The 72,089-nt window shown below is 40.9% G+C and overlaps 1 protein-coding gene and 2 non-coding genes across 3 annotated transcripts; 1 reads left to right on the top strand and 2 right to left on the bottom strand.

Moving 5' to 3' along the window:
* Window positions 1-38,210: 38,210 nt before the first annotated feature.
* LOC112742718 (uncharacterized) lies at window positions 38,211-41,754 on the bottom strand. Its single transcript, XM_025791951.1, has 3 exons — window positions 41,096-41,754; window positions 40,173-40,894; window positions 38,211-38,326 (listed from the first exon to the last, which is right to left on the bottom strand). The coding sequence occupies exons 1-3, from the start codon at window positions 41,752-41,754 to the stop codon at window positions 38,211-38,213; spliced, it is 1,497 nt and encodes a 498-aa protein (XP_025647736.1).
* LOC112746619 (small nucleolar RNA R71) lies at window positions 41,477-41,580 on the top strand. The gene has a single exon (XR_003174491.1). It is a non-coding gene; the product is annotated as a small nucleolar RNA R71 (small nucleolar RNA).
* Window positions 41,755-52,279: 10,525 nt separating the features above from the next.
* Window positions 52,280-52,387, bottom strand: LOC112746657 (small nucleolar RNA R71). Its single transcript, XR_003174528.1, has one exon. It is a non-coding gene; the product is annotated as a small nucleolar RNA R71 (small nucleolar RNA).
* Between the last annotated feature and the right edge of the window lie 19,702 nt (window positions 52,388-72,089).

The following is a 72,089-nucleotide window of genomic DNA, read 5'->3' as shown; positions in this document are numbered from 1 at the left end:
AAGCCACTTTGGTTTATTTTTGCTTGTTTTTGGTCCTTAAAGATGCCTTTCACTTGTGCCTTAATTTCATGCCAAATATGGACTATTATACATCGTTGGAAAGCTCTGAATGTCATCTTTCTAACGCAACTGGAAGCACATCAATTGGATATCTGTAGCTCAAGTTATTGCCCTTTGAATGAGGCATGGTCATGCTGTAAACGCCCAGATTTTAACTTAGCGAAATTTCTTGCCTCCAAGCACATTTTTCTTGTACGGCAACCCTAAGTTCACTTAGTGAACTGAGCTTTGTGTGCTGATTGTTCATGCTTCCTTGATTTGGTCATGGGCCACGCTTTTAAAAGCGTGGCCTAAGGCTCTAAAGTGTGCTCCAACTTCAAAGTGTGCCCCAAAGCTCTTTTTTTCTCCTTTTTAGCTTATTTTGTGCTTCTTTGCTTCTTTTTCTTCTTATTTCCTACCAAATTTATAAAATTAAAAGATCAAGGAAATATACCATTTAAGCATAAAAGAATGCAATATTTAAGCACTAATCATCAATTTCTTGTATGAAAAAGCATAGAAAAACATGACATGTTGACATGTCATCAGTCATCTCTCGGGAAAATGATCCAATGCCCTGTCATGGCACGGCTAATCGTCTGGAGGCATCACCCTTGTCAATGGCTTCATCTTATCCTCTCAGTGAAAATGGTCAACGCACCCTGTCACGGTACGACTATTCATCTGTCGGTTCTCGATCATGCTGGAATAGGATTTACTATCCTTTTGCGTCTGTCACTAACGCCCTGCAATCGCGAGTTTGGAGCTCGTCACAGTCATTCATTCATTGAATCCTACTCGGAATACCACAGACAAGGTTTAGACCTTCCGGATTCTCTTGAATGCCGCCATCATTCTAGCTTACGCCACGAAGATTCTGGTTAGGAGATCTAAGAGATACTCATTCAGTCTAAGGTAGAACGGAAGTGGTTGTCATGCACGCGTTCATAGGGAATGATGATGATTGTCACGTTCATCACATTCAGATTGAAGTACGAATGAATATCTTAGAAGCGAAACAAGATGAATTGAATAAAAAACAGTAGTACTTTGCATTAATCTTTGAGGAACAGCAGAGCTCCACACCTTAATCTATGGAGTGTAGAAACTCTACCGTTGAAAATACATAAGTGAAAGGTTCAGGCATGGCCGAATGGCCAGCCCCCAAAACGTGATCACAGGATCAATAATACAATCCAGGATCCAAGATCTCAAATACAATAGTGAAATGTCCTATTTATAATAAACTAGCTACTAGGGTTTACAGAAGTAAGTAATTGATGCATAAATCTACTTCCGGGTCCCACTTGATGTGTGCTTGGGCTGAGCTTAAGTGTTGCACGTGTAGAGGTCCTTTCTGGAGTTGAACGCCAGTTTTTGTGCCAGTTTGGGCGTTCAACTCTGGTTTTGGATCCTTTTCTGGCGCTGGACGCCAGATTTGGGCAGAGAACCGGCGTTGAACGCCAGTTTTCATCGTCTAAACTTGGCCAAAGTATGGACTATTATACATTGCTGGAAAGCCCTGGATGTCTAATTTCCAACGCAATTGAAATCGCGCCATTTTGATTTCTGTAGCTCCAGAAAATCCATTTTGAGTTCAGGGAGGTCAGAATCCAACAGCATCAGCAGTCCTTCTTCAACCTCTGAATCTGATTTCTGCTCAAGTCCCTCAATTTCAGCCAGAAAATACCTGAAATCACAGAAAAATAGACAAACTCATAGTAAAGTCCAGAAATGTGAATTTAACATAAAAACTAATGAAAACATCCCTAAAAGTAACTAGATCCTACTAAAAACATACTAAAAACAATGTCAAAAAGCGTATAAATTATCCGCTCATCGGCCAACTAATCCTACAATAAGAAAAAAAGATTGGATTACTAAAAAACATCTCAGACGAGGGGCAAAAAAACTCGACTAATATGATACAGAAGAGCAAACAGAAAAGGAAAACCCCAAGACTCAAAGCAAAGTCCTGGGCATCCTTCGGAGGCAGTAACAAAGCAAGGTTTCGGGAAAAATCTACAGCTTATGTCCCGGCATCTCTCAAACAAGAGAAGAAGATTTCAGAAAATGAACATTTTCATAGGAGAAAGACAAAACACAAAAAGTCATCAAAGCCACTATCTTTTTATAGTCTATCAGCAAAAAGCACCGCCAACATCAAACACGTCAAGCGAACATCGTCAAAGGCACAACCTTCTTTCAAAATCAAACAAAACCATCATCAAAAGCACAAACAGAAATGGTGTTAACATGCAAAAGCCCTAAAAGCATCAAGCAACAGGAAAGGCGAAAAGGCTCATACAAAAAGGTGAAGAAACTCCCAGAACACACATTACAACAGCAATCAGGCACAGTAAAAGCAGAAAGATCCAAACTTTCTCCAAACAAAATCAAAACTTTCTCAAAATCAGACATGAAAAAGTGACACGGAAAAGAGAAAGGAAGAAAAACCAACCTGAGCGAAGAAGCCTCGAAGGAGATTGAAGACGGAGAGACGGAATCAGCCAGAAAAACTGCCAAATGATGCCGCAACTCAAGAAATACAAAAGGCAAAAACAGAAAAGTAAGAGAGTAAAAGAGAAGTTACAAAGAGAAATGAAGAAGAGAAACCGTTTTCTGTGAGCAAATTTCAACATAAAATCCAAGGGAACGGGGTAATTAAAACCAATTAATGAAGGTATTAAACCCTCGCACGTTCTCAAGAACAGAACGCTACTATAAAAGCGCTCGCTTTCAGAGGAAAACGTTCCACATTCAAAAATTCTACAAAAAGAAAGAAGTCGACAAATGCTCGAGTTCGGCTTCACCAGAAAAGGATCGAAGTCTAAGACTCGACCTCAAAAAGAAAGACCGAGCTCGAGCAGGGGCACTGTTCACACCTTGGGTCGAGCTATCTAACCCGAGATGTTCAGTGACAAAGCAACCGACCTCTTCAGGTCAGGCTATCTGACCTCTTCTCAAAGAGGTCGGCCAAATCGACAGGAAAGCCCAATAAAGGGCCCAAATAGAGGAACACGACCCACATCCAAAGGCAATCCAAGCCTATAGAGATAAAGGCGGTTCCCTTGAAGATAAGTGGTGCACGAATTGTGAATCACACTTTTCACAACTCGTACCACTGATCAGCAAGTGCACTGGGTCGTCCAAGTAATACCTCACGTGAGTAAGGGTCGAATCCCACGGAGATTGTTGGTTTGAAGCAATCTATGGTTATCTTGTAAATCTTAGTCAGGAAGTCAATTATGTTTATCAGTTAAATTGCAAATAAACAAGAGAGCATGGATTAAAGGTTACTTGTTATGCAGTAATGGAGAATATGTTGGAGTTTTGGAGATGCTTTGTCTTCTGAATCTCTGCTTTCCTCTGTCTTCTTGTTCACGCACGCACGTCCTCCTATGGCAAGCTGTGTGTTGGTGGATCACCGTTGTCAATGGCTACCTTCCATCGTTCCAGTGAAAACTACGCTCACGCGCTCTGTCACAGCACGGCTAATCACCGGTTGGTTCTCGATCTGGTTGGAATAGAATCCCTTGATTCCTTTGCGTTTGTCACTAACGCCCAGCCTTCAGGAGTTTGAAGCTCGTCACAGTCATTCAATCCTTGAATCCTACTCGGAATACCACAAACAAGGTTTAGACTTTCCGGATTCTCATGAATGCCGCCATCAATTCTAGCTTATACCACGAAGATTCTGATTAAGAGATCTAAGAGATACTCATTCAATCTGATATAGAACGGAGGTGGTTGTCAGGCACACGTTCATGGGTTGAGAATGGTGATGAGTGTCACGGATCATCACCTTCATCACAGTTAAGCGCGAATGAACATCTTAGATAGGAACAAGCGTGTTTGAATAGAAAACAGAAATACTTGCATTAATTCATGGAGACACAGCAGAGCTCCTCACCCCCAACAATGGAGTTTAGAGACTCATGCCGTCAAAGGGTACAAAGTTGTTTAAATACTAAACTAGTAGCCTATGTTTACAAAAAAAATGAGTAAACTATGATGGATGATGCAGAGATCCACTTCTCGGGCCCATTTGGTGTGTGCTGGGGCTGAGATTTAAGCAATTCACGTGCAGAGGCCATTTGTGGAGTTGAACGCCAGTTTTTGTGCTAGTTTGGGCGTTCAACTCCAGCTTTTGATCCTTTTCTGGCGCTGGACGCCAGAATTGGGCAGAGAACTGGCGTTGAACGCCAGTTTACGTCATCTATCCTTGTGCAAAGTATGGACTATTATATATTGCTGGAAAGCCCTGGATGCCTACTTTCCAACGCAATTGAAAGCATGCCATTTCGAGTTCTGTAGGTCCAAAAAATTCACTTTGAGTGCAGGGAGGTCAGAATCCAACAGCATCAGTAGTCCTTTTTCAGCCTGAATCAGATTTTTGCTCAGCTCCTTCAATTTTAGCCAGAAAAATACCTGAAATTACAGAAAAATACACAACTCATAGTAAAGTCCAGAAATATGAATTTTTTCCTAAAAACTAATGGAAATAAACTAAAAACTAACTAAAACATACTAAAAACTATATGAAATTAACCCCAAAAAGCGTATAAAATATCCGCTCATCACAACACCAAACTTAAACTGTTGCTTGTCCTCAAGCAACTAGACAAATAAAATAGAAGACTAATAAGTTGAGAAGCAATAATATTTCAGAGTTTTTGAGTGAAGCTCAGATTCTAATTAGATGAGCGGGACTAGTAGCTTTTTGCTTCCGAACAGTTTTGGCATCTCACTTTATCCATTGAAGCTCAGAGTGATTGGCATCTATAGGAACTTAGAATTCAGATAGTGTTATTGATTCTCCTATTTTAGTGTGATGATTCTTGAACACAGCTATTTTATGAGTCTTGGCCGTGGCCCTAAGCACTTTGTTTTCCAGTATTACCACCGGATACATAAATGCCACAGACACATAATTGGGTGAACCTTTTCAGATTGTGGCTCAGCTTTGCTAAAGCCCCCAATTAGATGTGTCCAGGGTTCTTAAGCACACTCTTCTTTTTGCTTTGGACCTTGACTTTAACCGCTCAATCTCAAGTTCTCACTTGACACCTACACGCCACAAGCACATGGTTAGGGATAGCTTGGTTTAGCCGCTTAGGCCAGGATTCTATTCCCTTAGGCCCTCCTATCCACTGATGCTCAAAGCCTTGAGATCCTTTTTATTACCCTTGCCTTTTGGTTTTAAGGGTTATTGGCTTTTTGCTCTTGCCTCTTGGTTTTAAGAGCTTTTGGCTTTTTCTGCTTGCTTTTTCTTTTTCTTTCTATTTTTTTTTGCAAGCTTTGTTCTTTGCTGCTTTTTCTTGCTTCAAGAATCATTTTTATGATTTTTTAGATTATCAATAACATGTCTCATGTTCATCATTCTTTCAAGAGCCAACATATTTAACAGTCTTAAGCAACAAATTCAAAAGACATATGCACTGTTCAAGCATTCATTCAGAAGACAGAAAGTATTGCCACCACATGTAACTAATTAGAATTTCTCTTATTAAAACTCGAAATTTTATTGCCTCTTATTCAAAAGATCTACTATTTTATTCATGTTTGCTGATGATGAGAAAAATAAACTATAGCTTAATTGGAGATAAGATCAAAATAGATACTAATTACTAATAAATGACTCCTAAGGTGAACTTTTCTAATGACACTATCACAGATTTAAAGCAGAAATTGGAATTTAACAACCTTTATTCTGGGGGAACAGGGGTTCCTCTGATCCTTGGGTTGCTTGGTCCTGCAAGAGAAGACTTTTGGCACTTCAATTCCCTTAAGTCACGCCCTTGCTCCTCTTGTTCTTTAAACATATAGGTCAGCATTTGACTGTGTTCCTTTTGTTCTTTTATTATTTGCTCCATAGCTTCCCGTATCTTGGTAACAGACGTCTCAAGATACTCCCAGTATTCAGATTGAGGGATCTCTGGGAGGAATTCATGTGCTCTCTTCTTGATGGGATCATCCTGTGCTTGTTGTTTTTCCATTGATGCTTTGGTGATTGGCTTCTCAACTGAGATATACTCAGTTATTTCGATCCTTACTCCAGCGTCCTTGCAGAGCAGAGAAATCACGCTTCGATAAGCCAACCTGGCCTCTTTAGAATTTTTGTTAGCAATTTTGTAGAGTTCAGCTGAAATCAGCTGATGAACCTGCACTTCCTTTCCCATCATGATGCAATGGATCATCACTGCTCTTTTAACTGTGACTTCAGAACGGTTGCTAGTAGGTAATAGAGAATGCCCAATGAAATCTAGCCATCCTCTGGCGACTGGTTTGAGATCCTCTCTCCTGAGTTGATTTGGGACACCCTTTGTGTTGGTGGTCCACCTGGCTCCAGGGGTACATATGTCCTCTACAATCTTATCCAGGCCCTTGTCTGCTCTCACCATCCTCCTGTTGAAGGAGTCTGGATCATCCTTTAGCTAAGGCAGCTTTAAGATTTCCCTGATCCTGTCAGGGTGGGTATGAACAATCTTTCCTCTGACCACAGTTCGATAGTCATAGAGAGCAGTCCCAGATAGTTTCTGCTTGTCAGTTTGCCACATATTAGCATAGAACTCCTGGACCATGTTCTTTCCCACTTTCGTTTCAGGATTAGCTAGGACTTCCCAGCTCCTGATTCGAATTTGCTCCTGGATCTCCGGGTATTCATCTTCTTTCAGATCGAATCTAACTTTCGGGATCACTGATCTCAGACCCATTATTTTGTTATAATGGTCCGAATGTTCTTTAGATAAGAACTTCCCTTGATTCCAAAGTGGTTTTGGAACGCTCTCTTTCTTGCCTCTTGGAGTGGGTTGTTTTCCTTTGGGGGCCATGATCTTAGTGATCGTGGATAAACACACCAAACTTAGAGGATTTCTTGTCCTCAAGCAAAAGAAAAGAAAGGAGAGGGATAGAAGGAGAGCTAGGTGCAATTGTTGATGGGAGAGGAGGGTTTTCGAAAAAAAGATAAAGATATGATAAAAAGATTTATTTGGAAAAGATAAGATAGAAGATATGATAAGAGAATATATAGTTTAAAATTGAGAGGATATGAAAGATTTTTGAGAAAGATAGATTTAATTTTTGAAAAAGATAAAGTGGAGGTTTTGAAAAAGATATTGATGAGTTGAAAAAGATAGATTTGTAAAAAAAATTTTTTGAAAAGAGTTGGATTGAATTTGCAAAGATGCCTGGTGCTTATGGATTAAAATACATTTGATATTTTTAGTGGTAGGGTTTTAAGAAATTATGAAATTTAGAAATCAAGGTTCTTAACATGTTTATGTAAGAAATCATGAATTGAAGTAGGAACATCAAGGTTAGGATGAAAAATTTTGAATAAAAATGAGTTTTGTCTCCTCCCTGCCATCCTGGCGTTTGAACGCCCAAACACTGCCTGTTTTGGGCGTTCAGCGCCCAATTGCTGCTCTCCTGGGCGTTCAACGCCCAGCTGCTGCCATTACTGGCGTTCAACGCCCAGTGGGTGCCCATTTCTGGCATTGAATGCCCAGATTGTTGCCATTACTGGCGTTCAACGCCCAGTGGATGCCCATTTTGGGCGTTGAACGCCCAAAATACACTTTTACTGGCATTTTCTTACCAGTGAGCTCCTTTTTCTCTGTTTTGTGTGCCGAGGTCTTCTGTAAATGATTCCTCACCTTAGTGTCAGTGAACTTTATATAAACAAATAAAAATAAAAATAAAAATAGGGCAAAACACTTAGAGGATTGTTGCCCCATGGCTGGGTTGCCTCCCAGCAAGCGCTTCTTTATTGTCTTTAGCTGGACCTTGCTGAGCTTTTAATCTAGCTTCAGCCTTGAGCATTCTTGCTCAATGTTGCCTTTAAGATAGTGTTTGATTCTCTGTCCATTGATAATGAACTTCTTATCAGAATCAATATCTTGAAGCTCCACATAACCATATGGTGATACACTTGTAATCACGTATGGTCCCCTCCACCGGGATTTCAGTTTCCCGGGGAATAGCCTGAGTCTAGAGTTAAACAACAGAACCTTCTATCCTGGTTCAAAGATTCTAGATGACAGCTTTCTGTCATGCCACTTTTTTTATTTCTCCTTATAAAGCTTGGCATTTTCGAAAGCTGTGAATCTGAATTTCTCTAGCTCATTTAGCTGGAGCAATCGTTTTTCTCCTGCTAATTTGGCATCAAAGTTTAGGAATCTGGTTGCCCAGTAGGCCTTATGTTCCAGTTCCACGGGCAGGTGACATGCCTTACCATACACGAGTTGGTATGGAGAGGTCCCTATAGGGGTCTTGAATGCTGTCCTGTAAGCCCACAGAGCATCATCCAAGCTCCGTGCCCAATCCTTTCTACGGGTATTTATTGTCCGTTCCAGGATTCTCTTTAATTCTCTGTTAGAGACTTCAGCTTGCCCATTGGTTTGTGGATGATATGGAGTAGCCACCTTGTGGCGAATCCCATACCGAACCATGGCAGAGTAAAGCTGTTTATTGCAGAAGTGAGTGCCCCCATCACTGATGAGTACTCTAGGGACACCAAACCTGCTAAAGATATGTTTCTGGAGGAACTTCAACACTGTTTTAGTATCATTGGTGGGTGTGGCAATGGCCTCAACCCATTTTGATACATAGTCAACTGCTACCAGAATATAAGTGTTTGAGTATGATGGTGGGAAAGGTCCCATGAAGTCAATTCCCCATACGTCAAACAACTCAATTTCCAAGATTCCTTGTTGAGGCATGGCGTAACCATGAGGCAGATTACCAGCTCTTTGGCAACTGTCACAGTTACGTACAAACTCTCGGGAATCTTTATAGAGTGTGGGCCAATAGAAGCCACATTGGAGGACCTTGGTGGCTGTTCGCTCACCTCCAAAATGGCCTCCATATTGAGATCCGTGGCAATGCCACAGGATCCTCTGTGCTTCTTCTCTAGGCACACACCTACGGATAATTCTGTCTGCACATCTCTTAAAGAGTAAGGTTCATCCCACAAGTAGTACTTTGCATCAGTAATTAATTTTTTCTTTTGTACCCTGTTGTACTCCTTGGGTATGAACCTTGCAGCTTTATAGTTTGCAATATCGGCAAACCATGGTGTTTCCTGAATGGCAAAGAAATGCTCATCTGGAAACATCTCAGAGATCTCAAGAAAGGGGAGGGACGTCCCTTCCACTGGCTCTATCCGGGACAGATGATCAGCCACTTGGTTCTCTGTCCCTTTTCTGTCTCTTATTTCTATATCAAACTCTTGCAGAAGCAATACCCATCTGATGAGCCTGGGTTTTGAATCCTGTTTTGTGAGTAGATATTTAAGAGCAGCATGGTCAGTATACACAATCACTTTTGATCCTACTAAGTATGATCTGAACTTGTCAATGGCGTAAACCACTGCAAGTAATTCTTTTTCTGTGGTTGTGTAATTTTTCTGGGCATCATTTAGAACGCGACTGGCATAATAAATGACATGCAAAAGCTTGTCATGCCTCTGTCCCAATACTGCACCAATGGCATGATCACTGGCATCACACATTAGCTCAAATGGTTACGTCCAGTCTGGTGCAGAAATGACTGGTGCTGTGACCATCTTAGCTTTCAGTGTTTCAAACGCCTGCAGGCACTCTGTGTCAAACACAAATGGTGTGTCAGTAGCTAGCAGATTGCTCAGAGGTTTTGCGATTTTTGAAAAATCCTTTATAAACCTCCTATAGAATCCTGCATGCCCCAGAAAGCTTCTGATTGCCTTAACATTGGCAGATGGTGGTAATTTTTCAATTACCTCTATTTTTGCTTGATCCACCTCTATTCCCTTGTTTGAGATTTTATGCCCAAGAACAATTCCTTCAGTCACCATGAAGTGACACTTTTCCCAGTTTAAAACTAGGTTGGTCTCTTGGCATCTTTTCAGAACAAGTTTCAGGTGATCAAGACAGGAGCTGAATGAGTCTCCATATACTGAGAAGTCATCCATGAAGACTTCCAGAAATTTTTCCACCATATCAGAGAAAATAGAGAGCATGCATCTCTGGAAGGTTGCAGGCACATTACATAGCCCAAATGGCATCCTTCTATAAGCAAACACTCCGGATGGACATGTGAATGCTGTTTTCTCTTGATCCTGGGGATCTACTGCAATCTGGTTATAGCCTGAGTAGCCATCTAAAAAGCAGTAATAATCATGACCTGCTAGTCTTTCTAGCATCTGGTCTATGAATGGTAAAGGAAAATGATCCTTTCTGGTGGCTGTATTGAGCCTTCTATAGTCAATACACATGCGCCACCCTGTAACTGTTCTTGTAGGAACCAGTTCATTTTTTTCATTATGAATCACTGTCATGCCTCCCTTTTTTGGGACGACTTGGACAGGGCTCACCCAGGGGCTATCAGAAATAGGATAAATAATCCCAGCCTCTAGTAGTTTGGTGACCTCTTTCTGCACTACTTCTTTCATGGCTGGATTTAGCCGCCTCTGTGGTTGAACCACTGGTTTGGCATTATCCTCCAATAAGATTTTGTGCATGCATCTAGCTGGGCTTATGCCCTTAAGGTCACCTTTGGACCACCCAAGAGCTGTCTTGTGTGTCCTTAGCACTTGAATAAGTGCCTCCTCTTCCTGTGAATTTAAAGCAGAGCTTATGATCACTGGAAAAGTGTCACCTTCTCCCAGAAACGCATATTTCAAGGATGGTGGTAATGGCTTGAGCTCGGGTTTAGGAGGTTTCTCCTCTTCCAGAAGAAATTTCAGAGGCTCTTTCATGTCCTCTGAATCCTCTAAATCAGGCTGAACATCTTTAAAGATGTTTTCCAACTCTGATTCAAGACTCTCAGCCATGTTGATCTCTTCTACCAAAGAGTCAATAAGATCAACTTTCATGCAGTCTTTTGATGTGTCTGGATGCTACATGGCTTTGACAGCGTTCAGCTTGAACTCATCATCATTGACTCTCAGGGTTATTTCCCCCTGTTGGACGTCAATGAGGGATCGTCCAGTTGCTAGGAAGGGTCTTCCTAGAATGAGAGTAGCACTCTTGTGCTCCTCCATTTCCAGCACAACAAAGTCAGTGGGAAAGGCGAATGGCCCAACTCTGACAATCATGTCTTCAATCACGCCTGATGGGTATTTAGTATAACCATCAGCCAGTTGGAGACATATCCGGGTTGGTTTAACTTCTTCAGTTAAGCCAAGCTTTCTGATAGTGGATGCAGGTATTAGGTTGATGCTTGCCCCAAGATCGCATAAAGTTGTCTTGGTGCAATTACCTTCTAATATGCATGGTATCAGAAAACTCCCAGGGTCTTTAAGCTTTTCAGGAAAGCTTTTCAGAATGACTGCACTGCATTCTTCAGTGAGGAGAACTCTTTCTGTTTCTCTCCAATCCTTCTTATGACTCAAGATCTCTTTCATGAACTTGGCATAAGAAGGTATTTTCTCAAGTGCTTCTGCAAATGGAATCTTTATTTCAAGAGTCCTGAGATAATCTGCAAAGCGAGCAAATTGCTTATCCTGCTCCTCTTTCCGGAGTTTTTGAGGATAAGGTATCTTGGCTTTATATTCTTCAACCTTAGTTGCTGCAGGTTTATTGCCTACAGAAGTGGTTGAAGAAGCCTTTTTAGAGGGGTTGTTATCAGCATTTGTGTGTGTCTGATCCCTCACTGGCGATTGAGTGCCAGAGTTAGAAGCTGGAGTGAAACTGGACGCCAGCTCCTTGTCTGCTCCTGGCGTCTGAACGCCAGAACTGTGCCCATTTTGGGCGTTCAGCGCCAGATCTTGCCCATTTTGGGCGTTCAACACCAGATCTTTTGCCCATTTCTGGCGTTGAACACCAGTCCTGCCTTGTTTCTGGCGTTGAACGCCAGTCCTGAGCATGGTCTGGGCGTTCAGCGCCAGCCTTCCACCAATTTTCTGGCGTTTTAGTTCCAGAATTACTTTTCCCTGGGCTCTTACTGTCCTCAGGTGAATTTTGGGTGGTTTGCTCATTTCTTAGCTTTTTGCTGCCTTGAGGTGGGGTATTTAATGTTTTCCCACTTCTTAGTTGAACTGCTTGGCATTCTTCTGCTATTTGCCTTGACAGCTGCTGCTTTGTTTGCTTAAACTGTTCGTCCATATGTATATTAGCCATCCTTGTCTCTTGTAACCTTTCTTTGAATTCGGCTAACTGCTTTGTTAGAAAGTCCAATTGCTGATTGAATTCAGCAGCTTGTTTTACAGGACTGAGTTCAGCAGTTGCTGTCTTAACCTCTTCTTTCATGGAAGAGTCATTGCTTAGGTACAGATGCTGATTCCTGGCAACTGTATCAATGAGCTCTTGAGCTTCTTCAATTGTCTTTCTCATGTGGATAGATCCACCAGCTGAGTAATCAAGAGACATCTGAGCTCCTTCTGCAAGCCCATAATAGAAGATGTCTAACTGAACCCACTCTGAAAACATTTCAGAGGGCATTTTCGTAGCATCTCTCTGTATCTTTCCCAGGCATCATAAAGAGATTCATTATCTCCTTGTTTAAAGCCTTGGATGTCCAGCCTTAGCTGTGTCATCCTTTTTGGAGGGAAATATTGATTCAGAAATTTTTCTGTTAGCTGTTTCCATGTCCTTATGCTGGCCTTAGGTTGGTTATTCAACCACCTCTTAGCTTGATCTTTTACAGCAAATGGAAACAGTAATAGTCTGTAGACATCCTGATCTATTTCTTTATCATGTACTGTGTCAGCAATTTGTAAAAACTGTGCCAGAAACTCTGTAGGTTCTTCCTATGGAAGACCGGAATACTGGCAACTTTGCAGCACCATGATAATGAGCTGAGGATTCAACTCAAAGCAACTGACTCCAATGGAGGGTATGCAGATGCTACTCCCATATGAAGCAGTAGAGGGGTTAGAATATGACCCCAGAGTCCTCTTGGACTGTTCATTTCCGCTTAGGTCCATGATGGAGAAAGGGAGATGATGTAAAATAGAAAAAATATTTTTATTTATTTATTTATTTATTTATTTCGAAAACAAAATAAATCAAAACAAAATAAATAAAAATGAGTGAAAGATTTTCGAAAAAAATTGAGGAGAGAGAAAGTGGTTAGAAGATTTTGAAAAGGATATGATGATTTTTGAAAAAGGTTTTAAATTTTGAAATAAAAATCTGAATTTTAGAAATAGATTTCGAAAATTTGCTTTTAAAATAGAGAGAGAAGATATTTTTGATTTTTAAGAGGAAAGAGAAAAACAATAAGATAGCACAAGATTTAAAATTTTTTTGATCTAATGCTCCTTATTTTCGAAAATTTTGGAGGGAAAAAACCAAGGAACACCAAACTAAAAAATTTTAAGATCAAGACACAAGGAAAACTCAAGAACACTTTGAAGACTCACAAGAACACAAGAACATGAAGGAAGAACACCAAACTTAAAATTTTTAGAAAACCAAAATAAATTTTCGAAAATTTTAAGAAAAATCAACAAGAAAACACCAAACTTAAAGTTTGGCACAGGATTTAATAGAAAAATTATTTTTGAAAAAGGTTTTAATAAGAAAATAAGGATTCTAAAATTTTAACACGACAATAATACGAGACTCTAAACAAAAAGAGAAATTTTTCCTAATCTAAGCAACAAAATAAACCGTTAGTTGTCCAAACACGAACAATCCCCGGCAACGGCGCCAAAAACTTGGAGCACGAATTGTGAATCACACTTTTCACAACTCGTACCACTGACCAGCAAGTGCACTGGGTCGTCCAAGTAATACCTCACGTGAGTAAGGGTCGAATCCCACGGAGATTGTTGGTTTGAAGCAATCTATGGTTATCTTGTAAATCTTAGTCAGGAAGTCAATTATGTTTATCAGTTGAATTGCAAATAAACAAGAGAGCATGGATTAAAGGTTACTTGTTATGCAGTAATGGAGAATATGTTGGAGTTTTGGAGATGCTTTGTCTTCTGAATCTCTGCTTTCCTCTGTCTTCTTGTTCACGCACGCACGTTCTCCTATGGCAAGCTGTGTGTTGGTGGATCACCGTTGTCAATGGCTACCTTCCATCCTTCCAGTGAAAACTACGATCACGCGCTCTGTCACAGCACGGCTAATCACCGGTTGGTTCTCGATCTGGTTGGAATAGAATCCCTTGATTCCTTTGCGTTTGTCACTAACGCCCAGCCTTCAGGAGTTTGAAGCTCGTCACAGTCATTCAATCCTTGAATCCTACTCGGAATACCACAGACAAGGTTTAGACTTTCCGGATTCTCATGAATGCCGCCATCAATTCTAGCTTATACCACGAAGATTCTGATTAAGAGATCTAAGAGATACTCATTCAATCTGATATAGAACGGAGGTGGTTGTCAGGCACACGTTCATGGGTTGAGAATGGTGATGAGTGTCATGGATCATCACCTTCATCACAGTTAAGCGCGAATGAACATCTTAGATAGGAACAAGTGTGTTTGAATAGAAAACAGAAATACTTGCATTAATTCATCGAGACACAGCAGAGCTCCTCACCCCCAACAATGGAGTTTAGAGACTCATGCCGTCAAAGGGTACAAAGTTCAGATCTAAAATGTCATGAGATGCAAAATAAGTCTCTAAAAGTTGTTTAAATACTAAACTAGTAGCCTAGGTTTACAAAAAAAATGAGTAAACTATGATGGATGATGCAGAGATCCACTTCTGGGGCCCATTTGGTGTGTGCTAGGGCTGAGATTTAAGCAATTCACGTGCAGAGGCCATTTGTGGAGTTGAACGCCAGTTTTTGTGCCAGTTTGGGCGTTCAACTCCAGCTTTTGATCCTTTTCTGGCGCTGGACGCCAGAATTGGGCAGAGAACTGGCATTGAACGCCAGTTTACGTCGTCTATCCTTGTGCAAAGTATGGACTATTATATATTGCTGGAAAGCCCTGGATGCCTACTTTCCAACGCAATTAGAAGCATGCCATTTCGAGTTCTGTAGCTCCAGAAAATTCACTTTGAGTGCAGGGAGGTCAGAATCCAACAGCATCAGCAGTCCTTTTTCAGCCTGAATCAGATTTTTGCTCAGCTCCTTCAATTTCATCCAGAAAAATACCTGAAATTACAGAAAAGTACACAACTCATAGTAAAGTCCAGAAATATGAATTTTTCCTAAAAACTAATGGAAATAAACTAAAAACTAACTAAAACATACTAAAAACTATATGAAATTAACCCCAAAAAGTGTATAAAATATCCGCTCATCAATAAGCTGACCTCACCCAAAATAAGATAAGATAACTAACTTATCTTATCAGAAAGGTCAGCCCATACTACTATAAATACACTGGAGCACCCAGGTATAACTCATACTCCGATTCTACTAAAAACCTGTTTAATACCCATGCGAACTTAAGCATCAGAGTCTCTTGCAGGTACCCCCCACCCTCCGGTGACCAATGATCAGTAGTACAGCCAGTCCAACAAGTCAGACACGACAGCTCCGGCTGCCACCCACCAGCCGGACACGTCATCTCCGACCAGTACAGAAGATCTCGTCCGAGATCGACCTACAGTTTCAGGTAACCCTCGGAACACTTTCTATTCATACCCTGGGTCGAGTTATCCGACCTGGGATGATGGGTGACAAAACGACCGACCTCTTCAGGTTAGACTATCCGACCTCTTCCTAAAAGAGGTCGGCCTAATCGACGGGAAAGCCCAAGAAAGGGCCCAACCTAAGGAGTACGACCCAAATCTACAAGCTGTCCAAGCCTATAGAGATAAGGGCGGTTTCTTTGAAGATAAGCTGGCCTCAACTCAAAGATAAAGATAAGATAAGATAGCTAACTTATCTTATCTAGAAAGTCACTCTAGAACCACTATAAATACACTGGAGCACCCAAGTATAACTCATACTCTGATTCTACAATAAACCTACTTAATACCCGTGCTAACTTAAGCATCGGAGTCTCTTGCAGGTACCCCCTACCCTCCGGTGACCAAGGATCAGAAGCGAAGCCAGTCCAACAAGTCAGACACAATAGCTCCGTCCACCACCAGCCAGCCGGACACGTCATCTCTGACCAGTACAGAAGATCTCATCCGAGATCGGCTTACAGTTTCAGGTAACCCTCAGAACATTGGCGCCATTGCCAGGGAACCTGGAAGTCATCCCATCATTATGGCGGACGACCATGACAACGACCATGATTCAGATCTAGAGGACAGAACGCCGCATAAAAACGCGGACGCTACACCAAAAGATACTCCGGAATCTAACGGAGACAAAAACTCATCACATCCGGGAGTAATAGAAGCGCTTCAAAATCGTCTAAAGAAACTTGAAAAAGAAAGCCAGTATCAACGAGAAGTTGGTAAGGATCTACAAAGAGAGGTAAAGAGACGTCGAGAGCTAGAAGATAAAATCCTACAACGCGAAGCCGATCTCAAAGCAAAGGCTACCCGGACCACCCCTGAGGACAATTTACGCAAAGATCAAGATCCATTCACTACTGTTATCATGAAAACCAAAATTCCTAAGGACTTCAAACTCCTGGATATGACTCTGTATGATGGCACTACAGATTCCAACCATCACCTTAGCAACTTTAGAAGCAGAAGGTACCTCACCGACGCCTCGAACGTTGTTCGCTGCAAAGCTTTTCCAACGACCCTCACGAAGACAGCAATTAGATGGTTCGACAACTTACCTCCTAAGTCCATCTCAAGCTTTGATGATCTAGCCAAAAAATTCCTAGCCAGATTCTCTATCCAAAAAGACAAGGCCAAGCACGCCCCCAGTCTACTAGGAATCAGGCAAGGAGATCGGAAAAGTCTTCGCAACTACATGGAGAGATTCAACAAAACATGCCTAGACATACAAAGCTTGCCAACAGAGGCCGCCATCATGGGCCTCATCAATGGCCTACGAGAGGGACCTTTCAGCCAATCTATATCGAAGAAATATCCCACATCTCTAGATGAGGTACAAGAGCGAGCGAAAAAATATATCAACATGGAAGAAAACTCTCGGTTGGGAGAAACCTCAAAATTCGGATTCTCCTATCGAGACAAAGATAAAGAATCCAAAAAGAAGGACGATCGACAATGGGAGAAAATTAAAAAATATCATAATTACACCCCTCTTAGGGTATCCCTGGTAGATGTCTACAAAGAAGTCTGCCATACGGAAAAGATACCCCCAGCTCGACCACTCAAAGGTAAAAGAGGAGGAGGAAATCGGAACGAATATTGTGAATATCACTGAGTCCGAGGGCATTCCACCAACGAATGCTTCGACTTAAAAAACATCATAGAAAAGTTAATAAGAGAAGGAAAACTAGATCGGTTTCTGGCCACCCGAGATGATGATCAAAGAAAGAGAAAAAGGGATGAAGATGTCGGACGAATCGAACGATCACCTCGTACGCCAGAAAGACATGTCCATATGATACACGGAGGATTTACAGGAGGAGGAATCTCCAAATCATCCCGCAAAAGATATCTCAAAGAAGTATATCATGTTGAAGGAAAGAAGGAAGCTCCCGACATCCCTGCAATCACATTCACCAAAGAAGATGCATCCGGTAACATCTCAGGACACGACGATCCCATGGTCATCACCATCATACTGGATAACGCCAATCTCCACCGTACATTAATAGACCAAGGGAGCTCTGCCGACATCTTATTCAAAACTGCCTTCGACAAGCTCGGCTTAGAAGAAAAGGAGCTTAGAGCATACCCTAACAGCCTGTTCAGACTGGGAGATACCCCAGTACAACCGCTGGGATATGTGTCACTACATACAACCTTCGGAAAAGGAAACCAATCAAGAACACTCAAGATAGACTACATCATGGTCGACGTAAGTTCAGCCTACAATGCCCTAATAGGTCGGACAACACTAAATCAACTCGGCGCAATAGTCTCAACTCCACATCTATGCATGAAATTCCCAACTACAGAAGGGATAGCTACAATAAAAGCAGATCAAAAGATGGCACGCCGCTATTATAACGAAAGTCTAAACCTCAGAGTCAGAGGAGAAGAGTTCCATACAATTGAGCTCGGTGGAGTTCAGAGACATGAAGAACTCCGTCCAATACCCGAAGGAGAAATAGAGAAAGTTAAGATCGGGGATACCTCGGACAAAACAACTAATATTGGCACGATCCTGAAGGGAGACGCAAAAGAATTACTAGTATAGTGCTTACGAGATAATGTCGATCTCTTCGCATGGAAAATTGCAGACATGCCAGGCATAGACCCCAAGCTAATGAGTCACAAGTTGGCGGTCTATCCAGGATCTCGGCCGGTACAGCAGAGACAAAGAAAACTTGGGCCAGAACGATCCCAAGCTGTGGAAGAATAGGTACAAGCACTACTAGAGGCAGGATTCATAAGAGAAGTCAAGTACCCACTATGGCTAGCTAACGTCGTCTTGGTGAAAAATTAAATGGGAAATGGCGAATGTGCACTGACTACACCGACCTCAACAAAGCCTGCCCAAAAGATCCTTACCCACTCCCAAGTATCGACGCTCTGGTAGATGCTTCATCCAGATATAGATACCTCTCGTTTATGGATGCATATTTCGGATACAACCAAATCCCCATGTATCCACCAGATCAAGAAAAGACCTCGTTTTTGACGCCAAAATCAAATTACTGCTACATTGTAATGCCTTTCGGTCTCAAGAATGCGGGAGCTACGTATCAAAGGCTAATGAATAAAGTCTTTTCAGATCATATCGGAAAAATCATGGAAGTCTACGTGGATGACATGTTAATAAAGACACAAAGTGAAGAGACATTATTGTCCGACCTGGCCCAAGTGTTCGACACTATAAGGAAGCATGACATGCGCCTCAATCCCGCAAAATGCACTTTTACAGTAGAAGCAGGCAAGTTCTTGGGTTTTATGCTCACAGAAAGAGAAATTGAGGCAAATCCGGATAAATGCCAGGCCATACTCAACATGAAGAGCCCAACTTGTGTCAAAGAAGTACAACAACTCAACGGGAGGTTGGCAGCCCTGTCCAGGTTCCTAGCGGGATCAGCGATAAGATCCCTTCCTTTCTATGCCACTCTAAGGAATGGAAAGAACTTCGAATGGACAATGGAATGCGAGCAAGCCTTCCAGGATTTCAAAAGTTTCTTGGGACGACCACCTATCCTAACTCGACCACAGAAGGAAGAACCACTCGTATTGTACCTTGCGGTAGAAAGTCGGGCAGTAGCCTCAGCACTAGTTCGAGAGGACGACAAAGGGCAACAACCTGTATACTTCATTAGTAAAGCGCTGCAGGGATCCGAGCTAAACTACCAAAAAATAGAAAAGTTTTCCTATGCTCTCATACTGACATCTCGACGACTATGCCCGTACTTCCAGGCTCACACCATTAAGGTCCGGACCGACAGCCCATAAAAGGGATACTGCAGAAGACAGATCTAGCAGGCAGAATTTTACAATGGGCAGTCGAGTTATCCGAGTTCGACCTCCAATATGAAGCTCGGACAGCCATCAAATCACAATACTTGGCCAACTTCATTGCAGAATTCACAGATACCTTGGAAACCCCCACATAATGGAATCTCTACGTGGACGGGTCTTCAAATAAGACTGGAAGCGGCGCAAGTGTGATAATAGAAAGCAACCAAAGAACCCAAGTTGAGCTTTCCCTCAAATTTGGGTTCCCGGCCTCAAACAACCAGGCAGAATATGAAGCGTTACTAGCTGGTTTGAAGCTTGCCAAGGAGGTTGGAGCTCAAAAACTCAACATCTTCAGCGACTCACAAATAGTCACCTCACAGATAACAGGGAGCTACCAAGCCAAAGATCCCACCATGAAAAATTATTTGGATAAAACTAAGGAACAGCTCGGACAACTCGGGGAATATAAGATCTGCCACATACCCCGCGAATAAAATGCCTGAGCTGATGCACTCTCAAAGCTAGCCAGCACCAAACCAGGGGATGACAATAGAAGCCTCATCCAGGAAATGCTACAGAACCCATCAATCTCGGAAGCGGAAAAAGTCCTAGCTATAACAAGTCAGGATCAAGGATGGATGACCCCCATAATTAATTACTTCAAAAAAGAAACACTCCCCACAAATGAGAAGGAAGCAAAGAGGTTAAAACGGGAGGCTCAGTACTACACTATTATAAACAACACCCTATACAAAAGAGAGATTTCAATATCATTGTTAAAATATGTGCCGACCTCTAACACAAGGGAAGTTTTAGAGGAAGTACACAACGGCATTTGTGGCAATCATCTTGGGGCACAAGCTCTCACCAAAAAGGTACTTCAGGCGGGATTTTACTGGCCAACTCTACAAAAAGAAGCTACAGAATTTGTAAAGACATGTCCCCCATGCCAGAAACATGCCAACTTTCACATCGCCCCGCTAGAAGAGCTCATCAGCGTAAATTCGCCTTGGCCATTTGCAAAATGGGGACTCGATCTTCTCGGACCCTTTTCCCAGGGATCAGGACAAGTCAAATTCCTCATAGTCGGAGTAGACTATTTCACAAAGTGGATTGAGGCAGAGCCCCTAGCCAATGCCATTACTCAAAGAAGTCGGAAATTCCTATATAGGAATATTATCACGAGGTTAGGGGTTCCATACTCCATCACCACAGACAATGGCACTCAATTTACAGATGCAGGCTTCAGGAAATTAGTAGCCGACTTGATCATAAAGCACCAGTTCACCTCCGTCGAACATCCTCAAGCCAATGGGCAAGCTGAAGCTGCCAACAAAGTCATATTGGCTGGGTTGAAACGGAGACTGCAAGATAGGAAGGGAGCTTGGGCTGAAGAACTATGACAGGTCCTATGAGCATATCGAACTACGCCACATTCCACCACAAACGAATCACTGTTTCGATTAGCGTACGGAGTGGAGGCAATAATCCCAGTAGAGGTCGAGGAAGGGTCGCCTAGAGTAGTCCACTACAATGAAGAAGCCAACTCTTAACTTCAAAGAGAAGAACTCGACCTACTTCCGAAAATCCAAGAAAGGGCTCGGATCAGGGAAGAAGCCCTAAAGCGCCGAATGGCTTCAAGATATAATCAAAAGGTAGTGCCAAAAGGTTTTGCGGAAGGACTACTACAGACTGTTCGAACTCGATGGACGAGAGCTTCCCAGATCGTGGCATGCCTGCAACCTAAGAAGGTACTATAGCTAGAGAAGGTAAAAGATCTCATCATAGGATGCACTTTTTTTCCTGAAAAGCTTTTTTAATGAGGCACCAAGTTGAGATCCAGATATTATCCGACTTAAAAGGATGAAAAACTCAAACATGTATATATTTGCACTTTCTTTTGAATAAAATATATTTTAGATATTCTACAAATTCTCAAGAGGCATTAATCTGAAGCATTCATCGTCCGATTATAAAGCAACAGATCGGCAGAAAGTGAAAAACAGAATCACTGCACGATCACGATAAAAGACCAATAAAGTTGAAAACGCGATTCATCTAAAGGTCGACCAAAGAAAGATAGAAACCACCTTCTACAAATCGTCAAAGATGAACACAGAATAATGCAAGAAGTTATCGAAAGTGATCCGAAAAAAGAACCTGAAGAGGTCTTATGGATTGCTAAATAATAACTTAAAGACTGGCTGACGTTGAGAAGTTGGACCAAGTCAACCCAAGTTATCAGTAAAACCCTGGAAAGAGGTCTGGCCAACCCTATAAAAGAGGAATTGCTATAACTTAAAAGAGATCGACGTGACGAAGTCGGTCTCCTACAAAAAGCAAGTTATTAAAGTAATCCTTGAAAGAGACCTGACAAAGGTCCAAGAAAGAAGATTACAAAAAATAACTTAGAAGAGGACGACGTAAAGAAGTCGACCTCCTACAAAAAGCAAGTTATAAAAGTAATCCCTGAAAGAGACCTAACAAAGGTCCAAGAAAGAGGATTACAAAAAATAACTTAGAAGAGGACGACGTAAAGAAGTCGACCTCCTACAAACAACAATTTATAAAAGTAATCCCTGAAAGAGACCTGACAAAGGTCCAAGAAAGAAGATTACAAAAAATAACTTAGAAGAGGACGACGTAAAGAAGTCGACCTCCTACAAACAACAAGTTATAAAAGTAATCCCTAAAAGAGACCTGACAAAGGTCCAAGAAAGAGGATTACAAAATAACTCGGAAAAGAACGACGTAAAGAAGTCAACCTCCTACAAACAACAAGTTATAAAAGTAATCCCTGAAAGAGACCTGACAAAGGTCCAAGAAAGAGGATTACAAAATAACTCGGAAAAGAACGACGCAAAGAAGTCGGTGTCCCATAAATAAGTTATAAAAGTAGTCCCTGAAAGAGACCTGACAAGGATCCAAGAAAGAGGATTACAAAAATAACTAGAAAGCGGACCAACGTGAAGAAATCGGTTACGGAGTGCTAGAAATAAATACAAGTAAAAGTGAGAAAATCGAAATACAAGTTGGACCCACATATCCACAACCTTAAAGGATTCAAGCTACAAGCAAATAAGTACAAGGCAATCCAAAGAGGCCGAGCAGCAAGGCTCTAACACTCTCAAAACCCAAAAAGGTGTCAAGACAAGTGCAAACAAGCATAATATAAAATAACAAGCTTCAGGGTCAGGCCCAAAAAGCTTGAAAGCTACTTGTTGTTTTTTCAAAATTAAAAGTTGCTAAACAAGCAACCAAAAGGAGTATCAACAGTCAGCATAATATTCAAGACTACAAAATAAAGAGTTTAAAAGCCCACAAGTCGGGCTATCCACACAAATATCCAAGAAAATTCAGCTAAGACTAGAAGACTTCTCGGCAGCATCAGTCTGAGGTGAAGGAGGGCGAGCCTGAAGAGGCACTGCATCCACCGTACCATCGTCCCTATTCAGAATTTGACAATCGCGATCTAACTCCGGACGAACGATCCCAGCGGGAGGAGCTATAGAAGTCAACACTTTAGCACCAGGCACAGGGGGAGACCCGACGTCATCATCATCCTGGTCGTCCGGGACAATCTTACCATCCCTTACAACGTTGTCCAAGATGAAGAGAGTAAGGTCAACCTCAGGAGCAAGAACTTGAACCTGCTCCTTTAAATTATCATAAGCAGCATTTACGCTTCCGACAAGATGACCTTCGAGCTCGGAGTAGTCAACTCGGGCAGACTCCAACTCCTCCCTCAGATGTATTACTTCCCGATAAGATGTGACGTAACTGTCCTTATGCCTCAAAGTAGTGTCCTCGGCCAACCTCACAGAGGCCGCCAGGGCAAGAGAGCTAGCCTTCTCGTTCTCCAGATCCTTCTCCAGTTTGGCTACTTTCACCTCAAGCTCCTCCTTCAAGCCCTTCATCTTATCAAACTCTTGTTTGGCCTCCTCCATGAAGGCTTTGGTGGCATGAAGAGGAAGATTTTGAGCAGTCCGATACAGGGCAGCCCCCATATAGGCCATCTTGATGCTACTCCGAGTTATGAAGTCCAAATGGTGAAGGAGAGAGGCATCATCAGTAGGGACGACACCATAAGGACCGATCTGCTGGTCAACAAACTCCACCGCATCAAAGTCAGGAGCGTCAAGGTTAAAAGGCTCAATTGTTTTTTATTTTTTGTTGGGAGGAGCACCAGAAGTAGCAACAGAAGCCTGTGGAGGGTCAGCCAGATGAACTCGAGGAGTGGAGATCACCTTCTTCGGCCCAGGAGAACTCGGCACGGGCGGCTTCATTGGAACTTGAGAAGATCCCTCTCCTGCCACCTTGGCCGAGATATTTTGAGCAGCAGCAGCCTTCTTTGCCTTTTTGTAGGCCTTCATAGAATCATTGTTTTTTGACATCTCTGAAAATACAGAATCAACCATAGTGATGAGTTACAATCCAGAAGAAGCAAAACTAAGAAACAAGGGACGCTCCCCCTCGACCGAAGTAGGAAAACAAACCCTCTCATCAGAGTCAGGCACTACAAGCTCATAATCCCTCTTCCGGGCGCTGCTACCACAAATCCTATGACGTTTCCTCAGCTCTACACAAAAATCAGTGTCCACCACAGAGACACACATCAAGACAAGGGAGTCCAACCAATCAGACATCCCCTTGGAAACTTTAGAAGACATCTCTACAATGTTATTGCGAGAAGACATGAGGCCAACTAATCCTACAATAAGAAAAGAAGATGGGATTACTAAAAAACATCTCGGACGAGGGGTAAAATAACTCGACTAATATACAGAAGAACAAACAGATAAGAAAAACCCCAAGACTCAAACCAAAGTTCTGGGGCATCCTTTGGAGGCAGTAACAAAGCAAGGTTTCAGGAAAAATCCACAGTTTACGTCCCGGCATCTCTCAAATAAGAAAAGACTCCAAATAACGGACATTTCGGAAAAGAAAGTCAGAACACAAAAAGTCACTATCTTTTTACAGTCTATCAGCAAAAAGCATCACCAAACATCAAAAAATGCCAAGCGAAAATCGTCAAAGGCGCAACCTTTTCTCAAAATCAAACAAAAACTAAAACAAATATCGCAGCATACAGGGAAAGCTATCAACAGGGCAAAAAATCAAGGAGCAATCTTCGATTAAGTGAGTAAAGATACAGTTTTTCTGGGTATCAGACAGAAGCGACAGTAGAACATGCAAAGCCCTATAAGCATCAAACAACAGGAAAGGCGAAAAGGTTCATGCAAAGGACGAAGAAACTCTCAGAACACACATTACAACAGCAAGCAGGTGCGACAAAAAAAGAAGGATCCAAACTTTCTCTAAGCAAAATCAAAACTTCACCACAAAACTAAAGACAAAGCAACAAAGACGAGAAGAAATTACAAATGGAACCAACATGGAAAAAAGTAGAGCCTCAGAAGGGTTGCAAATGGAAAGACGGAATTGCCGGATCACTAAATGACGCCACAAAGGCAAAATGTAGGCGAAAAGCAGAAGGTGAGAGAACGAAGGGAGAAGTTACAAAGAAAGATGAAGGAGAGAAACCGTTTTCTGAGTGCAGAAATTCAAAATAAAGCCAAAGGAAACGGGGCAATTAATACCAATTAATGAAGGTATTAAACCCTCGCACGTTCCCAAGAACAAAGCGCTAATATAAAAGCGCGAGCTTCAGAAGAAAAACGTTCCACATTCAAAAAGGTTCTACAAAGGAAGGAATCGACTAAATGCTTGAGTTCGGCTTTACTAGAGAGAAAGGACCGAAGTCAAGGACTCGACCTCAAAAAAGAAGACCGAGCTCAAGCAGGGGCACTGTTCATACCTTGGGTCGAGTTATCCAACCTGGGATGATGGGCGACAAAACGACCGACCTCTTCAGGTCAGACTATCCGACCTCTTCCTAAAAGAGGTCGGCCAAATCGACGGAAAAGCCCAAGAAAGGGCCCAACCCAAGGAATACGACCCAAATCCACAGGCCATCCAAGCCTATAGAGATAAGGGCGGTTCCCTTGTAGATAAGCTGACCTCAACTCAAAGATAAAGATAAGATAAGATAACTAACTTATCTTATCTAGAAAGGTCACTCTACAACCACTATAAATACACTGGAGCACCCAGGTATAACTCATACTCTGATTCTACAATAAACCTGCTTAATACCCGTGCTAACTTAAGCATCGGAGTCTTTTGCAGGTACCCCCCACCCTCTGGTGACCAAGGATCAGAAGCGAAGCCAGTCCAACAAGTCGGACACAATAGCTCCGGCCGCCACAGACAGCCGGACACGTTATTTCCGACCAGTACAGAAGATCTCATCCGAGATCGGCCTACAGTTTCAGGTAACCCTCGGAACACTTTCCCATCATGATCTTTGGTCTTTTTATTTTAAGCATGAGGACATGCTTGGTTTAAGTGTGGGGAGATTTGATAAACCCCAATTTTGTGGTTTATCTTGTGCTTATTTTGGGGGATTTTATCAATATTTCTCACACTTATTCGCAAGAAGTGCATGGTTTTGTGTTCACTTCCCACTTATCTTGTGCCATATTTTAATCCTCTTCTATTGCCATTCGATGCCGTGATGTATTTGTTGAGTAATTTCAGGAATTATAGGGTAGGAATGACTTAGAAGAGAGGGAAAAAGCATGTACAAAGAGGGAGGAACATGAAGAATTGAAATCTTGGGAAAAGTAGCATCGGCGCTCCCGCGCACTCCACGCGGACGCGTGGATGGGATTGGCTGGAAGCGGCGCGCAAGGATGGACGCATCCGCGCAGATCAGAAGATTCCTATCGACGCGCACGTGCACTTGGCACGCACGCGTGGGAAGCTGCACGTGACCTCATTAAAGGAAATCGTGCCTGGCGATTTTCGAGGCTCATCAGGCCCAATTTCAAGGAGTTTCTGCATGGAAAAGACCCAAGGATGCTAGGGGGAAAGTGGGGATCAATCATTTTTACACTAAAACATAATTTTAGCTTTTTTTTGGTTGTTTGGTTATTCTAGAGAGAGAAACCCTTGTTCCTCTCTAGATCTAGTTTTAATTTGATCTTTCCTTGTTGATTTATGAATTGGATCTTGTTAATTACTAGTTTTAATTATTCAATTTGAATTCCTTGTTACAATTTTGCTTATATCTAGTGATAGTTTTATGAATTCTTGTCAATTGTCATTTTATACCCATTTCATGAATGTTGTGAATCTTGACTTGTTGATGTTACATTGATGATTTCTATGTTTAATCTTGTTGTTTGGATGATTGTATGTTAATAATTGTTAGTGGGTACTTGTAGATTTTAATTTAATTGCTATTTTAAACATGTCTTTTGTTAATGCTTACCAAGTGTTCGATGAATTGTTTACTTTGATTATGGAGTAGTCTTCTTTACTCTTAGCCTAGGTTAAGGGAATTGGATAAACTTGAGTCATTGGGTCTAATGGATTTGATGATTTGGGAGCCCTTGGTGGTCAATTTGATACTCATTGACACCAACCCACTACTAATCCAATTAGTAGGTAGGTTGGGACTTATGGGTTGATGTGATCAAAGCCATTTGACATACTTCAAGTCTAGGAGTAGATATCACGTACTTAAGACTTTGAGGGTAGACTTAATGAGCTTGGTTCCTCATAATTGTCAAGATACGGTTGTTAGACAAGGATCGTGACCCCAATTCCCATGCCTAGCCAAGAGTTGCTTTTATTATTCATATTTGAAAACCAATTTTCCCAAATTATTTGCTTTAGTTACAGTTACTTGCTTGATTTATAATAGAATTAAGTGGAATGTTGCTTGTTCATTGGAATTGCTCATGTTTTGCTTAGATAGTTGAATTAGTTTGTTGCAATTTAAGATTACTTGCTTGTTAGGATTCCCATTTATTTTCATGCTCATAACTCACAACCCCGGATTTCTAACCAATGTTGAAGCACATGTTTGCCCATTCCTTGTGAGACGACCCGAGGTTTGAATACTTCGGTTAATTCTATTGGGGTTGAACTTGTGACAACCAAATCCCTCTCTAAATTTGACCCCCGAGGATTGTTGTTGGTAGAGCTATACTTGCAACGTGGTTTTATTGGAGAAAATCTTTACCAATACACCCTTGGGAGCCTGTCAATGTGCTCAAGGTGACTCAAGTGGTCTACCACTAGATTCTGGTTACCACTCATATCCTTAATTTCTAAATCAAATTCTTGCAGCAGCAGTATCTAACGTATTAGCCTTGGTTTGGACTCCTTTTTTGCTAGTAAATATTTTAGAGCTACGTCGTTTGAGTACACTACTACCTTAGTACCAAGTAAATAGGCTCAGAATTTATCCAGAGCAAAAACAATAGCAAGAAGCTCTTTTTCAGTAGTAGTGTAATTAGATTGAGCAGCATCTAAAGTTTTAGATGCATAAGTGATTACAAAAGGGTCCTTACCTTCGCGCTGAGCCAGCGCTGCTCCTACTGCACGGTTGGAAACATCACATAATTTCAAATGGTTGGCTCCAGTCTGGTCCTCTCACAATTGGAGCTTGAGTCAGGGCAAATGCCTACATACAATCCTCACTGAACTCGAACTCAATTTCCTTCTGTAGCAGTCTGGATAAAGGCAATGCTACCTTACTGAAGTCCTTAAAAAATCTCCTGTAAAAACCTGCATGGCCAAGGAACGAACGGACTTCCCTCACGGAGGAGGGGTAAAGTAAACTGGAAATAACATCTACCTTTGCTGGATCTACAGAAATGCCAGTGTTAGACACAACGTGTCCTAGTACAATTCCTTGTTTTACCATAAAGTGACATTTTTCAAAATTTAATACAAGGTTTGTACTAATGCATCTGTCTAACACTCTAGATAAACTATCTAAGCAAAGGCTAAATGAATCATAATATATGCTAAAATCATCCATAAAAATCTCCATACAGTTCTCAATAAGGTCAGAGAAAAGACTCATCATGCATCTTGAAAAGTGGCTGGTGCATTGCATAAGCCAAAGGGCATTCTCTTATAAGCATAAGTCCCAAAAAGACATGTAAAAGTAGTCTTTTTCTGATCTTCAGGAGCTATATGAATTTGAAAGTAGCCTGTATAACCATCTAAAAAGTAATAATGGGATTTACCTGACAGGCGATCAAGCATCTGATCAATGAATGGCAAGGGATAATGATCCTTGTGAGTGGCTTGGTTGAGACGCCTATAGTCAATGCAAACTCTCCATGAATTCTGCACTCTAGTTGTCAAGAGCTCTCCATGCCCATTTCTTATCATTGTGACTCCAGACTTCTTGGGCACCACTTGTACTGGACTGACCCATTCACTATCTGAGATGGGGTAGATGATATCTGCTTCAAGTAGCCTAGTCACTTCTTTCTTGACAACTTCTAAGATGGTGGGATTCAATCTTCTTTGAGGTTGACGGACAGGCTTCGCTCCCTCTTCTAAGAATATTCTGTGCTCACAAACTTGAGGGCTGATGCCTACTATATCCGACAAGCTCCATCCAATTGCTTTCTTGTGTTTTCTCAGCACACTGAGTAGCTGTTCTTCCTGTTGAGAAGTGAGTTCCCTGGCAATGATAACTGGGAACTTCTGCTTGTCCTCAAGGTAAGCATACTTGAGGTGTGGAGGAAGGGGCTTTAATTCTAATTTCTGCTCATAGCTAGGCTCTGGATCATCCAGGGCTGGTGATAATGGTAAAGTCTTCTCACTGTTTTCAGAAAGTGTTCCCACACTTGGACCTTGCTCCATGTACTTCTCTTCTAATTCTTCCTGGTGAACTTCAGCTACAGTTTCATCAATAATGTCACATTGAAAGATAGAATGATCTTCCGGAGGATGCTTCATAGCTTCATTTAAACTGAAACTCACTGTTCTGCCATCTATGTCAAAGGAGTAAGTTCCTGAGAATGTATCAATCTTGAACTTTGAAGTCTTTAGGAATGGTCTTCCAAGCAGGATTGATGATGGTCTTCCTGAGTCATTAGGGGGAATTTCTAGGATATAGAAGTCAATGGGAAATGTGAGCCCCTTAATCCTCACTAATACATCTTCAGCAATTCCAACTACTGTAATAATGCTTTTATCTGCTAACACAAAACGAGCTGCCGACCTTTTTAAGGGAGGGAGCCTCAAAGTATCATATATGGACAAAGGAATTATACTAACACACGCTCCTAAATCACACATACAGTCAGAAAATATCACACCTCCAATGGTACAGTTAACCATGCATGGACCTGGATCACTACATTTTTCAGGTATACCTCCCATTAAAGCAGATATTGAACTACCTAAAGGAATAGTTTCTAGTTCATTAATTTTATCTTTATGTAGGAGTAAATCCTTTAGAAACTTTCCGTATTTAGGTACCTGTTGAATAATATCAAAAAGGGGAACATTTACCTCAACCTTTTTGAATATTTCTACCATTTTGGGATCAAGTTCCATCTGCTTTCTGGGCTTCCTTGCAAGTTGTGGAAATGGGATAGGATGGGCGCTCCTTGTAGCTTCAACATCCTTTGGTGCTTCATTCTGTGGTTGAGCTTCCTCTTCTTCAACTATGTCTTGTACGTCCTCTTCTTCTTCAGCATCTTCCACATCCACCACATCTTCTACTGGGGCGTGTTCTGGTGGACTTGGCTCCTCATGGTTCCTCTCCTGCAATGTGGTTCTGGACCTCAAAGTGATGGCATTGATACCGCCCTTGGGATTAGGTAAAGGTTGAGAAGGAATTTCACTGGAGCTTGAAGGTTGATGTGTGGAGTTAAGTGATGAATCCATCTAGGAGACGAGAGCTTGTAAGGTGGCAGTCAGACCATTCAAAGAAAAGTTCAGCTGTGCCTACATGTCTTGTTGTACCTGCGCAAGAGAATGGAGCATCTCGTCACTTGATGAGAAATTGGAAATAGTAGTCTGAGGAACCTGTTGTTGGTTGTGTTGGGGTCCTTGGGACTGTCTTAGGTGAGGTGCTCTGTAAGGTTGGTTCTGATTCTGCTGTCCGTTGTTGTTATTGTTATTCCACCTCTGGTTTCCATTATTGTCTCTGCCTCCTCTGTTAAAGTTATCCCTCCACCCATGGTTAGAATTATCTCTCCAACCTTAGTTGGAGTTATCCTGCCATCCATGGTTATAGTTGCCACCTTGGTTGTAGTTGCCACCTTGTTGATTGTAACCTTGATTCGAGCGATCATAGAAGTTGTGAGTGGCTGCCACAGTGTTGTCTTCCTGTTGGAGCTGTGGACATTCATCAGTATAATGACTATAATCAGCACAGATCCCGCATACTCTTTGTGGAACCAACTGTTGGTTTTGTTGTGGTGGGAGAGGCTGAGCTTGTTGTTGATTTAACTCCATCTGCTTCAGTAGATTGGTCATTTCACATATACTCTGTGTGAGAGTAGTAGTTTCAATGCTAGAAGAAACTTCAGCAACAGCCTTAGGATGGTTGCACCTCTGTCTATGATTCCTAGTGGACTCGGCTAAGTCGCTGATCAGCTGCCATGCTTCATCTGCCGTTTTGTACTTTTTCAAAGAACCATTACTAGCACCTTCCAGTGTAGTCTTATCCTAGGGGTTCATGCCTTGAGTGAAGTAGCTGACCAATACTAGTTTATCAATCATGTGATGGGGACATGCGTCCAGGAGATTGTTGAAGCGCTCCCAATATTCGTAGAGAGTCTCGGATTCGCCTTGAATAATCATTGAAATCTCTTTCTGCAATCTATCAGTAACTTCAGCTGGAAAGTATTTTTTCAAAAATTCTCTTCTAAGCATATCCCAGTTAGTAACGGTCGCTTCAGGTTGAGTGTAGTACCATTCCCTCGCCTTTCCCTAAAGAGAAAACGGGAAAGCGATTAACAAAATAGAAGTTTCATTTGCACCATGACGCCTAACAGTAGAACAGGCTGTCTGGAAATCCCTAAGGTGCTTGATAGGCTCTTGAGCAAGTAAGCCATGAAACTTGGGTATCAAGTTGATTAGTGCAGTCTTCAGTTCAAAATTGATGAGATATTTTGGTGGAAAAATAAATTTCTCCCAAAACACACAAATCTAACTGGCAAGTGCACCAGGTCGCATCAAGTAATAAAAACTCACGGGAGTGAGGTCGATCCCACAGGGATTGAAGGATTGAGCAATTTTAGTTTGGTGGTTGATTTATTCAAGCGAATCAAGATTTGGTTGGGTGATTTGTGATTTGCAGAATTTAAATTGCATGAAATTAAAGAGAGCAGGAAATTAAATTGCTGAATCTTAAAGAACAAGAAATTAAATGGCAGAAACTTAGAGTGCAAGAAATGTAAATTGCGGAATCTTAAAGTGCAAGAAATGTAAATGGCTCGAAATGTAAAGGGGATTGGGAGTTGGATTTGCGGAAATTAAACAAAGAAAGGTAAATTGCATCAAACAGAAAAGTAAAAGAGTGTTTGGGTTGAATCGGATCCTGAAGCAGTAAAGTAAATGAACATTAAAAGCAAGAAACAAAATGTAAATTGGGAAATCAGATCTCAGGATCCAGAGACTAGAAAACAAAGTCTAGATCTCAATGCCTTCCTAGATCCAACAAGAACAATCGCAAGGGAATTGTAAATTGCAAGGAAAGTAGATGAAGAGCAATTAACAGAAATTAAATTCAATCAAGCAGTAAATAAAGCAGAGAGATCCAAAGTTGATATTGAAACAGAATTTCTTCAATTCTCCAACCCAAGATCCAAGACAATTGTAATTGAAATTGAAAGCAATAAAACTGAGAGGAAGAGAAGTGAATTCTCCTTCCCCAAGACTAAGAAATTAAAGATCACTCAATATCCAAAGCTCTCCGAAAACTATTATGAAAATTCAAAAAGGAAAGCTCCCCGAAGAACTTGAATTCTATCCTATTTATACACTTTCTTCAAATGATCTTCAAGCCTTGAGTTGGGCCTTTGCTCTTGGTGGAATTGGGTTGAAAGAGGCCTTGGTTGATTGCTCTTGGAGTTTGGAGAAGAACCAAAGTGAACCAAATGAACCGGGTTGGAGTTTTGCAAAAGTTGGAGCAAAAGTTGGAGCAAAAGTTAGGGTCTAACTTTTGGTCCAACTTTTCATATCAGCCAACACAACTTGCTGATACTCACGTTGGTGCAAAAGTTAGGGGTCTAACTTTTGCACCAACGTTGGCCTTCCTTGGTGCACTTGTGGCGCCAACGTTAGCGCAAAAGTTAGGGGCTAACGTTGGCGCAAACTTTTGCTCCTCCCCTTGTAGTTTTCATGTGCTAACGGGGCTAACGTTGGCGCAAACTTTTGGTGCCCAGGGAGTATTTTTCTCATGCCAACGTTAGCCTCAAAGTTAGGGGCTAACGTTGGCGCAAACTTTTGGTGCCCAGGGGTGATTTTCATGTGCCAACGTTAGCCTCAAAGTTAGGGGCTAACGTTGGCGCAAACTTTTGGTACCCAGGGAGTGATTTTCAAGTTCCAACGTTAGCCCAAAAGTTAGGGGCTAACGTTGGGGCTAACTTTTCACCCAAAAGTTTGTGCAAAAGTTTGAGGCTAACTTTAGGTCCAGCTTTTTGCTTCCTGGTTCAATTTCACTTATTCCATTGTCTTCTCTTTACTCCTAGCTATTCCTTCTTGCTTCAACCTTTCTCCAAGCTTTCTTCACCTATCATTAATCAACCAAACACATCAAAGCTATGCTTAAAATCATGAGATATTCATTCTTTCATAATATGTGACAATTATAGTATAAAACCTCATGAAATAGCATGAATTCATACATGGTTGATTAAATCAAAGGAAACATGAAAATCTACCCAATTGGCTTGCTTGTGGCTCAAGAAAGTGCATAATTCTAATGAAAACAAAAGAAAAAGACTAGCTAAAATAGGCTAAGATGACTTGTCATCACAACACCAAACTTAAAGCTTGCTTGTCCTCAAGCAAGAAATAAATTTATGCTCCAAGGTTCTTTCAATTAAGATGGATTGAAGAATAACTTGTAAAGTCCAGTGAGTGAAGTGATCAGGTAAAGTGGGGTGAACTCTAAATCATGTGCTCTTGCAAGGGCTTCAGTGCTTACTAGTCCTCACATATTGGGAGTCTTAGGTCTCAGGATTTTCATCCAAATGGTATCATGGAGATCTCTTTATATGTAATCACCTTGAAGCAGCTTATAGTTTCTGTGCTTTGGCCTCGACTCTAAGTGTCATGTCTCAAAGCGGCTCTTTAGATAAGCTTTCAATCAATACTCCTAAACCAGTTGGTTTTAAGGTATTAGGTGTTAAAGCACCCCTAAGGATTTACTTGCTCAAGCCTCTTTCCTTGACACAGCTCAACCACAAGCATTTACTAGGCTAACAACTCTTTGAGTTTTGTTTCTTCTTTCTTTCTCTGCCTAGTAATTGATGCTCAGAGCCTTGGGCCATGTTCTTTTTGCTTTTGTATTTTCTTTATTTTCTTTTGTTTTGTTTGCTTCTTCTTGGATCAATAAATTTTTGAGAATCTCCACAATACTTCTTTGAACTTCATGTCCTGCCTATGAGCTCCCATGCAAGTTTTCACAAGCATGCAACCTCAATACATAATCATACAACTAGAACCACCACTTCTCCTAATCTTTTGCTTGCCTCAAAATTGTTTAATTCCTCAATCCTTCTTTTTAAAGAACTTTCATGTGATGCAATTCTTGAATCATTGAGTACAAACAAGTTTTGAAGAGAAAAATGTTGTGAATAATCAAGCATCTTGCTTATTGAATTACAGAAAAACTATGCTATGCAGACAGATAATCAGGGAAACTAAACCACTCTCAATCATAGCAGTGTTTGATGTAAGATAATCACTTAACAATACAACCTTTTGGAGTTCGCTTGCTTTCCTTCTTCTCATCATCATCATTGCTGGCCTTTAGGTTCATCTTTTGTTTCTTTGATTGATGATTCTTAATCCTTCCAAAAGCTTGTATAGACCTCTGCAATGATATTGAAAGTTGCTCGTTCCCCAAGCACTTGGAAACAATGGTTAGTCTGGCTGATTTATTTATGGGCTTTTGAACTTACTTTGGTGTGAGAACACCAAACTTAGTACCTTGCCAACGGGTTTCATGCATCAAATTAACCATGTGTAATAACTTTTTTCTTTTCTTCTTCTTTTTCAAAAGCAATAAAACTGAAAACTAGGAAACAGCAGAATAGTTAACTAGTTCATCCAATATGCTTGAAGCCAGCATTATGCAGAAGGTGAGAATGTGTTTTATAATGGGATTTTGGTGAAACACCAAACTTAGAATCCTGCATTCTCCTTTAAATTATTTTGGTGTGCAACACCAAACTTAGCTTCTTGCATTATAGATAGAACTAATTAACCTTTTTATTAAAATAGATATGAAAAGATAGTTACCTCCGGTTGGGTTGCCTCCCAACAAGCGCTCTTTTATTGTCACTAGCTTGACATCCTTCACTCTGTGCTCATGGAAGTTGAGGCTTCTGTTGCCTTAGGTTTCCTCCTCTCGCTATGGGCTTCCTTCCCTCTGTTTCTCTTTCCATAGCCATCTTACTTTCCTCCATGACTCCCTTCTCTTTCAACACAGCATCCTTTTCATGGCTCTTTGGGTTCAGAGTCCCCTCCTTCTCACTCAATTCAGCAAGGTTTTGAACAAGTTGTTCCATCTACCTTTCAAGTCTTCTGAGTGAAGCCTCCTGGTTCTTGCTTATCATCTCTTGATGTTTCTTTATTTCTTCCCGCTCTATTACCATCATTTCTTGAATTTTTATGGACCTCTCCATCAGCATTTCTAGAATATAGATTCTTTGAAAGGTTGGAAGTGGTTGTGGCTGTGTCAATTGTGGTGGTTGATGAAGGTCATTTTGAGCGAATGGTGAGGTAGGACGGGGTTGGAAGTGTGTGTGATTGTTGTTGTGGGGGTGTATTTTAAGTTGGTTTTTGAAGCTGGGACTGTTGCAGTTGAAGTCCCTTTGGTTTTTGGTTTTGGTTCTCAACCCCCCTCCCATTAGAATGAGTTCTCCAAGGTGGATTGTACACATCATTCTGAGGCCTGTGTTGGAGCATGCTAGAGTGATTGCTCGGAGATTGTAGTTGCTCATAACTCTGTTGCTCATGGTTAATGACCCCAAAACTGTGTTCAGCTTGATTACTCCCATATGAGCTTTGAGTCAGGTTGTATGTATGTATTACAGCATGTCTCAACTCAGTGATTTTCCTAGCCATCATGTCCAGTTGTTGTAGAGTTTGCTGATGTATCTGCTTGTTTTGGCTTATTACTGCACGAGCACCTTCAATTTCTTTCTCTTGTGTGAATGGATGCACTTCTGCCTCTGGCTTAACAATTCTTTGTGATGGGTTCAATTTGACTAGGAGCCCATTCATCAGTTCTTCCCATCCGATAATGCTTCCTTGTGGAAAAGCTTCAAACCATTGGGCAACATCATTCATGGCTATGGATAGTTGCTTCGAACTATGGGTTACATTATCATCCAAGGTGGGGATATTACTCTCATGATTGCTAGAATTTGTTGAGTTCCCCTCCATGATCTGCACAGTCACAAAAATTCAAGTGATGATTGAATATTTTCAAGCTCAGAATGTGATTCAGAAGGTTAGCTGGCACAAAGTATCAAACAGTTGATGGACTTGGGAGATTAGTGGCAGAAATTGCTTCTCTTGTGTAAGTAAGAGCATTGCGTAGAGCCAGAAATTTCCCGGAAAACTTCACTTTGTTGCTAAAGCGAAGTTTCAGTCATCTCAGGCAAAAATTCAAACAGTTAGTGGGTTAGTCGAAATTAGAGAAAAATAAAGAGAAAGTGCTTGATCTAGATCACCACCTCACTTAATCATTGTCAATCTAATCAATCCCCGGCAACGGCGCCAAAAACTTGATGAGATATTTTGGTGGAAAAATAAATTTCTCCCAAAACACACAAATCTAACCAGCAAGTGCACCGGGTCGCATCAAGTAATAAAAACTCACGGGAGTGAGGTCGATCCCACAGGGATTGAAGGATTGAGCAATTTTAGTTTGGTGGTTGATTTAGTCAAGTGAATCAAGATTTGGTTGGGTGATTTGTGATTTGCAGAATTTAAATTGCATGAAATTAAAGAGAGCAGGAAATTAAATTGCTGAATCTTAAAGAACAAGAAATTAAATGGCAGAAACTTAGAGTGCAAGAAATGTAAATTGCGGAATCTTAAAGTGCAAGAAATGTAAATGGCTCGAAATGTAAAGGGGATTGGGAGTTGGATTTGCGGAAATTAAACAAAGAAAGGTAAATTGCATCAAACAGAAAAGTAAAAGAGTGTTTGGGTTGAATCGGATCCTGAAGCAGTAAAGTAAATGAACATTAAAAGCAAGAAACAAAATGTAAATTGGGAAATCAGATCTCAGGATCCAGAGACTAGAAAACCAAGTCTAGATCTCAATGCCTTCCTAGATCCAACAAGAACAATCGCAAGGGAATTGTAAATTGCAAGGAAAGTAGATGAAGAGCAATTAACAGAAATTAAATTCAATCAAGCAGTAAATAAAGCAGAGAGATCCAAAGTTGAGATTGAAACAGAATTTCTTCAATTCTCCAACCCAAGATCCAAGACAATTGTAATTGAAATTGAAAGCAATAAAACTGAGAGGAAGAGAAGTGAATTCTCCTTCCCCAAGACTAAGAAATTAAAGATCACTCAATATCCAAAGCTCTCCGAAAACTATTATGAAAATTCAAAAAGGAAAGCTCCCCGAAGAACTTGAATTCTATCCTATTTATACACTTTCTTCAAATGATCTTCAAGCCTTGAGTTGGGCCTTTGCTCTTGGTGGAATTGGGTTGAAAGAGGCCTTGGTTGATTGCTCTTGGAGTTTGGAGAAGAACCAATGTGAACCAAATGAACCGGGTTGGAGTTTTGCAAAGTTGGACCAAAAGTTGGAGCAAAAGTTAGGGTCTAACTTTTGGTCCAACTTTTCATATCGGCCAACACAACTTGCTGATGCTCACGTTGGTGCAAAAGTTAGGGGTCTAACTTTTGCACCAACATTGGCCTTCCTTGGTGCACTTGTGGCACCAACGTTAGCCCAAAAGTTAGGGGCTAACGTTGGCGCAAACTTTTGCTCCTCCCCTTGTAGTTTTCATGTGCCAACGTTAGCCTCAAAGTTAGGGGCTAACGTTGGCGCAAACTTTTGGTGCCCAGGGAGTGTTTTTCTCATGCCAACGTTAGCCTCAAAGTTAGGGGCTAACGTTGGCGCAAACTTTTGGTGCCCAGGGGTGATTTTCATGTGCCAACGTTAGCCTCAAAGTTAGGGCTAACGTTGGCGCAAACTTTTGGTACCCAGGGAGTGATTTTCAAGTTCCAACGTTAGCCCAAAAGTTAGGGGCTAACGTTGGGGCTAACTTTTCACCCAAAAGTTTGTGCAAAAGTTTGAGGCTAACTTTAGGTCCAGCTTTTTGCTTCCTGGTTCAATTTCACTTATTCCATTGTCTTCTCTTTACTCCTAGCTATTCCTTCTTGCTTCAACCTTTCTCCAAGCTTTCTTCACCTATCATTAATCAACCAAACACATCAAAGCTATGCTTAAAATCATGAGATATTTATTCTTTCATAATATGTGACAATTATAGTATAAAACCTCATGAAATAGCATGAATTCATACATGGTTGATTAAATCAAAGGAAACATGAAAATCTACCCAATTGGCTTGCTTGTGGCTCAAGAAAGTGCATAATTCTAATGAAAACAAAAGAAAAAGACTAGCTAAAATAGGCTAAGATGACTTGTCATAAAAAATCTGCAGCCAGATTTGGGTGATGCACTTGATACGGTTGCAGGGTGAAGTCTGGGGCTCCTGCCTCCTAGAGAGTAATCCCCCTAGGTTCTGTCATGTCACCTGCACGTGAATCAACTGAATCAGTAGTAAATGATCTTGTCTCGCTCTCAGATGGTGGTTTAGATTCGCCCTCAAAGGAGACTGGTGAATCGATAATTATCACTTCACCACCCTCAGAGGCTAATCGACATAGAGTTCGTCTAATATATGAAAGAGTTCTTTCAATTTCAGGATCAAATGGGACTAAACTCGGATCAGGCAATGAACGCGTCATTCAATGAGAAAGACATGTAGCTTATGGTAACAGAAATAAAAATAAAATATGCAAATAAAAATAATATATACACTAATTAATAATTTCGCACACTATTGTAACTTCCTCGGCAACGGTGCCAAAAATTGATGCGTGGCAGAAGTTAACCAATTAAGAGATTTCAATTAAGAGAACTGCGTTGCACGTATAGCTCTCAACCAGCTATGATCTGCCTTACCAATTTAAAAAGGGTTGTCATAAATTTTAGAAATAAAAATACTGGGAGTATGAGTCCCAGGTCGTCTCCCAACGAGTTGCAGGAAAGAGTGCTATTTTATTAACTAGGGGTTTTCAGAAAATTTGAGTTTTGATAATGAGTAATTAAAATGATTAAAAATTAAAGCAATAAAAATAAACTAAGAATAATTATTGATACTCTAATTAAAAGGCCTTGACTGGGGGAATAATTAACTAGAATTTCTATCCTTGTTGGGATCTTCTCAAGTGTAGTGTAAAGAGGTTGCTGTTCTCACTTGGTTAACCCTTACTAAGTAAGAGAAAGTATGGTGATTAAACTAACTCTCACCCACAAATCCTAGTCCTCTCCCTTGAGGAGGTCTAGTGTTAGTAGGTATGAAATTAGCTAACAACGTCCAATTTAACCAAGCACTTGAGCATTTCAACTCAAGTGTCTCCTCTTAATCAACCCCCATGTCAAGTAGAATTTCTACTCCATTGACATGGAATTAATAATCATAAAAATATAAGAAGACATAATTAAATAAAATAAAATGGAGAATTAAAATTAATTAAAATAAAAATAACTCTATATATTAATAAATTCAAAATGCAACATAATTATCTGAACAGAGTCAATGAATAACTAATTAAAAATAAGGGAATAAGGAAACAAACTAAAGTAATGTTTTCAACGGAGGTAATAACTCTCAGCATCTAAAATCCAAGCAAAAGCATAAACTATCAATGTAATGCGAATCTAAAAATTCAAATCTGAAACTGAAGTAATCCTAATGTGATGAATCTGAATGTGTGTGGATGCGTAATGAGTTTCTGCATGTTCCCTCACTTTATTCTATTTTCTGGGCCGAAAATTAGGTTAAAACGCGGGCCGCAATTGTCTCTAGCGTATTTTGTAATTTCTGCAGATCGCGCAGGTCACGCGTACGCGTCGTCCACGCGTTCGCGTCATTCAGCGATTTTTCTTGTCACGCGTTCGCATCATTCGTGCAGACTCCAATCCACGCGTTTGCGTCAGGCACGCGTTTGTGTCAGGCACGCGTTTGCGTCAGGTTCGCGTTCGCGTCGCTTCGATTTCTCTATTTCGCGCGTTCGCGTGAGCCATGTGCTCGTGTCAGTGTTCGCTAGTCATCTACTTATTTTCTTGTGTTCCTTCCATTTTTACAAGCTTCCTCTCCATTCTGTAAGCTATTCCTGCCCTATGAGGTCTGAAACACTTAACACACGGATCACGGCATCGAATGGTATAAAGGAGAATAAAAATACATAATTAAAAGGTCTCTAGGAAGCAAGTTTTCAATCATGGACAATTTTTGCGAAGGAATTGTATATACATGAAAATTATATGAATAAGTGGGTGAAGACTTGATAAAACCACACAATTAAACATAATATAACTCATAAAATAATGGTTTATCACTCCTAGATCACAAAATCCTCTGCCAATTTTTGTTTCTCCTATGACACAGGGAATACGAAAGCTCCTTGGATCTTTTCTTTTCAGGTGTACGTCCTTCTGAATGAGAGCACTGCATTCCTTGTTCATCACCACTATTTGGCCACCTTTCAGGTTGCTCTTCCTGGCTAGTAGCTCCTTCATCCAGTTGATACAAGTAGGCATCTGTTTAAGGATTTTGAGGTAGGGAATGTTGACACTGAGAGATGCAAACATGTCTAGGAATCTTGAATATGACTTTTCTTTCTCCCCTCCCTTGAGTCTCTGGGGAAACGGTGCCTTTGGCACATAAGGCTTCAAAGTTTCCTTCCTTGTTGAGTCTTTTCCCTGTACAGATCCAGTTCCTTGTTCTTTTTTCTCCATATTGCTCCGGGGGCTTCCTTGGTTGTGCTCTGTTGGTTCGCTGGTGTCTTCTTCCAGTATTTCTTCATTTGCAAGAGTCACTGCCTTACACTCTTCCCATCTCACCTTCTTCATTTCCTCTCTTAGATTCTTCTCAGTGTCACTAGGGAAACTATCAGTGAGCTTCGGAATCCACTGTGAAAGATGTCCTACTTGAGCTTCAAGATTCTTAAGAACCTCCCCTCGGCTTTTCATATTACCTCTCTCTTCTTCTTGGAATTTCTTGATGTCCTCACACTCTTTGTAAAGGTTTGCAAGCATAGCTCCCATCCTGGTCATTCTATCATCATCATGTGGTGGTGGTTGGTTGAAATTGGGGTGTTGAGAGTGGTTTTTATGGCTTTGGTATGGTGGATGTGAATAAGTGTTTTGTGTGGTCTGGTATGGTTTTTGGTTAGAGTTTTGGTGAGTGGAGTTGTTGTACTGGGGTGGATTGTATGGTCTGTGGTCTTGGCCTTGGTTTTTTTGGTTCCCCCACCCAAAGTTTGGGTGATTTCTCCAACCAGGATTATAAGTTTTAGAGTATGGATCATTGGCTTGCCTAGATGAGTTTCCAAGGTACTTAGCTTCCTCCCAGTTAGGTCTTTCTTCTGTCTCTAATTCTTCTTGAGGTAATGATTGAGTATGGATAGCTGCAGCCTGGTTCTTCTCCATTTGCTTGGTCAATTCGGCAAATTTCTTGGTGATCATCTTGTTCTGAGCCAGGATTGTATCCATTTGATTCAATTCCAAGACTCCCCTATTGTTGCTTCTATCAGAGGCATAAAAATACTCATTGTCAGCCACTGTCTCTATAACACCAATGGCCTCGTCAATGTTCTTCTTCTTGTTTAGGGAACCTCTAGATGAGTGATCTACAGCTTTCCTTGATTCATAATTCAGCCCTTCATAAAAAGTGTGAATTTGCACCCACTCATTAAACATGTCAAGGGGGCATTTCTTTGTCAAATCCTTGAATCTCTCCCAGGCTTCATAAAGAGTTTTACCATCCTGCTGTCTGAATGTTTGCACCTTAATTCTCAGCCTGTTCACTCTTTGTGGCGGGTAGAACCTCGTCAAGAATCTGCTCATTACATCTTCCCAGGTTGTCAAGCTTTCCTTCGGGAATGACTCCAACCATTTTGATGCCTTGTCCCTCAAGGAAAATTGAAACAATAACAATCTATAGGTGTCAGGATGAACACCATTAGATTTAACCATGTCATATATCCTTTGGAATTTAGTGAGATGATCATTAGGATCTTCTTGGGCACTTCCTCCAAAAGAACAGTTGTTTTGGACAAGAGTTATGAGCTAAGGCTTCAATTCAAAGTTGTTAGCATGGATAGTTGGCCTCTCAATGCTGCTACCACAATTTCCTAGATTTCGATTGATGTACGATCCCAGGACTCTTCTCTCTTGTCCAGCTGGGTTAGCTCCACCTCTTCTGGCATGGTTATTCACCTCTTCTTCATGATGGTTTTTCATATCCTCCTCCATGGTTATATCAAAGTATTCCTCTTCTTCTTCAGCACCAACAACCCTCTTTCCTCCTCCATGGTTATTTCTCGTCTTCCCAACATCCTGCTGGCTGAGTCGACCGACCTCTTCAGGTCAGAACTACCCGACCTCTTCTCAAAGAGTTCAGCCAAATCACCAGGAAAGCCCAAAAAGGGCCCAAACAAGAGGAACACGACCCGATTCCAAAGGCAGTCCAAGCCAGGAAAGATAAAGGCGGTTCCCTTAGAAGATAAGATGACTTCACTCAAAGATAAGATAAGATAACTATCTCATCTCCAGGAAAGATCGCTCTACAACATTATAAATACACTAGAGTACCCAAGTATAACTCATACTCTGATTCTACTAAAAACTTGCATAATACCCTTGCTAACTTAAGCATCGGAGTCCCTTGCAGGTACCACCACCCTCCAGTGACGAAGGATCAGTAACATCACCCAGTCCAACAAATCGGACACGGTGGCTCCGGCCACTACCATCAAGTCAGACACAACCGCTCCAACCAGTACGGAAGATCTCGTCCGAGATCGACCTACAGTTTCAGGTAACCCTTGGAACATTGGCGCCATTGCCGGAGACCTGGAAGTCATCCCATCATCATGGCGGACAACCTTGACAACTACCACAATTCTGATTTGGAGAACAGAATGCCACATAAAAAGACGGACGTCACACCAAATGATACTTCTCAGCCTAACAAAGACAAGAATTCGCCAAGCACAGGAGTCATGGAGGTGCTTCAAGCTCAATAAGATCACCTCAAATAGCTCGAAAAAGAGGTCGAATATCAACTGGAAGCCGAAAGAGACCTACGAAGGGAAACTAGGCGACGCCGAGAAGTAGAGGACAAGCTCCTAAAGCTTGAAGCCGATCTCAAAACTAAGGATACCCGATCCAGTCATGAAGATAGCCCCAGCAAGGATCAAGACCCATTTACCAAAGAAATCATGAAGGCCAAAATCCCAAAAGACTTCAAAGCCCCTGACATGACTCCGTACGACGGCACATCGGATCCCAGCCATCATCTCGGCAATTTCAGGAGTAGAATGTATCTCAGACGCCTCTGACGCCATTCGATGCAAAGCTTTCCCAACAACCCTGACAAAGACAGCAATTAAATGGTTCGACACTCTGTTCCCCAGATCCATCACAAGTTCCGATGACTTGGCTGAGAAATTTCTTGCCAGATTTTCCATCCAGAAGGACAAAGCCAAACATGCCCTAAGCCTACTAGGGATCAAGCAAGGAGATCGGGAGAGTCTTCACAGCTACATGGAGAGGTTCAACAAAGCTTGCCTGGACATACAAAGCCTACCAACCGAAGCAGCCATTATGGGACTCATCAATGGCCTGCGAGAAGGATCTTTTAGTCACTCTATATTAAAGAAATATCCAACATCTCTGAATGAAGTACAGGAACGAGCTGAGAAGTACATCAACATGGAGGAAAACTCTCGGCTAGGACAAACCACAAAATCCGGATTCTCCTACTCCTCCCAGGATAAGGATAAAGAATCCAAGAAAAAAGAAGATCAATACAGCGAGAAGCCTAAAAATTACAACAATTATACCCCTTTCCGGGTGTCTTTTGTGGATGTTTACCGAGAAGTATGCCATACTGAAAACATCCCGCCACCTCGTCCACTCAAAAGTAAGAAAAGAGGAGGAAATTGGACAGAATACTGTGAATATTACCGAATCTACGGATATCCTACCAATGAATGCTTCGACTTGAAAAATGTTATTGAGAAATTGGTAAGAGAAGGACGACTAGATCGGTATTTAGTCAACAAATCGGATGAGCCTCGAAAAAGAAGAAGGGACGAAGAGAGTGACCACCTCACACCCCAAAGAGACATGTTCACATGATAAATAGAGGATTCGCAGGAGAATGGATCTCAAAATCATCTCACAAAAGGCACCTCAAGGAAATATATCATGTCGAAGGAGGAGAAGGATCACCCGACCTCCCTACTATTACTTTCACCCAAGAAGACGCGGCAGGCATCATCCCAGGACATGACGATCCTATGGTCATCACTATCATATTGGCCAATGCAAACCTCCACCGCACATTGGTGGACCAAGGAAACTCGGCAGATATCTTGTTTAAATTTGCCTTCGATAAACTCAGCCTGCAGGAGAAAGAACTAAGAGCATATCCGAACAGCTTGTTTGGATTAGGAGACACCCCAATCCAACCGCTTGGATACATCTCACTACACACAACCTTTGAAAAAGAAATTCGATCAAGGACACTCAACATAGACTACATTGTAGTCAACGTAAGCTCAGCCTACAACGCCCTGATAGGTCGGGAAACATTAAACCAGCTTACAACAGTAGTTTCAACTCCACATCTATGCATGAAATTCCCAACCCTAGAAAGGATTGCTACGATAAAAGGAATCAGAAAATAGCGCGACGCTGTTACAATGAAAGTCTGAACCTCAGAGGCAAAGGGGAAAAAATCCATACCATCGAACTCGGCAGAGTTCAAGGAAGGGAAGAACTTCGCCCACAACCCGAGGGCGAAATTGAAGAAGTCCAGATCGGAGATACCCTAGACAAAACAACAAATATTGGGGCAACCCTAAAGAAAGAGATAAAGGAGCCCTTGATACAATTCCTAAGGGACAATGTCGACCTCTTCACATGGACGGCCGCAGACGTGCCGGGCATAGACCCCAAACTAATGTGCCATAAACTGGCAGTATACCCAGGATCTCGGCCAGTACAGCAGAAGCATAGGAAGCTCGGACCGGAAAGATCCCAAGCTGTGGAAGAACAGGTACAAGCTCTACTGGAGGCATGATTCATAAGAGAAGTCAAGTCCCCCCTACGGCTAGGCAACGTTGTCTTGGTAAAAAAGTCAAATGGGAAATGGCGGATGTGCACCGATTACACCGACCTCAACAAAGCTTGCCCAAAAGATCCCTATCCACTCCCAAATATTGATACTCTAGTGGATGCTTCCTCCAGATACAAGTACCTCTCGTTCATGGATGCTTACTCAGGATACAATCAAATCCCAATATATCCACTAAATCAGGAAAAAACTGCATTCCTAACTCCAAGAGCGAACTATTGTTATGTCGTCATGCCATTCGGACTAAAAAACGCAGGGATTACTTACCAAAGATTAATAAACAAAGTCTGCGCAGACCATATCGGGAAACTCAAGGAGGTATATGTAGATGACATGTTGGTAAAAACACAGAGTGAAGAGTCGCTACTATCCGACCTCACCAAAGCGTTCAACACCATAAGAAAGCATGACATGCGACTAAATCCCGCAAAGTGTACCTTTGCAGTAGAAGCCGGCAAGTTCTTGGGTTTCATGCTAACACAACAAGGAATTGAGGCAAACCCGGATAAATGTCGGGCTATACCCAACATGAAAAGCCCAACCTGCGTCAAAGAAGTACAAAAACTCAATGGAAGATTGGCAGCCTTGTCCAGATTTCTAGCCGGATCGGCCATAAGATCTCTCCCCTTTTATGCCACCCTAAGAAAGGAAAAGGGGTTTGAATGAACCACAGAATGCGAGCAAGCTTTCCAGGATTTCAAAAGGTTCCTTGGACAACCACACATTCTCACTCGACCACGGGAAGGGGAAGCACTCATATTATACCTCACAGTGGGAAGTCGGGCAATAGCCTTAGCACTAGTCAGAGAAGACGAAAGTGGGCAACTACCCATCTACTTCATCAGCAAAGCCCTACAAGGGGCCGAATTGAACCATCAAAAGATAGAAAAGTTCACCTACGCCCTCATACTAACTTCCCGACGACTTTGCCCCTATTTTCAAGCTCACACCATCAAAGTTCGGACTAACTAGCCCATGAAAGGCATTCTCTAGAAGACAGACTTAGCAGGAAGAATTCTACAATGGGCAGTCGAGCTATCTGAGTTCGATCTTCAATACGAAGCTCGAATGGCCATCAAGTCCCAATATTTGGCCGACTTCATTGCTGAGTACACTGACACTCCGGGAACTCCCACAGAATGGAATATCTACATAGACAACTCTTCAAACAAAACCGAAAGTGGTGCAGGCGTGATAATAGAAAGTGATCAGGGAACCCAAATTGAACTTTCCCTCAAATTCGGGTTCCCTGCTTCAAACAATCAGGCCGAATATGAGGCATTACTAGCTGGTTTGAAGCTGGCTAAGGAGGTTGGAGCTCAAAAGCTTATCATCTTCAGCGACTCACAAGTAGTCACTTCACAAATAGCAGGGAGCTACCAAGCCAAGGATCCCACCATGAAAAAGTACTTGGACAAAAGTAGGGAACAGCTCGGACATCTTGGGGAATATGAGGTCCACCACATACCTTGGGAACAGAATGCTTGAGTTGATGCACTCTCAAAACTAGCCAGCACCAAACCAGAGGGCAATAATAGAAGCCTCATCCAGGAAATACTACAGAACCCGTCAATCTCAGAAGAAGAAAAGATCCTAACCATAACAGGTCTGGATCAAGGATGGATGACTCCTATAATTAACTACCTCAAAACAGAAACACTCCCTACAGATAAGAAGGAGGCGAAGAGGTTAAAACGGGAGGCACAATACTATACCATCATAAACAATACTCTATACAAGAGAGGGATTTCAACACCCCTGTTAAAATGTGTGCCGACTTCCAACACAAAGGAAGTTTAAGAAGAAGTACATAGTGGCATCTGTGGCAACTATCTCAAAGCACAAGCTCTCGCCAAAAAAGTACTCCGAGCTGGATTCTATTGGCCGACTTTACAAAAAGAAGCAATAAAGTTCGTAAAGACATGTCCACCATGTCAGAAACATGCTAATTTTCACATCGCCCCACCAAAGGAGCTCATCAGCGTAACTTCACCCTAGCCATTTGCAAAATGGGGACTCGACCTCCTTGGGCCCTTCCCTCAAGGATCAAGACAGGTCAAGTTCCTCATCATAGGGGTAGACTACTTTACGAAGTGGATTGAAGCAGAACCCCTAGCTAACACCACTGCTCAAAGAAGTCAAAAATTCCTATACAGAAACATTATCACAAGGTTTGGGGTTCCTTACTCCATTAATACAGACAATGGCACTCAATTCACAGACGCAGGCTTTTAAAAATTGGTGGCCGACATGAAAATAAAATACCGATTCACTTCTGTAGAACATCCCCAGGATAATGGACAGGTAGAAGCCGCCAATAAAGTCATATTAGCCGGGCTAAAACGGAGATTGCAGGATGCAAAGGGAGTCTGGGCTGAAGAACTCTCACAAGTCCTATGGGCATATCGGATAACTCCACACTCCACGACGAGGGAATCACCCTTCCGACTAGCTTACATAATGGAGGCAATGATCCCAGTGGAAGTTGAAGAAGGGTCCCCCAGAACAATCTTCTACAATGAAGAGGCTAATACCTAACTTCAAAAGGAAGAGCTCGACTTACTTCCTGAAATACGAGAAAGAGCTCGGATCAGGGAGGAGGCATTAAAACGTCGAATGGCCTCAAGTTACAATCAAAAGGTAGTACAGCGAATTTTCGCCAATAATGACCTCATCCTAATCCGAAATGACATCAGAACAAGTCGGCCCGGAAAGGGAAAACTGGCGGCTAACTGGAAAGGACCTTACTGAGTCACAGAGGTATTGGGAAAAGGCTACTACAGGGTGTCCGAACTCGAGGGGCGAGAGCTACCAAGGTAATGGCACGCCTGCAACCTAAGAAGGTATTATAGTTAGGAGGTAATAAAGATCTTAGGTCAAGGTGCACTCTTTTTCCTGAAAAGGTTTTTTGACGAGGCATCAAACCAAGATCTATAAACTGCCTGACTTAGAAGGGTAAAACATCCACATGTATATAGTTTTCCGATTTGTCTACTTTCTATTTGGAATGAAATTTTTCAGATTTTTGCTACAAAGCCTCTCTACAGGTCAGCAAAGGTGAAAAACAAATTCATCGCCCGACCACGATGAAAACCGAATTCGATATCGACAAAGGTCGACAAAGTGAAAACCAAATTCACTGCTGGATCAAGACAAAGCTACAGGTCAGTGATGAGCGGATAATTTATACGCTTTTTGACATTGTTTTTAGTATGTTTTTAGTAGGATCTAGTTACTTTTAGGGATGTTTTCATTAGTTTTTATGTTAAATTCACATTTCTGGACTTTACTATGAGTTTGTGTGTTTTTCTGTGATTTCAGGTATTTTCTGGCTGAAATTGAGGGACTTGAGCAGAAATCAGATTCAGAGGTTGAAGAAGGACTGCTGATGCTGTTGGATTCTGACCTCCCTGCACTCAAAGTGGATTTTCTGGAGCTACAGAACTCGAAATGGCGCGCTTCGAATTGCGTTGGAAAGTAGATATCCAGGGCTTTCCAGAAATATATAATAGTCCATACTTTGGCCAAGAATAGACGACGTAAACTGGCGTTCAACGCCAGCTTTCTGCCCAAATCTGGCGTCCAGCGCCAGAAAAGGAGCCAAAACCAGAGTCGAACGCCCAAACTGGCACAAAAGCTGGCGTTCAATTCCAAGAAGGACCTCTACACGTGCAACACTCAAGCTCAGCCCAAGCACACACCAAGTGGGCCCCGGAAGTGGATTTATGCATCAATTACTTACTCATGTAAACCCTAGTAGCTAGTTTATTATAAATAGGACATTTTACTAGTCTTTTTGACAATCCTGGATTGTATTATTGATCCTGTGATCACGTTTTGGGGGCTGGCCATTCGGCCATGCCTGGACCTTTCACTTATGTATTTTCAACGGTAGAGTTTCTACACTCCATAGATTAAGGTGTGGAGCTCTGCTGTTCCTCAAAGATTAATGCAAAGTACTACTGTTTTCTATTCAATTCATCTTATTTCGCTTCTAAGATATTCATTCGCACTTCAACCTGAATGTGATGAACGTGACAATCATCATCATTCCTTATGAACGCGTGCCTGACAACCACTTCCGTTCTACCTTCGACTGAATGGGTATCTCTTAGATCTCCTAACCAGAATCTTCGTGGTGTAAGCTAGAATGATGGTGGCATTCAAGAGAATCCGGAAAGTCTAAACCTTGTCTGTGGTATTCCGAGTAAGATTCAATGAATGAATGACTGTGACGAGCTCCAAATTCGCGATTGCAGGGCGTTAGTGACAGACGCAAAAGGATAGTAAATCCTATTCCAGCATGATCGAGAACCGACAGATGAATAGCCGTGCCGTGACAGGGTGCGTTGACCATTTTCACTGAGAGGATAAGATGAAGCCATTGACAAGGGTGATGCCTCCAGACGATTAGTCGTGCTGTGACAGGGCATTGGATCATTTTCCCGAGAGATGACCGAAAGTAGCCATTGACAGTGGTGATGTATCACATAAAGCCAGCCATGGAAAGGAGTAAGACTGATTGGATGAAGATAGCAGGAAAGCAGAGGTTCAGAGGAACGAAAGCATCTCTATTCGCTTATCTGAAATTCTCACCAATGAATTACATAAGTATTTCTATCCCTATTCTATTAATTATTATTCGAAAACACCATTATCAATTTATATCTGCCTAACTGAGATTTGCAAGGTGAACATAGCTTGCTTCATACCAACAATCTTTGTGGGATTCGACCCTTACTCACGTAAGGTATTACTTGGACGACCCAGTGCACTTGCTGGTTAGTTACACGGAGTTGTGAACCATGGTCTTGGCATCATGTTTTTGGCGCCATTTTCAGGGAAAGAAAGAGCAATGAATTTTACATAATTAAAGTGTAATCACGATTCCGCGTACCAAGTTTTTGGCGCCGTTGCCGAGGATTGTTTGAGTTTGGACAACTGACGGTTCATCTTGTTGCTCAGATTAGGTAATTTTCTTTTTGTTTTGTTTTCAAAAATCTTTCAAAATTTTCTCCTTTGTTTTCGAAAAAAAAAATGTGTTTTCAAAAATTTTATTCAAAATTTTTAAGAATGAATTCTAGTGTTTCATGAAGCATGTGAAGCCTGGCTGGCTGTAAAGCCATGTCTAAATTTATTTGGACTGAGGCAGCAATTTGTTATCAAGAGCAAGCTAGTTGTTGCTAATCCACCTGCTGCTGTTCCTGATTCACCTGCTGAAGCTTGGCTGGCCATTGGCCATGTCTAGTGTTTTGGACCAGAGCTTTCATTGAAAGCTTGGCTGGCTAGTGAGCCATGTCTAATTCCTGGATTGAAGCTTTAGACTAAGAATGCAAGATTCCTGGAATTCATGTTAAAAAAAAAAATTTCGGAATCCTTATTTTTTCTTTTTCATATAATTTTCGAAAAAATCCAAAAAAAAATTAGAAAATAAAAAAATCAAAAACATTTTTTGTGTTTCTTGTTTGAGTCATGAGTCATGTCATAAGTTTGGTGTCATTTGCATGTGCATCTTGCATTTTTCGAAACTTTCATGCATTCATAGTGTTCTTCATGATCTTCAAGTTGTTCTTGGTAAGTCTTCTTGTTTGATCTTGATGATTTTTTGTTTTGTGTTGTATGGTGTTTTTCATATGCATTCTTGAATTCTTAGTGCGTAAGCATTAAAGAATTCTAAGTTTGGTGTCTTGCATGTTTTCTTTGCATTAAAAATTTTTCAAAATTGTGTCTATGATGTTCATCTTGACATTCAAAGTGTTCTTGGTGTTCATCTTGACATTCATAGCATCCTTGCATGCATTCATTGTTTTGATCTAAAAATTTCATGCATTGCATCATTTTCATGTTCTTCTCTCTCCTCATTAAAAATTCAAAAATCAAAAAAAAAAAAATATCTTTCTCTTTTTCTCATCATCAAATTCGAAAATTTGAATTGACTTTTTCAAAATTTTTAAAATCTAGTTGTTTCTTATGAGTCAAATCAAATTTTCAATTTGAAAATCTTATCTTTTTTAAAATCTTTTTCAAAAATCATACCTTTTTCATTATTTTCGAAAAATTCAAAAATCTTTTTTAAAATATTTTTCAAAACTCTTTTTCTTATCTTTATCAAAATTTTCAAAAATAATATTAACAATTAATGTTTTGATTCAAAAATTTCAAGTTTTTTACTTGCTTGTTAAGAAAGATTCAAACTTTAAGTTCTAGAATCATATCTTGTGATTTCTTGTGAATCAAGTCATTAATTGTGATTTTAAAAATCAAATCTTTTTCAAAACTAATTCCTATCATATGTTTTCAAAATATCTTATTATCTTATCTTTTTCAAAAATCTAATTTCAAAATATCTTTTCCAACTTCCTAACTTCTCATCTTTTCAAAATTTGTTTCAATTAACTAACTAACTTTTTGTTTGTTTCTTAACTTTTTCAAAACTACCTAACTAACTCTCTCTCTCTAATTTTCGAAAATATCTTCCCTCTTTTTCAAAAATTTCTTTTTAATTAACTAATTATTCTTATTTTTATTTTTGATTTTAAAAATTTTCGAAAAATACTAACATTTTCAAAAACCATTTTCGAAAATCACTAACTCTTTTTCAAAAATATTTTTCGAAAATTCTCCCTCTCCCATCTTATTCTATTTATTCATTCATTTACTAACATCTCATCTCACATCTCAACCCTCCTCACAGTTGTGTTTCTTCCATTACATTACATTCTTTGTCTCCCCCTCTTCTTCTACTCACACAGGGATCCCTATACTGTGGTATAAAGGATCTCTATTATTATTATTATTTTTCTGTGCCCTCTTCTTTGTCATATGAGCAGGAGCAAGGATAAGAACATTCTTGTGGAAGCAGATCCAGAACCTGAAAGGACTCTAAAAAGGAAACTAAGAGAAGCTAAAATACAACAATCCAGAGATAACCTTTCAGAAATTTTCGAACAGGAAGAGGAGATGGCAGCCGAAAATAATAATAATGTAAGGAAGATGCTTGGTGACTTTACTGCACCTAATTCCAATTTACATGGAAGAAGCATCTCCATTCCTGCCATTGGAGCAAACAACTTTGAGCTGAAACCTCAATTAGTTTCTCTGATGCAGCAGAACTGCAAGTTTTATGGACTTCCATCTGAAGATCCTTTTCAGTTCTTAACTGAGTTCTTGCAGATATGTGATACTGTTAAGACTAATGGAGTAGATCCTGAAGTCTACAGGCTCATGCTTTTCCCTTTTGCTGTAAGAGACAGAGCTAGATTATGGTTGGATTCTCAACCCAAAGACAGCCTGAACTCTTGGGATAAGCTGGTCACGGCTTTCTTAGCCAAGTACTTTCCTCCTCGAAAGCTGAGCAAGCTTAGAGTGGATGTTCAAACCTTCAGACAAAAAGAAGGTGAATCCCTCTATGAAGCTTGGGAGAGATACAAAGGACTGACCAAAAAGTGTCCTTCTGACATGCTTTCAGAATGGACCATCCTGGATATATTCTATGATGGTCTGTCTGAGTTATCCAAGATGTCATTGGACACTTCTGCAGGTGGATCCATTCACCTAAAGAAAACGCCTGCAGAAGCTCAAGAACTCATTGACATGGTTGCAAATAATCAGTTCATGTACACTTCTGAAAGGAATCCTGTGAACAATGGGACGCCTATGAAGAAGGGAGTTCTTGAAGTTGATACTCTGAATGCCATATTGGCTCAGAATAAAATATTGACTCAGCAAGTCAATATGATCTCTCAGAGTCTGCATGGAATGCAAGCTGCATCCAACAGTACTCAAGAGGCATCTTCTGAAGAAGAAGCTTATGATCCTGAAAACCCTGCAATAGCAGAGGTAAATTACTTAGGTGAACCTTATGGAAACACCTATAACTCATCATGGAGAAATCATCCAAATTTCTCATGGAAGGATCAAAAGCCTCAACAAGGCTTTAATAATGGTGGAAGAAACAGGTTTAACAATAATAAACCTTTTCCATCATCCACTCAGCAACAGATAGAGAACTCTGAACAAAATACTTCTAATTTGGCAAACTTAGTCTCTGATCTGTCTAAGGCCACTGTAAGTTTCATGAATGAAACAAGATCTTCCATTAGAAATCTAGAAGCACAAGTGGGCCAGCTGAGTAAAAGGATCACTGAAATCCCTCCTAGTACTCTCCCAAGCAATACAGAAGAGAATCCAAAAGGAGAGTGCAAGGCCATTGACATAAGCACCATGGCCGAACCTGTGAGGAGAGGAGAGGACGTGAATCCCAAGGAGGAAGACCTCCTGGGACGTCCAGTGATCAATAAGGCGCTTCCCTCTGAGGAACCAAAGGACTCTGAGGCTCATCTAGAGACCATAGAGATTCCATTGAACCTCCTTATGCCTTTCATGAGCTCTGATGAGTATTCCTCTTCTGAAGAGAATGCGGATGTTACTAAAGAGCAAACTGCCAAGTTTCTTGGTGCAATCATGAAGCTGAATGCCAAATTATTTGGCATTGATGCTTGGAAAGTTGAACCTCCCTTGTTCATCAATGAACTAAGTGATCTGGATCAACTGACATTGCCTCAGAAGAGACAGGATCCTGGAAAGTTCATAATACCTTGTACTATAGACACCATAATCTTTAAGGCTCTGTGTGACCTTGGTTCAGGGATAAACCTCATGCCCCTCTCTGTAATAGAGAAACTGGGAATCTATGGGGTGCAAGCTGCTAAAATCTCATTAGAGATGGCAGACAATTCAAGAAAACAGGCATATGGACAAGTAGAGGTCGTATTAGTAAAGGTTGAAGGTCTTTACATCCCTGCTGATTTCATAGTCCTGGATACTGGAAAGGAAGAGGATAAATCCATCATCCTAGGAAGACCTTTCCTGGCCACAGCAAGAGCTGTGATTGATGTTGACAGAGGTGAGCTAGTCCTTCAATGGAATGAGGACTCCCCTTGTGTTTAAAACTCAAGGATCTCCCTCTGCAACCATGGAGAGGAAGCATGAAAAGCTTCTCTCAAAGCAGAGTCAACCCAAGCCCCCACAGTCAAACTCTAAGTTTGGTGTTAGGAGGCCACAACCAAACTCTAAGTTTGGTGTTGAACTCCCATATCCAAACTCTAAGTTTGGTGTTGGAGAGTTTCAACAATGCTCTGAACATCTGTAAGGCTCCATGAGAGCCCACTGTCAAGCTATTGACATTAAAGAAGCGCTTGTTGGGAGGCAACCCAATGTTTATTTATCTAATTTTTATTTTTATTATTTTTCATGTCTTTATAGGTTCATGATCATGTGGAGTCACAAAATAAATAGAAAAATTGAAAATAGAATCAAAAACAGTAGAAGAAAAATCACACCCTGGAGGAGCATCTGTCTGGCGTTCAGCGCCAGAACAGAGCATGGTTCTGGCGCTGAACGCCCAAAATGGGCAGCTTCTGGGCGCTGAACGCCAGAACAGGCATGGTTCTGGCATTCAACACCAGAAATGGCACACAAATGGGCATTGAACGCCCAAAATGGCCACCAACCTGGCGCTGAACGCCCAGAGTTGTATGCAAAGGCATTTTTACATGCCTAATGGGTGCAGGGATGTAAATCCTTGAACACCTCAGGATCTGTGGACCCCACAGGATCCACTCAGGATCTGTGGACCCCACAGGATCCCAACCTACCTTCACTTACTTCTTCTCACCACTCTCTTTCACACAACCCCATAAACACTCTTCCCCAAAAACCCTTCACCAATCACCTCAATCTCTCTTCCCCATCACCTCTTCACCACTCACATCCATCCACTCTTCCCCATAAACCTACCTCATAAACCCCACCTACCTTCAAAATTCAAAACCAATTTCCCACCCAAACCCACCCATATGGCCGAAACCTTCCCCCCCTCCCTTCCCTATATAAAGCCCTCCATTCTTCTTCAAATTCACACAACACAACCCCTCTACACCCTTCTTGGCCGAACCACATCACTTTCTCCCTCTCCTCCATTTCTTCTTCTTCTTCATCTATTCTTTCTCCTCTTGCTCGAGGGCGAGCAAAATTCTATGTTTGGTGTGGTAAAAGCATAAGCTTTTTGTTTTTCCATTACCATTGATGGCACCTAAGACCGGAAAATCCTCTAGAAAGGGGAAAGGGAAGACAAAAGCTTCCACCTCCGAGTCATGGGAGATGGAAAGGTTCATCTCCAAAGCCCATCAAGACCACTTCTATGATGTTGTGGCCAAGAAGAAGGTGATCCCTGAGGTCCCTTTCAAACTCAAAAGAAATGAGTATCCAGGGATCCGACATGAAATTCAAAGAAGAGGTTGGAAAGTTCTAACAAATCGCATCCAACAAGTCGGCATCCTAATGGTTCAAGAGTTCTATGCTAATGCATGGATCACCAAGAACCATGATCAAAGTAAGAACCCGGATCCAAAGAACTATGTTACAATGGTTCGGGGGAAATACTTAGATTTTAGTCCGGAGAATGTGAGGTTGGCGTTTAACTTGCCCATGATGCAAGGAGATGAACGCCCCTACACTAGAAGGGTCAACTTTAATCAAAGGTTGGACCAAGTCCTTATGGACATATGTGTAGAAGGAGCTCAATGGAAGATTGACTCCAAAGGCAAGCCGGTTCAACTAAGATGATTGGACCTCAAGCCTATAGCTAGAGGATGGTTGGAGCTCATTCAATGCTCAATCATTCCCACTAGCAACCGGTCTGAAGTTACTATAGACCGGGCCATCATGATCCATAGCATCATGATTGGAGAAGAGGTGGAAGTTCATGAGATTATACCTCAAGAACTCTACAAGGTGGCTGACAAGTCCTCCACTATGGCAAGGTTAGCCTTTCCTCACCTCATCTGCCACCTATGCAATTCGGCTGGGATTGACATAGAGGGAGATATCCTCATTAAAGAGGACAAGCCCATCACTAAGAAAAAGATGGAGCAAGCAAGAGAGCCCATTCATGGAGCTCAAGAGGCGTATGAAGCTCATCACCATGAGATCCCGGAGATGCCTCAAATGCACTTTCCTCCACAAAACTATTGGGAGCAAATCAACACCTCCCTAGGAGAATTGAGTTCCAATATGGGACAACTAAGGGTGGAACATCAAGAGCACTCCATCATGCTTCATGAAATTAGAGAAGATCAAAAAGCAATGAGGGAGGAGCAACAAAGACAAGGAAGAGACATAGAAGAGCTCAAGGACATCATTGGTTCCTCAAGAAGGAAACGCCACCATCACTAAGGTGGATTCATTCCTTGTTCTTGTTTCTTCTGTTTTTCGTTTCTATGTTATGTGCTTATCTGTGTTTGTGTCTTCATTACATGATCATTAGTAGTTAGTAACTATGTCTTAAAAGTTATGAATGTCCTATGAACCCATCACCTCTCTTAAATGAAAAATGTTTTAATTCAAAAGAACAAGAAGTACATGAGTTTCGAATTTATCCTTGAACTTAGTTTAATTATATTGATGTGGTGACAATGCTTCTTGTTTTCTGAATGTATGCTTGAACAGTGCATATGTCTTTTGAAGTTGTTGTTTAAAAATGTTAAATATGTTGGCTCTTGAAAGAATGATGACTAGGAGACATGTTATTTGATAATCTGAAAAATCATAAAAATGATTCTTGAAGTAAGAAAAAGCAGCAAAGAACAAAGCTTGCAGAAAAAAAAAATAGGCGAAAAAAATTAGAAAGAAAAAGAAAAAGCAAGCAGAAAAAGCCAAAAGCTCTTAAAACCAAGAGGCAAGAGCAAAAAGCCAATAACCCTTAAAACCAAAAGGCAAGGGCAATAATAAAAAGGATCCTAAAGCTTTGAGCATCAGTGGATAGGAGGGCCTAAAAGGAATAAAATCCTGGTCTAAGCGGCTAAACCAAGCTGTCCCTAACCATGTGCTTATGGCGTGAAGGTGTCAAGTGAAAACTTGAGACTGAGCGGTTAAAGTCAAGGTCCAAAGCAAAAAAAGAGTGTGCTTAAGAACCCTGGACACCTCTAATTGGAGACTTTAGCAAAGCTGAGTCACAATCTGAAAAGGTTCACCCAATTATGTGTCTGTGGCATTTATGTATCCAGTGGTAATACTGGAAAACAAAGTGCTTAGGGCCACGGCCAAGACTCATAAAGAAGCTGTGTTCAAGAATCATCATACTGAACTAGGAGAATCAATAACACTATCTGAACCCTGAGTTCCTATAGATGCCAATCATTCTGAATCTCAATGGATAGAGTGAGATGCCAAAACTATTCAAGAGGCAAAAAGCTATAAGTCCCGCTCATATGATTGAAGCTATGTTTCATTGATAGTTTGGAATTTATAGTATATTCACTTCTTTTTATCCTAATTGATTTTCAGTTGCTTGGGGACAAGCAACAATTTAAGTTTGGTGTTGTGATGAGCGGATAATTTATACGCTTTTTGACATTGTTTTTAGTATGTTTTTAGTAGGATCTAGTTACTTTTAGGGATGTTTTCATTAGTTTTTATGTTAAATTCACATTTCTAGACCTTACTATGAGTTTGTGTGTTTTTCTGCGATTTCAGGTATTTTCTGGCTGAAATTGAGGGACTTGAGCAGAAATCAGATTCAGAGGTTGAAGAAGGACTGCTGATGCTGTTGGATTCTGACCTCCCTACACTCAAAGTGGATTTTCTGGAGCTACAGAACTCGAAATGGCGCGCTTCCAATTGCATTGGAAAGTGAACATCCAGGGCTTTCCAGCAATATATAATAGTCCATACTTTGGCCAAGAATAGATGACGTAAACTGGTGTTCAACGCCAGCTTTCTGCCCAAATCTGGCGTCCAGCGCCAGAAAAGGAGCCAAAACCAGAGTTGAACGCCCAAACTGGCACAAAAGCTGGCGTTCAACTCCAAGAAGGACCTCTACACGTGCAACACTTAAGCTCAGCCCAAGCACATACCAAGTGGGCCCCGGAAGTGGATTTATGCATCAATTACTTACTCATGTAAACCCTAGTAGCTAGTTTATTATAAATAGGACATTTTACTAGTCTTTTGACAATCCTGGATTGTATTATTGATCCTGTGATCACGTTTTGGGGCTGGCCATTCGGCCATGCCTGGACCTTTCACTTATGTATTTTCAACGGTAGAGTTTCTACACTCTATAGATTAAGGTGTGGAGCTCTGCTGTTCCTCAAAGATTAATGCAAAGTACTACTGTTTTCTATTCAATTCATCTTATTTCGCTTCTAAGATATTCATTCGCACTTCAACCTGAATGTGATGAACGTGACAATCATCATCATTCCCTATGAACGCATGCCTGACAACCACTTCCATTCTACCTTCGACTGAATGGGTATCTCTTAGATCTCCTAACCAGAATCTTCGTGGTGTAAGCTAGAATGATGGCGGCATTCAAGAGAATCCGGAAAGTCTAAACCTTGTCTATGGTATTCCGAGTAGGATTCAATGAATGAATGACTGTGACGAGCTCCAAACTCGTGATTGCAGAGCGTTAGTGACAGACGCAAAAGGATAGTAAATCCTATTCCAGCATGATCGAGAACCGACAGATGAATAGTCGTGCCGTGACAGGGTGCGTTGACCATTTTCACTGAGAGGATAAGATGAAGCCATTGACAAGGGTGATGCCTCCAGACGATTATCCGTGCCGTGACAGGGCATTGGATCATTTTCCCGAGAGATGACCGAAAGTAGCCATTGACAGTGGTGATGTATCACATAAAGCCAGCCATGGAAAGGAGTAAGACTGATTGGATGAAGATAGCAGGAAAGCAGAGGTTCAGAGGAACGAAAGCATCTCTATTCGCTTATCTGAAATTCTCACCAATGAATTACATAAGTATTTCTATCCCTATTCTATTAATTATTATTCGAAAACACCATTATCAATTTATATCTGCCTAACTGAGATTTGCAAGGTGACCATAGCTTGCTTCATACCAACAATCTCCGTGGGATTCGACCCTTACTCACGTAAGGTATTACTTGGACGACCCAGTGCACTTGCTGGTTAGTTACACGGAGTTGTGAACCATGGTCTTGGCATCATGTTTTTGGCGCCATTTTCAGGGAAAGAAAGAGAAATGAATTTTACATAATTAAAGTGTAATCACGATTCCGCGTACCAGTCAGCAAGGTGACGATCAAACTTACCGTCCGATCATGATAAAATCGACAAAGTTATAAAAAGTAATCCAATAAGCTGAGGCCTGGCCAGCCCTGACTAAAAAATGGATTACTAGAAATAACTTAAGAACGAACCGACCTAAGGAAGTCGGAACCAATCGACCAAAACGATGAAAAGTTATAAAAAGTAATCCTTAGAAAGAGGCCTGACGAGGTCTAAGAAAAAATGGATTGCTATAACTTGGGATGGACCGACATGAAGAAGTTGGACCAGACCGATCAAAACAACAAAAACTTAAAAAAAGTAATTCATAGAAAGAGGCCTGATCAGCCCTTATCAAAAGTGGATTACTAGAAATAACTTAGAAACGACCGACATGAAGAAGTCGGCCCAAAGCAGTTAAAGCTACAGAGTTATAAATAGTAAATCCATAAAATAGAGATCCGACGAGATCCAAATTAAAAATGGATTACTAAAAATAACTCACAAGATTCAACGAAAGAAGTCAACCGGCAGAAGGCATGGGCTAGAAGGGACACAGCCTGACCCAAAGAAAGCCACGACCTCTCCCAAAACCAATTCACAAGTGTTCTATGAAGAAACAGTCAAACAAGGCTAGCCTCAAAAGGTCACTTCAACCAAAACACTAAGGAAATCAAAAAAGAGCTCGGACAGCAAAAAGTTCCAGCACTCTTAAAGATTCCTGGAAATGCCAAAAGATTGCAAACAATCATATCATGAGGAAACAAAACTACTATAATCAGCACTCAAAAGGCCACCCAAAAAGTGACCTCAAGAGTTGGAAAATATTTGTTTTTCCAAATAAAGTTGCTAAGAAAAGCAACTAAAATATCCAAACAAAACACAAGTTATCAAAATAAGAGTTGAAGAGCCCACAGGATGGGCTATACAGAACAGATTAAAAAAAGCTACAAAGGATTTAAAGATTCTCCAGTGGCGGCGTCTTGAGGCGAAGGAGGACGAGTCTGAAGGGGGACAGCATCAACGGTCCCATCTGATCGGTTCAGGATCTAAACATCAGGATCCGACTCAGGGTGGCCGACCTCAGCTGCAGGAGTTGGAGAAGTCGGGGCAACAGAAACCTTGGTGGATGGCACAGGAGGTGGATCTATATCATCATCATCTTCATCCGGGGCAAGGACAATTTTTCTATTTTCCACAATATTGTCCAAACTGAAGAGAGACAGGTTGAGCTCAGGAGCAAGAACTCGGACCTGGTCCTTCAAGTTCTCATAAGCAGAAGTCACACTGCCCACGAGACGGCCCAGAAGCTCGGCATAATCAGCCCGGGCAGATTCCAAACTCTCCCTGAGCTCTATCATCTCACCATAAGTCCGGACATAGCTATCTTTATATTGCTGCGCCATATCCTCAACCAGCTTTACAGAAGCCACTGCAGCAGTAGCCTGAGTCTTCTCACCTTCCAACTCTTATTCCAGCTTTGCCACCTTCACCTTAAGTTCCTCCTTTAACCCCTTGATCCTATCATATTCCGACTTGGCCTCCTCCATGAAAGCTTTTGTTGCACGAACCGGAAGATCCTGGGCAGTTCAAAATAAGGCTGCTCCCATGTGTGCCATCTTAATACTGCTCTGGGTAATGAAATCCAGATGACAAAGAATGGATACATCATCAGTAGGAATAACACCATAAGGAGCAATTTGTTGATGAACGCAACAGCATCAAAGTCGGGGGCATCCAAATTAAAGGGTTCATCAGTCCTCTGTCTTTTTGGAGGAGGCCCGGCAGTGGGAGAAGAGGTAGCAGCAGAAGTTTGGGGAGGGTCAATCAAATGGACCTGGGAAGTAGGTATCACCCTCCTCGGCCCAGAAGTGCTCAAGATTGGCTTCTTAGGAGGAACCTAAGAAGATCCTTCCCCAGCGGCCTTAGCCGAGATGTTTTGGACAGCTGTAGGTTTCCTTGCCTTCTTAAAGGCTTTCATGGAATCATTAGTCTTCGTCATCTCTGAAAAAAACAAAAGGGGATTAGCAAAAGACAAGTTACATATCGGAAGAAAAGAAACAAACTAACAAAGACAAACAAGTAAAAATAAGTCAACCACTACCTAGCTCAGCTCGGAGAAGTGAGGGATCCCCTAAAAACTTCTTAGTATCGAGATGAGGAGGTTGCCCCCAATTCTCCTCTAACACATTCACAAAGGCCTGTTCAACCTCATCCAGCATCTCCCACGAATATCGAGAGACTACAACATTCTTTTGCCAACATAAGGGGAAGGCAGGTTCATTATTCGACTCCAAGAAAAACGGCCGAGCTCCTTCAACAGCTCGGACCTTAAAGTAATAATTCTTAAAGTCCCTAAAAGACTCGTCATACATGGAAAAAACTTTCTTTCCCTGGACAGATTGGAAGGAAATCCAAGAAGCTTTCTTTTTTGAAGAGACCCCAGGCTTAGTCAAAACAAAAAGGTAAAGAAAGAGAGTTTGAGAAGGCTTGACATCCAATTCTTGGCAAAGGAACTGAAAAATCTTAATAAAGCCCCATGAGTTTGGATGGAGCTGGGACGGAGCTACATTACATGACCACAGTGTAACGACCCAACTCCCAGTATGCCATGGTCATACAAGAAGCTAAGTGTTACTAACTTGTCCTTCTTAACTATTATCTATGGTTTAATATATGAGCCTGTGCCTTGTTAGAACGTTGCCAATTTTACGAGTAACCTTTTTTTTTATTCGCTGCGGATGATAATGTAAAATAAACAAGTATACATTGAGAGCAATAAAAGCAAGCATAGAGAAATATAGAAAATATAGCAAATAATATACATCATGTACACTATAACAAAACATATAGCGTTTACACAAGATCAAGTTAGTTTACATCCTCGTCAACCTATGTAGCTAATATATACACGACACTCCCAAGGCCTGGCCTATACAAAAAGCCGCTAAACTGGCGCCCAGGCTAGCCTAAACACTATATAGCTCCTAGCTCTCGGGTGTACTAACACAAGTGAGAGACTAACTAACAGATAATGTCAGTCTAGAGTGTCATCAAAAGAATGCCCCTTCTGCTATCAAACTATATCTACACGTGACCGTTTGGAGAATCACAGTGAGGCTCGTCCATCTCCTCATCCTGCTCTATCTCTATCTCAGGATCCTCCTCCTTCTCATTGTCCGCAGCTACAACTATACCCACAGATCCACCAAAAATACTGCTGCCACTATGTACAAAACCATTTGCGAGCACAGGTCCGTTCGTGTAAATAGGAGCTACCCCATCGTCTGGTAATGCCGGCTCATCAGGCTGTGGAAAGTCTGGGATCGGCTCAGGGGAAAAGTCCCACTCTGGTGGAATCACAGGTACGTAGTCACCAGCTAACTCGAGCTCATCAGGAGTGTTAGGATCAGGTGCCGCCTTGTTTAAGGGTTGAACTGGTATAGGGTGTCCGGGACCATCAGAAAAAGGATATCCTGGTGTGTTAGGGTATAGCCAGGATAAAGGAAAGTCGTAGGGAGCGTTAGGATCAAAAAGCGGGCTATACAGAGGATGTTGGAAGGGATGGTTTTGTAACGCGTAACGTCTCATACGAAGCTCCGCACTCAGAATGTAGTAACCATAGTACACTGGATCCTTATAAATGTGTAGGTCGTCGACTCCATAGAATATCATGCCCGTTTCCATCTGAAGGGGAGGAAGGGAGAGAAGGGGATAAGAACTGGGGAGTTCTTAGTAGGGCCGGGGTTATTAGTTACGTTCGTTTATTTGGGGTCGATTAGCAGACGAATAACATAATATAGCGAAGCAGTAAATAGAAGATAAAGATAGAATGAGAAGGTAGAGAAAATAGAAAGCAGAACACAGACAAAAGAATACAAGAAAATAAAACACAGAAATAGCATACAAGCAGACAAACATAAAGAAATAGATCACACACATAAAGGAATGCAACAGAAAATGATGCACAGACAAGAATGATGCATGTCTAGCCCTAGCACAGGCCATGAGCTCATGTGTCGGTTGGCTGCCCGCAATCCTGACATTTATCTGGTCACGAGTAATCCCGATTTCTCGGATACGATTTTCCGTTCCTAAATAAATGCGCATATAATAGTAGCCGCTTATCTGAGACAGCCTCTACTTGCTGCAGGAAAATATATATATACTCTGCTCTACTCTGGGGAAGCGGAAAATAGTTGTAGGTAACATAGTTTCCCTACAAAAGCTCTGGGTTGCATCAAGCAACTAATATATATATAAATATAGCTCTGGGTTGCTTCAAGAAACTAATATATATAAATATCTCTTTATTATATTACTTTTCTCTTTATATCTCTTTACTCTATTCTAGTTTCTCTTTTCTATGTATCTCTTTACTCTACTCTGGTTACTCTGTTCTCTGTATCTCTTTACTTTTCTCTGATTACTCTTTCCTCTATATCTATGTTACTCTTCTTCTCTTTTATCTCTTTACTTTACTCTGGCTGCTCTGTCCTCTGTGTTTCTCTACTCTGCTCTGATTTCTCTGCTTAACATATGTATTTAAAGCTTATGTAAATTTCGGTGTGAATAGTTAGCCTGTCCCAAGTATAGGTTCATTAAGTCTATACTGAAACGGTTTAACTTTTCATATAATACCTAACCCTATTCACAATTCAAGCACTAACTATGTTGCCCTAGTTCGTTCGCTAGTCTCTGTCTGTTTTTTTGTCATTAATACTTTACAGACTTTTTCTTCGATTTTTTATCTTTTCTTCAACTTCTTATCTTTCTTTTATCTTTGCCTCACTAATATGTTCTTACCACTCCCTAAGTGTTTTATGAAGGTAATTATGAGATTCTGCGCCTAAAGCTGTCTTTCTAAAGATTTTACAGAAAACTGCCTTTTCCGTATTATTTTATTATTTTTATTAAAATACTATTTTTAATTAAATATTATTATTTAATATTTTATTATTATTTATTATTTTATCATTAAATTTTCTAAAATTACCTTATCTTTACATTTAACCTTTAAAATTCACTTTTTACCACCCGTAACTTTTAATATTTCTACTTTAACCACCCTAACTTTTAGAAATTACCAAATAACCCTTCAAACACCAAAATAATTACAACCTTGCCCTTTTTAAGATCTAAAAGGTGTTCTTCAATGTTCTTCATCACACTCAAAGTGTTCTTTGTGATCTTCATAAATTCTTCAGATTCTTTCTCTGTTTTTACCCGTTTTTCAGTCTTTTCAGCAACCGATTTTTACCATAATTCAAAATAAAATTACAGCCAATAAAAACCCATCTTTTCCACATGATTTCAACACAAATTGAACCTCAATTTAAGCTCTAGGGTTCATTTTTCCAGCAGCCATAAAGAACATAAGTTCGAAGTTGAATATCATCTAATTTCATCAAATTTTCACCAAAATTTCAACAAGAATCACTCATATAAACAATCAATTTCAAGCACAGCCAAACCATATCATAATCATAAAACTCAAAAAAAATCAATCAAGATTAAATTCATCAAACCCTACCTGGTTTTGCTACTCCTAATTCGGTTAGACTTTCAGGTGGTCTTTAAGCACTTTTTCCTCCTAAATAACATCAAGAACAACTTTAAATCCAAAAACCCTCAACTAACCAAATCTCACTCAGCATGTTAGGAAGTGATTTCTAACCTTAGACTTGCTGGAAACTCACGTTTCTTGGCCCTCAAGTCAAGTTAAGCATGATTCCTAAGGAAGAACATCAAGAAAACACATGTTTAAGCATGTTTCCTTGAAAACCGAATTGAAGAGGGAGGGAGACAGCCATCTCACCTTATTTCCAGACTTGATATGTTATACGGTTATGTAGAGGAAGAAGAGAGAATCATTTTGGTGAAATCGAAGTTTTGATTTGAGTTTTAGTTCAGAAGAAATCAAGCTTTGAAAATTAAGTGTTCATGAAAGTTTCTCTCTTTTCTCTCTTGTTATTTTCGTCCAAAATGAAGAAATGAGATATCCTTGGAGTGTCTTGGGGGTGTAGGGTGAGTTGTCATTGGTTGGCTTGGAGGTGAATTAAAATAATATTAAAATATCTCAGGTGTATAACTACTAAAACTAGATGTATTGGAACACTTGTGAAAACATCTCTAAAAATTATTTTCTGAGCTACTAGCATAAATAACACTAGTAATATATTTATTATCAGAATAAAACATGTATAATGAGGCCTTAGCATTACTAAAGTCATCAGAGAGTGCTGGTGCTAAGCTGCACCAGTAAACTGTGAACCCAGTTAAACTGATTTTCTGTTTTTAACTAAAACTGACCAAGTAACTTTATAATATTATTCAAGAAGCTTCTAATACTCATATAATGATAATATTATCCTATTATCTCTCTTCTCTCATGAATCGATTCCGGTTCGTCAAATTGAGACTATTTACGAAAAACCGAATCAAAACTCCTAACCGATACGGTTCAAAACTAGGTTCTTCGTGACTGCGTTATCGAGCTTGCCTCATAAAAGGTTCTAACTTAAAGATGACATAATGACAATGAGGATTGAGATACTTGATGATATATCAGAGCTTCTCCCCTTACTGATCCTTCGGAGTTCTCCGTACTTTCAAAAAAGATCTTGCGTACTCGAAAACCGGGGTTGTTACACACAGCAAGTCGGTCTCGAAAGAGGTAAAAGGTAGGGTAATGTTCATTTGGCTAAAAAAGTAGTCATAAGCATAAAAGAAGGGGCATTCCCCCTAGATCAGAGAAGGGAAGCAAACCCTCTCGTCAGAATCCGGCGCTACCAACTCGTAGTTCTTCTCCTGATCCCTACTACTACAGATTTGGTGCTGTTTTTTAAGCTCCACGCAGTACTCAGAATTAACTACAGAAATGCACATCAGGACGAGAGAGTCCAGCCAGTCAGACATACCCTCAAGGACCTTGGAGGATGTCTCGACAATATTTTTGTGAGAAGACATGGTCAACTAGTCCTACAGCAAAGAAAAAGAAAGATGGATTACTAATCAAGCAGCTCGGGCATATCAAGAAAACAGCTCGGGCAAAATAGATATAACACGATCTAAGGCATACAGGGCAGAAGCAACAGCAAAAGGAAACCCAAGGACACAACCCAAGGTCCAGGGGCATCCTTTGGATGCAGTAATAGAACGAGGACTTAGAAAAAACCTACAAGACTACACTCCAACATCTCTCAGCAAGAAAAATAACCCTCTTTCAACAAACGACATTCCGAGAAGAAAGTCACGAATCAAAAAGTCATCAAAAATAGCCATCTTTTGACAAATCTATTAGCAAAGGAAACTATCAACATCAAATAGGTCAAGTGGAAATCATCAACGGCGTAATCTTTTTCAGAATCAAGCAGTTCATAAGCCTCAAAATCAAGGGCTACAATTAGAAACAGTAACAACATTTCAAAACCCTAAATGCATTTACTACCCAGAAACAACGAAGGGTCCTACAAATCGAAGAAGCCCTAAAATAGCGCACTTGGCAAAAACGATCAAACACAGCAAGCAAAGAAAGATTCAAACTTTCCAACCTTTCCTAAGCAAAGATCAAAACTTTCACAAATATCCAAGCATAAGAAAGAATGACGTAAAAAAGAGAAGAAAAAGAAGACCCACCTGTAGCAGGGAGGAGACGATAAACGTTGAGAGATGGAAGCAACAATGAAGCAAGCAAACCAGAACGACACCAGCAAGTCACCTCTCGAGCGAAGAGAAAAGGAAGCACGCAAGAACAAGAAAGGGTAAAGATGGAGTTACAGTGAGCAAAGAGAAGAAGAAACTGAAGTAAAGTCTTTTGGAAGTCCAATTCAAAATGAAAAGAGGGAAAACGGCAACAAAGAGAGGAGTTAATGGGTTATTAAAAACCCTCGCACGTTCCCAAAGCAAGAAACAAGCGTTTTTAAAATTAAAGGAGTGAGAAAAAAATGATCCGCATTCAAATGGAAGATCTACAAAAAGAGATCGATAATGCTCGAGCTCGGCTTCCCCAGAGAAGGATCGAAGTCCTAAACCAGGACTCGACCTCAAAAGGAAGGCCACACTTGAGTAGGGGCACTGTTCATATCCTGGGTCGAGCTATGCGACCCGAGCTAAGTCGACCGACCTCTTCAGGTCAGAACTACCCGACCTCTTCTCAAAGAGTTCGGCCAAATCACCAGGAAAACCCAAAAAGGGCCTAAACAAGAGGAACACGACCCGATTCCAAAGGCAGTCCAAGCTTGGAATGATAAGGGCGGCTCCCTTAGAATATTAGATGACTTCACTCAAAGATAAGATAACTATCTCATCTCCAGGAAAGATCGCTCTACAACATTATAAATACACTGGAGCACCCAGGTATAACTCATACTTTGATTCTACTAAAAACCTACTTAATACCCTTGCTAACTTAAGCATCAGAGTCCCTTGCAGGTACCACCACCCTCCGGTGACGAAGGATCAGTACCATCACCCAGTCCAACAAGTCGAACACGGCGGCTCCGGCCACTACCATCAAGTCAAACACAACCGCTCCAACCAGTACGGAAGATCTCATTCGAGATCGACTTACAGTTTCAGGTAACCCTCAGAACAATTAGCATGGATAGTTGGCCTCTGAATGCTGCTACCGCAATTTCCTGGATTTGGATTGATGTATGATCTAAGGACTCTTCGCTCTTGTCCAGCTGGGTTAGCTCCACCTCTTCTGGCATGGTTATTCACCTCTTCTTCATGATAGTTTTCCATATCCTCCTCCATGGTTATATCAAAGTATTCCCCCTCTTCTTCAGCACCAACAACCCTCTTTCCTCTTGCTTCCCTTCTTAATCTCAAGAAGGTTCTTTCCGGTTCACTATCAAAGAAAATTGAAGTTTCTTTTCTCCTACCTGTCATACAATGAACAAGTACAAGAAACAACAAATGTAGAGTCTACTAAAACAGAGTATATTTAGCTTGGTTAGAGAAATTAAGGCATTTAATCAAACAAATAATGAGTTAGTGAGTTAGTTTATTGGAACGTAAAGCAGTTAAGAGAAATTCAAAATAAATGGCTAAAAGTTGCAGAAGACTAAATGAACAACTAAAATTGAAATTCCAGTAACAAAAGAAAAGAAAAATTCTCAATCTAGTTATCCTTCAATTTAGTCATTGTCAATACAAAACCAATCCCCGGCAACGGCGCAATAAACTTGATGCGCGAGAATTTGCCTCTCAACAAATTTTCTTCCGGCAAGTGCACCGGATTGTCGTCAAGTAAAAACTCACTATAGAGTGAGGTCGAATCCCACAGGGATTGGTAGATTGAGCAATTATAATTGGAGAATGTTGCTAGTTGAGCAAAATCGTAATTGAATTTGGAATTGCAGAAAGTAGAAATTGGCGGGAAACTTAAATTGCAAGAAATTAAAGGAACAGAAAATTAAATGCTAGAAATTAAATGACAGAGGCTTAAATTGCAAGAAATTAAATGGGAAGGGGGAATTAGCATGAAATTAAATAGCAGAAAGTAAATAGAATGGGTAGATCAGAGAATGGGGGATTCATTGGGTTCAGGAGAAGTACAATTCTCCGGATCAAATTCATTTTCATCTCTTCCACAATCAATGCATTCATTGATCTCCTTGGCAATCTTAAGTGATTGGATCTCAATTCCTTGGCTCACCAATCTCTCTAAGCATGAACAATTGCTCAATACCTTGATTTAAGTGCTCATGGGAAGAGATGAAGTTTGGTCACTGATTATACCACACAAATTCATAGATCAAAGTGTTGGTAGGATTACATGTCACTATATCCATCCAAACCCTAATCTAATCCAATGTGAGAAAGCATTTCTAGCATGATCTCCTCATTCCTCTTCCAAGGTTCCGAGGAGATCCAATTATGAATAGCTTCTTTCCCAAGATAACTATCCAATTGGATGAAGAACGAAAGCTTTCTAGTAAAATCAAGAGAAAAGAAAGAAGAAGATGAATGAAAATTACTATTGATCCATTGAATTACACAGAGCTCCCTCACCCAATGAAAGGGGTTTAGTTGCTCATAGCTCTCAAAATGGAAATTTCAGTTGGATGATACATTCCGGAATTTTACTAACAGAGAATAAAAAATATACCAAAGATGTAAAAGTGCTCCGTAAGTAAAAGTGAACCCAAAAGTCCTTTCTAACTTAAATTCTAAGCTATTTATACACTTTCTTCCATTGATCTTCAAGCTTTGAATTGGGCTTTTGGCCTTGATGGAATTGGGTTGAAAATGGCTCTAATTGATTTTCCTTGGTGTTGAGAAGAGATCTATGTAATTTTGAATTCTGATGCTTCACGTTTGAGTCAACGTTTGAGGACCAACGTTGACTCAAATTCCATGTAAAACAAATCAGCAAAAAACCAGAAAGCTTGCTGTCATTGGCATTTGACTCAATGTTGGAAGGCCAACGTCAGCGAATCCACGCGTACGCGTGCCTTGCGCTTCCGCGCACAACGGTCAAAAATGCTCATCCACACGTACGCGTGGGTCACGCGTGCGTGTGGATGCAAGATTTTCATTTTATAGCTTCAGGGGACATTGGCCTCAGCGTTGGACCTCAAACGATCCCTCCAACGTTGACGTTTTCACGCGTACGCATGCATTGGCTTTTTTTCAATCCACGCGAATGCATCAATGACGCGTATGCGTCCATTCAAAAATTATCAACTCCAATTTCTGGGTTTGGCATCGTGCACGTTAGAGGCTAGCATTGGAGGCAACATTGGACTCCAACATTCGTTTTTAGACGCATACGCGTGACCCACGCGTACGCGTGGATGGTCAATTTTGCCATTCCACGCGTGCGCGTGACACACGCTTGCGCGTGATATTGAATTTTTGCCTTTTCACGCGTACGCGTCATGGACGCGCATGCGTCACTCAAAAATCTTTTAGCTCCAGAATTGAAGTTTTTACCACCACGTTGGGGGTAACGTTGGACGTCCAACGTTACCTCAAACGTGAGCATCAGTATAATTACAGAGAAGTGCTCTGTTCCTCTTGCAACGTTGCTTCCTCTTCATCCTTTCCATGCTCCTTCTTCAATCTTCTTCCATGCTTTTCTTCACCTATCATCAACCAACGAATGCATCAAAGCCTTGCTAAACTCATCAGAATTCTTATCATTCTTAGCATACAAGTAATCATAGCATAAATTTTCATGAGATTGCATCAAATTACTCATGGTTGAATGACTATAGGCATACATGAATTTCTACCCAATTTGCTTACTTATAGTTCAAGAAAGTGCATAAAACTTATTAAAAATAAGGAAAAAGGGTAGTGAAACTAGCCTAAGATGCCCTGGCATCAGTGTGTGTATGATAGCCACTAGTCACGACTTGTGAAGTTTAGGTCGACTAGGGTTACAGCAACAAAAACAGTTGATAACAGTTCCTATCTCCCTCAAATATACATCAAAGCCTCTATAGGCAAGGTTTCAAAAGAAAATATATACATATACAGCATTAATGTTTTCCAAGATAAACAAAATACAATATAGGAGTCAAAAGAATTTTGCTGTCTTCCCGACGAACTCTAGCTCACCACGGAGCACCAGGACCTGCATCTAAAAAACAAGGAATATATACGGAATGAGAACCCTAATCCACCAGTTTCCAATACAGGAAAAATGCCAAATAGATACAATATAAGGCAACATAAACTCTTTAAGCAATCCTAAGGTTCCATACAACATTCTTTCCATCCTATGTTCTCACTAATCTGTGATTAGGCAACTATCATAGGGAATTCTAATTTAATTCACCTTTCCCATTGTTTTTACAACTCTCCAAGCGCCAAGCAGAACAGCCCTCAGCATCAACCGACACCAGCATGAGCGACCTCTCATATATTTGATAAACCACTATTTCATGATTTATCTTGTGCTCATTTGAGTGGTTTTTATCAAGTCCTTGCACACTTATTCATATGATTTGCATGATTTTACAATTCCTTCCTAGTTTTGTTCTATGGTTGAAAACTTACTTCCTAGAAGTCTTTAATTTGTGTATTTTATTTCTTCTTTGTACCATTCGATGCCGTGATCCGTGTGTTAAGTGTTTTAGGCTTTATAGGGCAGGAATGGCTTAGAGAATGGAGAGGAAGCTTGCAAAAATGGAAGGAACACAAGAAACTAAGGAGATAACCAGCGAGCATCAATGCGCATGCATGGCTCACGCATGCGCGCGATATGGAGAAAATTGCAGCGATGCGTACGCGTACCTGACGCGTACGCGTGGATTGGAGTTCACACAACAACGCGAGAGCGTGCCTGACGCACACGCGTGGAAAGGAAAATCATCAAACGACGCGCACGCATGACTAACGCGTATGCGTGACATGCGCGATCTGTAGAATTAACAGAAAACACTGTGGGCGATTTTGGGCCGAGTTTTGACCCAGTTTCTGGCCCAGAAACACAGACTAGAGCCAGAGAACATGCAGAGACTCAACACACATTCTCATTAGCATAGTTTTTAGTTTTAGATCTGAATCTAGAGAAAAAATTATTCTTCCTCTATGTTTTCTACACATTCATAATTTATTAGTTTATGCTTTTGCTTTGGATATTGAGAAGAGTCATCACCTCCGTTGAAGTCATTATTCTAGTTTGTTTTCTTTGTCCCTTACTCTTTCATATCCTGAATTTTTGTTCAGAGTTATAATTGGATTGCTTTTAGAATTTATTAATACAGAGAATTACTTTTCCCTTTAATTAATTTTCAATTCCTATTTTGTTTAATTTATCATGTCTCTTTTCTGCTCCAAACTCCCAACAATGAAGATGGTATCCATGTTGATGGAGTAGACTCCCAACTTGACATGGGGGTTGATTAAGAGGAGACACTTGAGTTGGAATGCTCAAGTGATTAGTTAAATTGGACATTGTTGGCTAATTCTGTATTTACTAACGCTAGACCTTCCCAAGGGAGAGGACTAGGATTTGCGAATAAGAGTTAGCTCAATCACTTGGCTTTCCTTTATTTAGTAAGGGTTAACTAAGTGAAAACAACAACCTCTTTATACTACACTTGAGAGTATTCC

The sequence above is a fragment of the Arachis hypogaea genome, chromosome 14 (genome assembly GCF_003086295.3).
Source record: "Arachis hypogaea cultivar Tifrunner chromosome 14, arahy.Tifrunner.gnm2.J5K5, whole genome shotgun sequence".
In the NCBI taxonomy this organism is placed as follows: domain Eukaryota; kingdom Viridiplantae; phylum Streptophyta; class Magnoliopsida; order Fabales; family Fabaceae; genus Arachis; species Arachis hypogaea.
Note: the sequence above shows the minus strand (reverse complement) of the source record. Positions and strands in the feature narration are given on the sequence as shown.

Bases quoted from the DNA above. Each gene is read 5' to 3' on its own strand.
- LOC112742718 (XM_025791951.1), bottom strand. From the start codon at position 41,754: ATGGTTAAATCTAATGGTGTTCATCCTGACACCTATAGATTGTTATTG. The intron at 40,895-41,095 runs GCAAGCCAATGA...ACCATACCAAAG, and splicing joins TACCTTGGAAACTCATCTAG to CCATAAAAACCACTCTCAAC. The intron at 38,327-40,172 runs GTATTCCCTGTG...TCGATTCACCAG, and splicing joins AAAAGATCCAAGGAGCTTTC to TCTCCTTTGAGGGCGAATCT.